The following is a 72,089-nucleotide window of genomic DNA, read 5'->3' as shown; positions in this document are numbered from 1 at the left end:
TCCCATACGGAACAGTAGAATTGATAAATTCAAATGGGATTGAATTTAAAGTTAATGGTCACAGAGTTAAACACTACATAGATAGTCCGATGGAAGTCGACAATGAAGTTAATCACAATTTCGACACCACAGCTAACTAAGTGTGGGGAGAATCAAGTCTTTAAAGGATAATATGTATTTCTGTTAGAGTTAGATTGTCTGTTTTCGTGTAGTTCTCGAAAATGGAACCCGAATGGTCTTTCCCTAGCAGACCCTAAAGAACTAGTCTTCTCCCCCCATTCTGAATTTTTATTTTTTTTAGGAAATGAAGACTGCCTGTGAACTAAACCATGGTCTAATGCTACACGCTTTAATCACTAAACGTAATAATGACACACTTCCGAGTGAAATAGTATCAGTAATCAGAGAAAGAATGGACGGAGTTAGAAAAGAATCCAGATGCGAAGATAATAAGTTACAATTTGGTAAAGGAAAATCAAAATCTGCAGCGAAAAGAAGAGCACGACACCTAGAAAGATGTCACAAATGCGGAAAATGGTCACATGGAGGTAAATGTTCAAATAATCAAACCTATTCAAATACCGAATTTGTTACTTGATGTTATGCGAGGTGTATATAAAATAGTTATTAATTTTAGCAGAAAACACTATTAAATACGATACAATTTTACACAAGATATTTATTTATTTATAGAATGGATATACTTAAACCTTGCTACAACACTTATAGGCAGTGTACCTAATCGTACAGTAGTGTAGTTTTTAGTAAGTCCGGTTCGTTCCACAGGGAAATCTTTAAACAAAGCTCAACGCTATATTAGTTTACTTTTATTAAAAATACAAATATATATATAAGTAATATTATTATTATAAAGGGGGGTTTTTACCGTTTAATGACCGGTTTGTCGATTTTAAAACTTTAGTCGCAGTTAAAACCTAATGTAAAATATAAAATAAATACAAGACTTAAATTAAAGCGTAAAGTAAATAACGATAATGAAATTGCGAATAATAAAAGTGCGATAAAATAAACTTACGATAATTAAAAAGTACGATAATTAAAAGTGCGATTAAATAACAATAAATAAAAGTGCGATAATTAGAAGTGCAATTAAATATAAAATAAAGGAAATTAAATATGAAATAAAAGAATTATGCTTATTTAAACTTCCGTAATCATGATGTTTGACGTGTTGATTTTAGTTTTATGCCCATGGGTTAATTGTCCTTTGTCCTGGATTATTTAATCTGTCCGTCTGGTTTTTGTCCATAACAGTCCATCAGTCATAAATATAAAGTGCGAGTGTCCTCGTCAAATTATTATTATACCCGAAGTTAAATATTCCAACTAATTGGGGATTCGAATTGTAACAAGGTTTTAATACTTTGTTTAATGAATACACCAGGTTATCGACTGCGTGTAAACCAAGGTTTTACTACTTTGTTAACAATTACACCAATTACCCTTGAATGTAATTTCACCCCTGTTTTAATTATTCTAGTGGCTATTAATCCATTCCCGTGTCCGGTTAAATGAACGATTATTCGTACATATAAATACCCCGCCCATCGTGTCCGATTGAGTGTATATGGTAATTTATAGGGACGCCCAATTGTAAATCTTTATATTAACATTAACAAACTTTCATTTAGTTAAACAAATATAAAGCCCATTAATAGCCCATAGTCTAATTTCCACAAGTGTCGTTCTTTTGTCCAAACCCCAATTATGGTATAAAGCCCAATTACCCAATTTTAGTAATTAGCCCAACATCATGATTACTTCGTTTTAAATAAGCATAATAATAACTTAGCTACTAGACATTAATATAAAAAGGTTGAACATAACTTACAATGATTAAAAATAGCGTAGCGTTACACGGACAGAATTTCGACTTATACCCTTACAACATTCGCTAACATACCCTTATTATTAGAATTATAATTAAAATTAAAATTAAAATATAAATTATATATATATATTTTACGTATATATGAGAGAATAGAGAAAATAGAATATGAAATTTTGATCAGAATTCGGTTTGCTTTATAGGGATTTTTGATTTTTGGGGCTCCGCGACTCGCGGTGAATTTTGCCTTCAAACTCCGCGAGTCGCGGAGTTTGAAATTCCAGCTCACATCTTGGAGTCTTTCTCTGCCGACGGTTTTTATTATATATATAATATATATATAATTAATATAATTAATTATATATTATATTATATTTATATACATAGTTAACTTGTAATTTTTAGTCCGTTGCGTCGAGCGTTAAGAGTTGACTCTGGTCCCGGTTCCGGATTTTCGAACGTCCTTGCGTACAATTTTATATTTTGTACTTTGCGTTTTGAATCTTGTACTCTTGTAATTTCGAGACGTTTCTTATCAATAATTGGAACCTTTTTGATTGTCTTTTGTACTTTTGAGCTTTTTGGTCGTTTGCGTCTTCAATTCGTCGAATCTGTCTTTTGTCTTCACTTTTTATTATTTAAACGAATATCACTTGTAAATAGAACAATTGCAACTAAAAGCTTGTCTTTCTTGAGGAATAATGCTATGAAATATATGTTCGTTTTTAGCATTATCAAATATTCCCACACTTGAGCGTTGCTTGTCCTCAAGCAATATTGTCTTGAAATACTAGAATCACTTCTTTATTCTTCACACTTTGTACATCAGTGATTTCTATACGGCGGTATAAACAATGGTAGTAACGATATGGTTTACAGTCCCACATGACTATAAAAATTTAGATCCATTAAGGAAATTGGATCTTTATGAAAACATTTGATCTTTTGAAAATTAAATCTAGTTTTTACCCTAGATAAGTTTTCCGGGATAACCCTTTTCCGGTGTTTGCAAAATATTTTTGTGGGTTTGGTGTGTTTCAGATTTGAAAATTTTAGCTCAAAACTTGCGGTTTTGTGTCACCCACTTGCTAACCTTGTATTAGGAAAGCAACACGTCCAGTTTACTTGTCCCGTATATTACCTTTCGGTAAACTACCGTCCGGTTGTAAAGGAAAGCGTTAAACAAGCAACTGTTAAGGCAATGTCCCCTGACATGCTTTTGATTATGGTCTATAACGTGTCGGACGCAATTACTATTCTTGGTAGGAGCAATAGTAAAGCTCACCCTTATAATTTTTCGGCCTGGCACAAAGTCCTGTCTTTGACCACTATGCAACCACCGTTCTTACGGTTGACACCCGATTTAGTTCAGGTGACCTAATGAATTCCAGGTGAATTCCTAGGATTTTACGTTCAATGGTAATGAACGCATTGAAAATAGGGTTTTCAGAAAACAAATCGGTTTGTAATTTTGATCAAAATATTTTCTCGTTTAAGCTCGAGTCTAGATATCATTGAATTCCATGAGTTTGTAATTCTCAATCTTTAAGGTCAATCTCTAGGATTGAGTAATATCAGTCTTAAAAGCTGATTTTTAATCTTTAAGGAGATTATCCTTTCTGGGGATCTGATTCATTAGTCTTATCCAGCTAATTTGCATGGTGCCCCCCCATTGTACGAGATAAATCCTTCTCATGGTTAGGATAAATCTGACCACTTGGCGACCCTGTTTAATGCTGAGGTCCGTGGATTTCCTGCTGATTTTAGTGATGACTTTTCTAGATTTTTCGTCAACCTACAGCTGGTCTGGACGACAACTTCATGACCTAAATCAAGAAGCGCGTTTCTTTTTCGGAAGACTTTACTTCCTTTTAATGATGGAATTGATTCATCGTGTAGATCCATCTCTTCTTTTCTTTCATTGGGTAAAACAGTTTAGTTTAGTTCAAAGCAAAAGTATTTTCAGTTATTTGTTACAGATATATGTGGCATATGTTTAAAATAACTTGGTAAATTTTCCCACACTTGGCTTTTATTTTCCTTTTTATCGTCCTCTATTCCATTTTAAATGAATTTTAACATTTTAGTTTGTTTCTCAATTTATGTCCTTTCCGAGGTAACAATAATTTCGGTGTTAAAACCTAGTTTTATCGTTCATAAATATGTATAAACATGATTTGAATTCATTTAATTGAAAATTTTGAAAAATTTTACTAGAATTGGGTAGTCAGTATATAAGACTAGGGCTGTTCTTTTTTATCAGAGAGCACTAGATTCTAATACAACTACTGCTTTACTAGTATTTTTAATGGTAACCAAGTGTATAAAGTAAAAATTTTAAAATCCGAAAGAATTTAATCCCTTCCCACACTTAAGATCTTGCAATGCCCTCATTTGCAAGAAATCAGTAACAATTTAAATTATTGAAGGTGATTAGTGTGAAAATGATTAAATTTTTACCAAAGTTTCCAAATATATTGGCGTTTGTTTGCTGAATGATAAATGGTGCACATCATTTGTTCATTCCGTCTTGTTGTTATTTCACATATATTTTGCATCTTGTCGTCAAAATTAGTTGCTTTTGCTGAACTTAATGCCAGTCTTTGAAAATGCGTTGTTTTACCCTGTTGTGTACATAAGATAAACTGCAAACATATATACATATTTTTGAAGTTTGGTTTATTACCCCACATTCAAAAATTATTAAAATGTAAGAATAAAAGTTAGATAATTATAAAAATGATTACAATATTAACAAAAGTATTAAACGTATCAATAATTACAAATTACAAAATAATAAAAAAATAATAAGTAAACTAAGGATGATATTGGTACCAATAGGGGTTCCAGGCATAACCATAAGTGCTATAGAATGCTTCGGCAGGGTCATACGTAGGATATGGTGGCTGCATCTCTATCGACCAAGGAGGGAAGATGGGTTTCGGTGTAGGAATATAGTTTCTACCTATATGTTGGCAATGAGCTATGATCTGGTTCTGATGAACTTGCCAATCTTCAAATGCTCTCTGTCTAGCATTTTCGTATTCCTGAGAAGCTATAAACCTATGCATTTCTTGCATCTCATTCCCCCCTCCTACATTACCTTGCTGCTGGTTTCTCTCCACCTGTGGATGTCTACCATGGTATCGTACTGCGGCGTTATTTCGCCTCTTCAAAACTTTCGCACCATGGTATACATTTAAACCTATAGTATCGCGGGGTTCCGGCTCTTCTAGTAATAATCCCCCCCGACTTATATCCACACCGAGATATTCACCAATCAAAGTAATAAAAATACCACCTCCTATTATGCTATGTGGTCGCATCCCCCGAACCATAGCTGATAAATAATAACCCACACAATATGGTATACTTACAGCGCTTTGTGGGTCTCGAATACACATATGGTAAAACAAATCCTGTTCATTTACTTTTTCTTTGTTCTTACCCCTTTGTGTAATCGAATTAGCTAAAAACCTATGTATCACTCTTAATTCGGCTCTATCTATATCCAAATAAGAGTAATTTCCCCCTTTGAAACGGTGATGGCTTGTCATTTGACTCCACACACCGTGTGTATCAAAATTTTCATCTATCTTTCTACCGTTTAGTATCAATCCTCTACAATCGGCAGACGCTAACTCCTCAGGCGTATATATACGTAAAGCCTGAGCCATGTCCAGTAAAGACATGTGGCGCATCGAACCGCCTAACAAAAATCTAATAAAAGAACGATCGGTTAAACTAGCTACCCGATCATTCAACTCTATACTACATAACAATTCTTCACACCATACTTTATATACAGGTCTACGTATGGTGAATAAACATACCCAGTCATTAAAAGAAGAATTACCATACCTCTGTACAAGTAATTCCCTAATTGGCCCGGCCAATTCTACAGCTTCTAAGGGTCCCCATTCTATGACCCTCGGTACCTCAACAACCTTGGAATGAAGAGTATGCAAACCCCGTTGATATTTTGGATAATCTATCCAAAGTCTGTCAAATCTCAGGTTCGGGTGCAACTCTTCCAAGTGCATATCGGAAAAAGTCATGACTGGATGAGGTACATCCTGCTTGTAGTAGTTATCCACCTCCTGTTGTTCCAAATTCTCAGCAGGAGCATTGCGGGCTTGGGATGAAGATTCACCCCTTTCATTCTGCAAAACACATCAAACACAAATTTTGTGCATCCAAATATGCATTAGTGTCAGCAAAATCATCAATCAAAATAATTACAATGACATTATCAATTTATATCAAACTTAAGCTCATTTTCACATTTTTATCAAATCTACACTTTTTCAAATAAGCATATACGAAAATTTTCGCCAAGTTCATAAGCATTCAACTCAAATAACATGTCAAAATAATCATTACTAGCAATTAAACAAGTCTCAAATGGCATTATCTTTCAAAAATCAAGTTCATGAATTTTAGACTTGAAAAAGTCCACTTTAATTCTCAAAATCATGTTTAGGCTCAAAGTTTGGATCATTTAACTACCTAGACATGTTACACTACTCAATTTAGCAACAATTCATAACAAAAATCGGCCATAACCTGTTTATATCAAAAAGCCCCAAATTTGCTCAAGAACACAAACCCTAGATTACTCAAAATTTGAAGTTTAAGGCTTCTAATCATGTTAAACAGCATCAATCTAGGTTATACAAGCATAATACATAAACAATTTAAGCTTAATTACACTAAAAAGCATCAAAATCAAATTGGGGAAAAAATAGCTCAAGAACACCAAATTTCGGATTAAATGGTGTTTGGGTGTAGAAATTTACCGTTTTTCTTGAGTAATTCTTAGATAGCATCCTTCTCAACATGATTTTAGCAAAAGATTTGGTGATTAACGGTTAAAAATTGGGATTTTTGGGGTGTTTTTGGGTGGTTTTTCGGAGTATTTTCGCTGTTATTTTTCGCAGTGTGTTTTTGTGGTTGTGGACTGATCAGTTCGGGTGTTTATTATTTATTTTTTTTTCTGGGTTTTGATCCCTCCGCGAGTCGCGGAGATTAACCCTCCAAACTCCGCGAGTCGCGGAGTTGTTTTTTTTTTTTTTTTTTTTTATAATCATTAACTTTTGAAACAATTAAGTACTTAATTTTAAAATTTTGTTTCCCTTGTTATTTAGGACGAGGTCGTTTCGGATCGATGTCCTAGTCCGTCCCTCGACAAAATTTTAAAATTTGTCTTTTTGTAGCGATTGTTTTAAAAGCTAAGATTTTTGGGTTTTTTCAATGTTTTTGGCATACTTTAATTCAATAAGATTAAAAATAATGATAATAAAAGTTCTCGTCCATACCTCGGGTAAAGCAATTTCGGTTCAAAGACCTAGTCTTCAACTTACGACGAATTTTAAAAATCATATTCTTAACTTAATGAGATAAAGTAAATTTTTGTTTTTAAATTCACACAACTTAAATATAAAATTCAAAATTAAAAATTAAAAATTAAAAATTCACACCAAACTTAATTTTTGAAGTGCATAAAATTAAAAATTCATATTTTAAAAATTAAAAATTCACACCAAACTTAATTTAAAAATTTATAAATTCATATCAAATTTATATTAATTTTTCAAATATTTACAATTTTAAATATATTGTTTTTACAAAGTTTACAATATTAATTTAAGATTTAAATATTAATTTTAAAAATATGGTAAAAATAAAATTAAAAATCTTTTTGTCTTTTTATCCCACTTTAATCAATCAAATATTATCAAAAATATGCGCCCCTCTTTCGGTAAAGTAATTTCGGTTCCAAGACCTAGTTTAACTCATGACGAATTTTTGAAATATTTTGGGTTGATTGATTAAAGATATTTATACCTTAAGAATAAACGTTAAATTTCGCAGTGATGTAATAAATTTTTGAATGATATCAATAATTTCGGTCGCCAAACCTAATTTTATTTAATACCAATTTAATACTTTTTAGCGAACAAATTAGCGTTTATTATCAAAAGGTTAAAAATAAAAAATAAAAATAAAAACTGTACAGACATACCTGTGGAATAGATTTCTTAGTTATATGATCTATCCCATTCATAAGATAGTCGGTTTAATTGATTTTCCATGGCTACATAGGCGTAACCTCGAGCATTTAGTATCTTTTCTTCTAAACATATGAACGGTCCGTCTCTGCATAAAGTAACAAATTCGGTATTTGAATAGGTTTGATTATTTGAACATTTACCTCCATGTGACCATTTTCCGCATTTGTGACATCTTTCTAGGTGTCGTGCTCTTCTTTTCGCTGCGGATTTTGATTTTCCTTTACCAAATTGTAACTTATTATCTTCGCATCTGGATTCTTTTCTAACTCCGTCCATTCTTTCTCTGATTACTGATACTATTTCACTCGGGAGTATATCATTATTTCTTTTAGTGATCAAAGCGTGTAGCATTAGACCATGGTTTAGTTCACAGGCAGTCTTCATTTTGTAAAAACCTAAAAAAAAATAAAAATTCAGAATGGGGGGAGAAGACTAGTTCTTTAGGGTCTGCTAGGGAAAGACCATTCGGGTTCCATTTTCGAGAACTACACGAAAACAGACAATCTAACTCTAACAGAAATACATATTATCCTTTAAAGACTTGATTCTCCCCACACTTAGTTAGCTGTGGTATCGAAATTGTGATTAACTTCGTTGTCGACTTCCATCGGACCATGTATGTAATGTTTAACTCTGTGACCATTAACTTTAAATTCAATCCCATTTGAATTTATCAATTCTATCGTTCCGTATGGGAAAACTCTTTTGACTATGAATGGTCCAGACCATCTTGATTTCAATTTTCCAGGAAATAGCTTGAATCGTGAATTGAAAAGAAGAACTCTGTCTCCTTCTTTAAATTCTTTTGAACTTCTGATTCTTTTATCATGCCATTTCTTCGTTCTTTCCTTATAGATTAACGAATTTTCGTATGCTTCATGTCTTAATTCTTCTAATTCATTTAGTTGACTTAATCGTAGACGTCCGGCTTCATGTAAATCAAGATTACATGTCTTCAAAGCCCAAAATGCTTTGTGTTCAATTTCTACTGGAAGATGACATGTTTTTCCATAAACAAGTCTAAAAGGTGTGGTTCCAATTGGAGTTTTGTAGGCTGTTCTAAAAGTCCAGAGTGCATCCTCCAATTTAATGGACCATTCCTTCGGATTTGATCCTACGGTTTTCTCTAGAATACGTTTTAAAGCTCGGTTGGTATTTTCAACTTGTCCACTTGTTTGTGGATGATATGCGGTGGAGATTTTATGAGTTACTCCATATCTTTTAAGAACTTTCTCAAGTTGATTATTACAGAAATGAGTACCCCGATCACTTATTAATGCTTTCGGTGTTCCAAACCTTGCAAAAAGACGTTTTAAAAAGTTGACTACAACTCGTGCATCGTTAGTTGGGAGAGCTTGTGCTTCCGCCCATTTAGATACATAATCAATGGCTACGAGTATATATAGATTATTATGAGATTTTGGAAATGGACCCATAAAGTCAATACCCCAAATGTCAAATATTTCACATACTTGGATGACATTTTGTGGCATTTCATCACGTTGACTTATTTTTCCGGCCCTTTGACATGCATCACAGGATTTGCAAAGAAGGTGTGCGTCTTTGTAAATTGTAGGCCAATAGAATCCAGCTTCATAAACTTTTCTTGCTGTTAGTTGAGGCCCATAATGCCCTCCTGTTGGTCCTGTGTGACAATGGTTTAAAATTTTACTAGCTTCATCTCCAAATACACATCGGCGTATTATTCCATCGGGACAACTTTTAAACAGATGTGGATCTTCCCATAAATAGTGTTTTATATCACTGAAGAATTTCTTTCGTCTTTGGTACGATAATCCTTTTTCAAGGAATCCACAAACTAAGTAGTTTGCATAGTCTGCAAACCATGGGATTTCTTTATAATCTATCTTCAATAGATATTCATCAGGAAAGTTGTCTTGTATGGCCGATTCATTCAGAACTTCTAATTCGGGATTTTCAAGACGAGAAAGATGATCAGCGGCGAGATTTTCTGCTCCCTTTTTGTCTCTAATTTCAATATCAAACTCTTGTAAAAGTAAGATCCAACGAATTAATCGTGGTTTGGCATCTTGTTTCGAAAATAAGTATCTAAGAGCAGAATGGTCGGTATAGACCACCGTTTTTGCTAAAACGAGATATGCTCGGAATTTGTCAAAAGCAAAGACAATAGCAAGGAGTTCTTTTTTAGTAGTTGTATAGTTTGTTTGTGCTCCTTGTAATGTCTTACTAGCATAATATATAGGTTGAAATCGTTTTTCAATCCTTTGTCCTAAAACGGCTCCCATTGCAAAATCACTTGCATCGCACATTAGTTCAAATGGTAGATTCCAATTTGGTGTTATCATGATCGGCGCATTAGTGAGTTTTTCTTTAAGAATATTAAAAGATTTGATACATTCATCTGAAAAGATGAATGGCGCATCCTTTTCTAGGAGTTTATTCATAGGAGTGGCAATTTTAGAAAAATCTTTTATGAAACGTCGGTAAAAACCGGCATGCCCTAGAAAACTCCTAACTCCTCTACCATTTGTGGGATGTGGAAGTTTAGCAATTACATCTACTTTAGCTCTATCCACTTCAATTCCTTCTTTTGAAATTTTATGTCCAAGAACGATGCCTTCTTTAACCATGAAATGGCATTTCTCCCAATTAAGTACTAGATTTGATTTTTCGCATCTAATTAGCATTCGTTCCAGATTAACTAGACATGATTTAAATGTATCACCGAAGACTGAAAAGTCATCCACGAATACTTTCATGCATTCTTCTATCATGTCATGAAAAATCGCCATCATACACCTTTGAAAGGTTGCAGGGGCGTTGCAAAGTCCAAATGGCATTCTTTTGTAAGCAAAAGTACCATAAGGGCACGTGAATGTGGTTTTCTCTTGATCTTCGGGTGCTATTGGAATTTGAAAATATCCGGAAAATCCATCTAGAAAACAATAGTAACTATTTCCGGCTAATCTTTCCAACATTTGATCTATGAAAGGTAAGGGAAAGTGATCTTTTCTGGTGGCGTCATTTAATTTTCTATAATCAATACATACACGCCATCCTGTTACAGTCCTAGTAGGAATAAGCTCATTTTTCTCATTTGTGATGACAGTCATGCCACCCTTCTTAGGTACGCATTGAACTGGGCTTACCCATGGACTATCAGAGATTGGATAAATTAAACCTGCATCTAGCAGTTTAATAATCTCTTTCTTAACTACATCTTGCATATTAGGATTTAGTCTTCGTTGGCGTTGCACATACGTTTTATGACCTTCTTCCATAAGGATTTTATGTGTGCAATACGAAGGACTTATTCCTTTAATATCATGAATCTTCCATGCAATGGCTGGTTTATGAGCTTTCAACACAGAAATGAGTTGTGATTTCTCATTTTCAGTAAGAGAAGACGATATTATTACAGGTAATTCAGATTCACCATGTAAATAAGCGTATTCCAAATGGTTTGGAAGTGGCTTTAACTCTAATTTCGGAGGTTCTTCTATCGATGATTTATATCGATATCTGTCTTCTTCTTTTAGCATTTGAATTTCTTCTGTTGTTGGTTCATATCCATTAGCTATAAGTGTAGCTAACATTTCAGCTTCATCAATTGGTTCATTACCTTCTCCTAAAGAACATTCTCCTGTTCCTTGTAATTATGGAAATTCTTCTAATAATTCTGCATATGCATCTATAGTTTGAATATAATAACATGTATCATCTGCAGATTGTGGTTGTTGCATTGCTCTATCAACTGAAAAGGTAACACTCTCATCCTCTATACTTAGGGTTAGTTTCTTACCGAACACGTCTATCATTGCTTTAGCCGTGTTTAAGAATGGTCTTCCTAATATGAGAGGAACTTGAGAATCTTCTTCCATGTCCAAAACAACAAAATCTACTGGAAATACTAAAGTACCAACTTTAACTAGCATGTTCTCCATTATCCCTCTAGGATATTTTATTGATCTATCGGCTAGTTATATGCTTATTCTGGTTGGTTTTAATTCTCCAAGGTCTAGTTTAGCGTATAGTGAATATGGCATTAGATTTATACTAGCACCTAAGTTTGCCAATGCTTCTATTGAACTAAGACTACCCAGAAAACATGGAATTGTGAAACTTCCTGGATCAGATAGTTTTTCTGGTATCTTATTCAACAGCACTGCTGAACAATTAGCATTCATAGTAACAGCCGAGAGTTCTTCCATTTTCTTTCTATTTGAGATTAGATCTTTCAAGAATTTAGCATATCTTGGCATTCCTGAAATCACATCAATGAAAGGAAGATTTACATTTATCTGTTTAAAAATATCCAAGAATTTGGATTGCTCGGCTTCAAGTTTTTCTTTCTTCATTTTACTCGGGTAAGGAAGTGGTGGTTGGTATGGTTTAACATAAGGTTTATCCTTAACTGTGTTATCTTCATTAACCTTTTCAACTACCAGTTCTTTTTCCTTATCTTGATCAGGTTGTGGTTCTTGTGGAGTAGGAATAGTTTCATCAGAAGTTACAGGTATTTCAGGTGGTTTAAGTGTTGTACCACTTCTTGTGGTAATGGCTTTAGCTGTTTCATTCCGGGGGTTAGCATTTGTATCACTAGGTAGACTTCCCGGTTTTCTTTCACCTATTAACCTTGCTAGGTTACTTACTTCTTGTTCCAGATTTTGAATAGAAGCTTGTTGATTTCTAAATGCTTGAGCATTTTGTTCATTTGTTTGTTTTTGAGATGTGAAAAACTGCGTTTGAGTTTCAACTAGCTTCGTCATCATATCTTCTAAATTTGGTTTTTTATCATCGGTTTGTTGTGGTGGTTTGTTTTGAAAATTAGGTCTTTGCTGATTGTAAGTATTATTGGATACTTGTTGATTGCTAGGACCTTGTTGGTTGTTGTATGGAATATTTCGGTTATAATTCTGGTTTTGATTGTAAATCGGTCTTGGCGGTTGATAATTATTCTGATAATTATTTCCAGGCCTTTGGTTTATGTATGAAATATTCTCTCTTTGTTCCATTGTTAATTCAATACTGAGACAATCTTTTGTCAAATGTGGTCCTCCACACTGCTCACAACTAATTCGTATTGAGTGAATATCTTTAGTCATCTTTTCCATTCGTCTCTCCACAGCATCTATCTTTGCGGAAATGGAATCTAAGTCATGGCTAGAATCGGCTCTAGCTGCTTTAGATGATCTAATGATATCTTTTTCATGGTGCCACTCATGTGAGTGGGAAGCAGTGTTATCAATAATTTTGTAAGCATCAGTTTCGGTTTTCTTCATAATAGAACCACCAGCTGCTATATCTATGTCTTTTCTTGTAGTGATGTCGCATCCTTGGTAGAATATTTGTACTATTTGACAGGTGTCTAAACCATGTTGCGGACATCCTCTTAACAACTTTCCATATCTTGTCCACGCCTCATATAGAGTTTCATTTGGTTTCTGTGTAAACGTAACAATTTCTGCTTGAAGTCTTACGGCTTTAGATGCAGGAAAGAATTGTTTAAGAAATTTGTCAACTAAAACATCCCATGTATCAATCGCCCCTTCAGGTAACGATTCCAACCAATCTTTGGCTTCTCCCTTTAAAGTCCAGGGAAATAACATGAGATATATCTGTTCATCCTCCACTTCTCGGATTTTAAATAGTGTGCAGATCCTATTAAAGGTACGTAGATGTTCATTTGGATCTTCCTTCGGCGCACCACTAAATTGGCATTGATTAGTCACCATGTGTAGAATTTGTCCTTTGATTTCATAATCTGGCGCATTAATGTCTGGATGAGTAATTGCGTGACCTTGGCCAGTGCGTTTAGCTCTCATTCGGTCTTCCATACTTAAAGGTTCCAGATTCTCCATAATTGAATTTGTTGAATCGGTATCACTAGATGATTCTGATTTAATGGTTCGTTCCTCAACAATCTCTGTTTGAATGATTGGTGGTTCCGGAGGAAAGTTTAATGGTTCAGGATCTATGAACCGTTCCTGAATATTCTCTGGATTCTCAATTGTGAGGTTGGGTTCAAAAAATGGATTATCGGAAATTTGAACTGAAGTACTTGGTTGACTGGATGACGATTCTAAAGAAAAATCAACGGCGGTTATATTTGCTAAATGTCTTGATCTAGTTACAGGTGGTGAACGTACAAAAGGTGATGAACGTCTTGCTCGGTGCATTCACTGAATATCCTATTAGTTTTTAAAAGGAAAGAAAAATTATAATAAGTTATCCAATCAATAGACTTTTCTGATTTTGCCCACGTTTCGAATAGCCAAAAGATGCAGCAGAGGGGCAGGATTCGTTTGGTCTCAATATAATTGAGGACTGTTTGGCTCCAATAACCCGGTCCACGTACAAATCCAACTATTACTACGAACCAGAAAATTTTGATGTCTATCAATTTAACCACTTAAAATAAATTTTCGTAATTTTAAGAAATTTAGATAAGAAGTAGAATAAAAATCTATGTCCTAAAACTAGAATAGCGAGAAATAAGAAAGAAAAAGAGTTCGTCGAAAAAGGTCGAAAAAGAAAAATGGTTGAAAAATAAAAGGTGACGAAAAAAAATAAAAGAAACTTATAAAACTTAAAAATACTAACCTAACCTTATTACTACAACTAACTTAAAATTATAATCGCAAATTGAGATTACTAATTGGAATGATAATTGATACATAGTAAAAGGTCTAAAAATATTAAAGCTTACAGGAAAAACTAAATCCCAAATAGAAATAACTTAAAAAGAAACTAAAACTTAAAAAGGCGTCGCAAAATTCTAAAGCACCTAAATCTTAGTCTAAAGAAAAAGCACTTAAGGAATTCTACGGCAAAGCCTAAAAATCTAGGAGTAAAAAATAACTATAGCAAAAACTAAGTTTAAAATTAAATATGAGCTAAAAAATACAAATATTACGCTACAACGATTAAAAAGGTACAAAATATAAAAATATACAAAAAGTTGTAAAAATTACAATTTTTATAAAAATATTATTTTTATATTATTTATTTAATAAAACTACTAATTTTACAATTTAAATAAATTAATTAAACTAAAAATACAAATTAATTAAAAAGTAAAAGTTAAAATAAAACTAATAATAATAATAATAATAATTATTAGGGTTAAATAATAATAATAATTAATAAATACCCGTAATTAATGCTGAATTAGGGCTTCTGTTCGTGTGTCAGATGGTCTTCGCGAGTCGCGGCAATTAAAGCATCAAACCCCGCGAGTCGCGGGGTTCCAGAATTCAGCTGACAGGTTTGAATATTCGACGCGTTTTTTCTTTATTTTTTTATTTTTTTCTGTTTTCTGTTTTTTTTTTTCTATATATAAAAGATATTTAATAAAAGTTATATTTTTATAAATTAAAATAAAGATAAAGAAACTTATAAAACTTAAATATTTAACAAAATCTTAAAAATACTTATATTTTTGTTTTTCTTTTTATATTTTTGAATAATTAAAACGTATTTTTACAAAAACGAATTTTTAATAGAAGTAAGCTAAAAATCTTTTTTTTTTTTTTTTTTATATTAGCGTTGCGCTTCCGACTTTTAAGATAATTCCCCGGCAGCGACGCCAAAAATACTTGATGTTATGCGAGGTGTATATAAAATAGTTATTAATTTTAGCAGAAAACACTATTAAATACGATACAATTTTACACAAGATATTTATTTATTTATAGAATGGATATACTTAAACCTTGCTACAACACTTATAGGCAGTGTACCTAATCGTACAGTAGTGTAGTTTTTAGTAAGTCCGGTTCGTTCCACAGGGAAATCTTTAAACAAAGCTCAACGCTATATTAGTTTACTTTTATTAAAAATACAAATATATATATAAGTAATATTATTATTATAAAGGGGGGTTTTTACCGTTTAATGACCGGTTTGTCGATTTTAAAACTTTAGTCGCAGTTAAAACCTAATGTAAAATATAAAATAAATACAAGACTTAAATTAAAGCGTAAAGTAAATAACGATAATGAAATTGCGAATAATAAAAGTGCGATAAAATAAACTTACGATAATTAAAAAGTACGATAATTAAAAGTGCGATTAAATAACAATAAATAAAAGTGCGATAATTAGAAGTGCAATTAAATATAAAATAAAGGAAATTAAATATGAAATAAAAGAATTATGCTTATTTAAACTTCCGTAATCATGATGTTTGACGTGTTGATTTTAGTTTTATGCCCATGGGTTAATTGTCCTTTGTCCTGGATTATTTAATCTGTCCGTCTGGTTTTTGTCCATAACAGTCCATCAGTCATAAATATAAAGTGCGAGTGTCCTCGTCAAATTATTATTATACCCGAAGTTAAATATTCCAACTAATTGGGGATTCGAATTGTAACAAGGTTTTAATACTTTGTTTAATGAATACACCAGGTTATCGACTGCGTGTAAACCAAGGTTTTACTACTTTGTTAACAATTACACCAATTACCCTTGAATGTAATTTCACCCCTGTTTTAATTATTCTAGTGGCTATTAATCCATTCCCGTGTCCGGTTAAATGAACGATTATTCGTACATATAAATACCCCGCCCATCGTGTCCGATTGAGTGTATATGGTAATTTATAGGGACGCCCAATTGTAAATCTTTATATTAACATTAACAAACTTTCATTTAGTTAAACAAATATAAAGCCCATTAATAGCCCATAGTCTAATTTCCACAAGTGTCGTTCTTTTGTTCAAACCCCAATTATGGTACAAAGCCCAATTACCCAATTTTAGTAATTAGCCCAACATCATGATTACTTCGTTTTAAATAAGCATAATAATAACTTAGCTACTAGACATTAATATAAAAAGGTTGAACATAACTTACAATGATTAAAAATAGCGTAGCGTTACACGGACAGAATTTCGACTTATACCCTTACAACATTCGCTAACATACCCTTATTATTAGAATTATAATTAAAATTAAAATTAAAATATAAATTATATATATATATTTTACGTATATATGAGAGAAGAGAGAAAATAGAATATGAAATTTTGATCAGAATTCGGTTTGCTTTATAGGGATTTTTGATTTTTGGGGCTCCGCGACTCGCGGTGAATTTTGCCTTCAAACTCCGCGAGTCGCGGAGTTTGAAATTCCAGCTCACATCTTGGAGTCTTTCTCTGCCGACGGTTTTTATTATATATATAATATATATATAATTAATATAATTAATTATATATTATATTATATTTATATACATAGTTAACTTGTAATTTTTAGTCCGTTGCGTCGAGCGTTAAGAGTTGACTCTGGTCCCGGTTCCGGATTTTCGAACGTCCTTGCGTACAATTTTATATTTTGTACTTTGCGTTTTGAATCTTGTACTCTTGTAATTTCGAGACGTTTCTTATCAATAATTGGAACCTTTTTTATTGTCTTTTGTACTTTTGAGCTTTTTGGTCGTTTGCGTCTTCAATTCGTCGAATCTGTCTTTTGTCTTCACTTTTTATTATTTAAACGAATATCACTTGTAAATAGAACAATTGCAACTAAAAGCTTGTCTTTCTTGAGGAATAATGCTATGAAATATATGTTCGTTTTTAGCATTATCATTACTTTATGCAGAAACGGACCGTTCGTATGTTTAGAAGAAAAGACACTGAATGCTCGAGGTTACGCCTATGTAGCTATGGAAAACCAATTAAACCGACTATCTTATGAATGGGATAGATCATATAACTAAGAAATCTATTTCACAGGTAAGTTTGTACAGGTTTTATTTTATTTTTATTTTTTATTTTTAACCTTTTGATAATAAACGCTAATTTGTTCGCTATAAAGTATTAAATTGGTATTGAATAAAATTAGGTTTGGCGACCGAAATTATTGATATCATTCAAAAATTTATTAGATCACTGCGAAATTTAACGTTTATTCTTAAGGTATAAATATCTTTAATCAATCAACCCAAAATATTTCAAAAATTCGTCATGAGTTGAATTAGGTCTTGGAACCGAAATTACTTTACCGAAAATAGGGGCGCATATTTTTGATAATATTTGATTGATTAAAGTGGGATAAAAAGAAAAAAAAATTTTTAATTTTATTTTTACCATGTTTTTAAAATTAATATATAAATCTTAAATTAATATTGTAAACTTTGTAAAATCAATATATTTAAAATTGTAAATATTTGAAAAATTAATATAAGTTTGTTGTGAATTTATAATATGAATTTTTAAATTAAGTTTGGTGTGAATTTTTAATTTTTTTTTAAAATATGAATTTTATTTTTATGCATTTTAAATTTTAAGTTTGGTGTGAATTTTTAATATTAATTTTGAATTTTATATTTAAATTGTGTGAATTTAAAAACAAAAATTTACTTTATCTCATTAAGTTAAAAATATGATTTTTTTTTTAAATTCGTCGTAAGTTGAAGACTAGGTCTTTGAACCGAAATTGCTTTACCCAAGGGAGGGACGAGAACTTTTATTATCATTACTTTTAATCTTATTGAATTAAAGTATGCCAAAAAAACATTAAAAAACCCAAAAATCTTAGCTTTTAAAACAATCGCTACAAAAAGACAAATTTTAAAATTTTGTCGAGGGACGGACTAGGACATCGATCCGAAACGACCTCGTCCTAATTAACAAGGGAAACAAAATTTTAAATTAATTAATTAATTGTTTTAATTAATATAAGATGTTATAAAAAAAACTCCGCGACTCGCGGAGTTTGAAGCTTTAAACACCGCGAGTCGCGGGAGAAAAAAAATCAGAAAAAAATAAAACGCATAACTGATCAGTTGCACACCACAAAACTCACAAAAACTGCGAAAATAACTGCCGAAAAAACACGAAAATACACCCCCAAAATCACAATTTTTAACCGTTAATCATCAAATCTTTTACTAAAATCATGTTGAGAAGGATGCTATCAAGGAATTACTCAAGAAAAACGGTAAATTTCTACACCTAAACACCATTTAATCCGAAAATTAGTGTTCTTGAGCAATTTTTTCCCCAATTTGATTTTGATGCTTTTTAGTGTAATTAGGCTTAAATTGTTTATGTATTATGCTTGTATAACCTAGATTGATGCTGTTTAACATGATTAGAAGCCTTAAACTTCAAATTTTGAGTAATCTAGGGTTTATGTTCTTGAGCAAATTTGGGGCTTTTTGATATAAACAGGTTATGGCTGATTTTTGTCATGAATTGTTGCTAAATTAAGTAGTGTAACATATTTAGGTAGTTAAATGATCCAAACTTTGAACCTAAACATGATTTTGAGAATTAAAGTGGACTTTTTCAAGTCTAAAAATTCATGAACTTGATTTTTGAGAGATAATGCCATTTGAAACTTGTTTAATTGCTAGTAATGATTATTTTGACATGTTATTTGAGTTGAATGCTTATGAACTTGGCGAACATTTTCGTATATGCTTATTTGAAAAAGTGTAGATTTGATAAAAATGTGAAAATGAGCTTAAGTTTGATATAAATTGATCATGTCATTGTAATTATTTTGATTGATGATTTTGCTGACACTAATGCATATTTGGATGCACAAAAATTGTGTTTGATGTGTTTTGCAGACTGAAAGGGGTGAATCTTCATCCCAAGCTCGCAATGCTCCTGCTGAGAATGCAGAACAACAGGAGGTAGATAACTACTACAAGCAAGATATACCTCATCCAGTCATGACATTTTCTGATATGCACTTGGAAGATTTGCATCCGAACCTGAGATTTGACAGACTTTGGATAGATTATCCAAAGTATCAAAGGGGGTTGCATACTCTTCATTCTAAAGTTGTTGAGGTACCTAGGGTCATAGAATGGGGACCATTAGAAGCTGTAGAATTGGCCGGGCCAATTAGGAAATTACTTGCACAGAGGTATGGTAATTCTACTTTTAATGACTGGGTACGTTTATTCACCATGCGTAGACCTGTATATAAAGTATGGTGTAAAGAATTGTTGTGTAGTATAGAATTAAATGATCGGGTAGCTAGTTTAACCGATCGATCTTTTATTAGATTTTTGTTAGGAGGTTCGATGCGCCACATGTCTTTACTAGACATGGCTCAGGCTTTACGTATATATACGCCTGAGGAGTTAGCATCTGCCGATTGTAGAGGGTTGATACTAAATGGTAGAAAGATAGATGAAAATTTTGATACACATGGTGTATGGAGTCAAATGACAAGCCATCACCGATTCAAAGGGGGGAATTACTCTTATTTGGATATAGATAGAGTTGAATTAAGAGTGATTCATAGGTTTTTAGCTAATTCGATTACACAAAGAGGTAAGAACAAGGAAAAGGTAAATGAACAGGATTTGTTTTACCATATGTGTATTCGAGACCCACAAAGCGCTGTAAGTATACCTTATTGTGTGGGTTATTATTTATCAGCTATGGTTAGGGGGATGAGACCGCATAGCATAATAGGAGGTGGTATTTTTATTACTTTGATTGCTGAATATCTCGGTGTGGATATAAGTCGGGGGGGATTATTAGTCGAAGAACCAGAACCCCGAGATACAATAGGTTTAAATGTATACCATGGTGCGAAAGTTTTGAAGAGGCGAAATAACGCCGCAGTACAATACCATGGTAGACATCCACAGGTTGAGAGAAACCAACAGCAAGGTAATGTAGGAGGGGGGAAATGAAATGCAAGAAATGCAAAGGTTTATAGCTTTACAGGAGTACGAAAATGCTAGACAGAGAGCATTTGAAGATTGGCAAGTTCATCAAAACCAAATCATAGCTCATTGCCAACATATAGGTAGAAACTATATTCCTACACCAAAACCCATCTTTCCTCCCTGGTCTATAGAGATGCAACCACCGTATCCTACGTATAACCCTGCCTTAGCATTCTATAGCACCTATGGTTATGCTTGGAACCCCTATTGGTACCAGTATCATCCCTAGTCTACTTAGTTTTATTTATTTTGTAATTTGTAATATTGATACGTTTAATACTTATGTTAATATTGTAATAGTTTTTATAATTTTCTAACTTTTATTCTTAGATTTTAATAATTTTTGAATGTGGGGTAATATACCAAACTTCAAAAATATGTATATATGTTTGCAGTTTATCTTATGTACACAACAGGGTAAAACAACGCATTTTCAAAGACTGGCATTAAGTTCAGCAAAAGCAACTAATTTTGACGACAAGATGCAAAATATATGTGAAATAACAACAAGACGGAATGAACAAATGATGTGCACCATTTATCATTCAGCAAACAAACGACAATATATTTGGAAACTTTGGTAAAATTTAATCATTTTCACACAAATCACCCTCAATAATTTAAATTGTTACTGATTTCTTGCAAATGAGGGCATTGCAAGATCTTAAGTGTGGGAAGGGGTTAAATTCTTTCAAATTTTATAATTTTTATCTTAAACACTTGGTTACCATTAGAAATACTAGTAAAGTAGTAGTTGTATTAGAATCTAGTGCTCTCTGATAATAAAGAACAACCCTAGTCTTATATACTGACTACCCAATTCTAGTAAAATTTTTCAAAATTTTCAATTAAATGAACTCAAAATCATGTTTATACATATTTATGAACGATAAAACTAGGTTTTAACACCGAAATTATTGTTACCTCAGAAAGGACATAAATTGAGAAACAAACCAAAATGTTAAAATTCATTTAAAATGGAATAGAGGACGATAAAAAGGAAAATAAAAGCCAAGTGTGGGAAAATTTACCAAGTTATCTTAAACATATGTCACATATATCTGTAACAAATAACTGAAAATACTTTTGCTTTGGACTAAACTAAACTGTTTTACCTGATTTACTGTAAGAAAGATGGATCTACACGATGAATCAATTCCATCATTAAAAGGAAGTAAAGTCTTCCGAAAAAAAACACGCGCTTCTTGATTTAGGTCAAGAAGTTGTCGTCCAGACCAGCTGTAGGTTGACGAAAAATCTAGAAAAGTCATCACTAAAATCAGCAGGAAATCCACGGACCTCAGCATTAAACAGGGTCGCCAAGTGGTCAGATTTATCCTAACCATGAGAAGGATTTATCTCGTACAATGGGGGGCACCATGCAAATTAGCTGGATAAGACTAATGAATCAGATCCCCAGAAAGGATAATCTCCTTAAAGATTAAAAATCAGCTTTTAAGACTGATATTACTCAATCCTAGAGATTGACCTTAAAGATTGAGAATTCAAACTCATGGAATTCAATGATATCTAAACTCGAGCTTGAATGAGAAAATATTTTGATCAAAAATAAAACCGATTTGTTTTCTGAAAACCCTATTTTCAATGCGTTCATTACCATTGAACGTAAAATCCTAGGAATTCACCTGGAATTCATTAGGTCACCTGAACCAAATCGGGTGTCAACCGTAAGAACGGTGGTTGCATAGCATGGTCGAAGACAGGACCTTGTGCCAGACCGAAAAATCATAGGATGATCTTTACTATTGCTCCTACAAAGGATAGTAATAGCATCCGACACGTTTATAGACCATAATCAAAAGCAAGTCACGGGACATTGCCTTAACAGTTGCTTGTTCATCGCTTTCCTTTACAACCGGACGGTAGTTTGCCGAAAGGTAATATACGGGACAAGTAAACTGGACGTGTTGCTTTCCTAATACAAGGTTAGCAAGTGGGTGACACAAAACCATAAGTTTTGAGCTAAAATTTTCAAATCTGAAACCCACAAAATCCACAAAAATATTTTGCAACACCGGTGAAGGGTTATTCCAGAAAACTTGTCTAGGGTAAAAGCTAGATTGAATTTTCAAAAGATCAAATGTTTTCATAAAGATCCAATTTCCTTAATGGATCTAAATTTTTATAGTCATGTGGGACTGTAAACCATATCGTTACTACCATTGTTTATACCGCCGTATAGAAATCACTGATGTACAAAGTGTGAAGAATAAAGAAGTGATTCTAGTATTTCAAGACGATATTGCTTGAGGACAAGCAACGTTTAAGTGTGGGAATATTTGATAATGCTAAAAACGAACATATATTTCATAGCATTATTCCTCAAGAAAGACAAGCTTTTAGTTGCAATTGTTCTATTTACAAGTGATATTCGTTTAAATAAAAAAAGGTGAAGACAAAAGACAGATTCGACGAATTGAAGATGCAAACGACCAAAAAGCTCAAAAGTACAAAAGACAATCAAAGAGGTTCCAATTATTGATAAGAAACGTCTCGAAATTACAAGAGTACAAGATTCAAAATGCAAAGTACAAGATATTAAATTGTACGCAAGGACGTTCGAAAATCCGGAACCGGGACATGAGTCAACTCTCAACGCTCGACGCAACGGACTAAAAATTACAAGTTAATTATATATATAAATATAATATAATATATAATTAATTATATTAATTATATATATATTATATTTATAAAATAAATCGTCGGCAAACAAAGAGCCAAAAGCTGGTGAGCTGTATTTACAAACTCCGCGACTCGCGGAGTTTGAAGGCAAAATGGGCCGCGAGTCGCGGAGGCCCAAAGTTTGAAACTCCCTATAAAGCCAACCGAATTCTGATCATTTTTCATCATCAATATATCCATCTCTCTATCTATATCGTATATATTTATATTTATATTTTAATTTTAATTTTAATTTTAATTTCAATCCTAATAATAAGGGTATGTTAGCAAATGTTGTAAGGGTGTAAGTCGAAATTCTGTCCGTGTAACGCTACGCTATTTTTAATCATTGTAAGTTATGTTCAACCTTTTTATATTAATGTCTCGTAGCTAAGTTATTATTATGCTTATTTAATCCGAAGTAATCATGATGTTGGACTAATTACTAAAATTTGGGTAATTGGGCTTTGTACCATAATTGGGGTTTGGACAAAAGAACGACACTTGTGAAAATTAGACTATGGTCTATTAATGGGCTTTATATTTGTTTAATTAAATGATAGTTTATTAATGTTAATATAAAGATTTACAATTGGGCGTCCCTATAAATTACCATATACACTCGATCGGACACGATGGGCGGGGTATTTATATGTACGAATAATCGTTCATTTAACCGGACACGGGAATGGATTAATAGCCACTAGAATAATTAAAACAGGGGTAAAATTATGTACAAGGACACTTGGTATAATTGATAACAAAATATTAAAACCTTGGGTTACACTCAGTCGACATCCTGGTGTAATTATTAAACAAAGTATTAAAATCTTGTTACAGTTTAAGTCCCCAATTAGTTGGAATATTTAACTTCGGGTATAAGGATAATTTGACGAGGACACTCGCACTTTATATTTATGACTGATGGACTGTTATGGACAAAAACCAGACGGACATATTAAATAATCCAGGACAAGGGACAATTAACCCATGGGCATAAAACTAAAATCAACACGTCAAACATCGTGATTACGGAAGTTTAAATAAGCATAATTCTTTTATTTCATATTTAATTTCCTTTATTTTATATTTAATTGCACTTCTAATTATCGCATTTTTATTGTTATTGTATTTAACTGCACTTTTAATTATCGTACTTTATAATTATCGCAAGTTTATTTTATCGCACTTTTATTATTCGCAATTTCATTATCGTTATTTACTTTACGCTTTAAATTAAGTCTTTTATTTATTATTTTACATTTGGTTTTAACTGCGACTGAAGTTTTAAAATCGACAAACCGGTCATTAAACGGTAAAAAAAACCCCCTTTATAATAATAATATTACTTGTATATATATTTGTATTTTTATAAAAGTAAACTAATATAGCGTTAAGCTTTGTTTAAAAAGATTCCCTGTGGAACGAATCGGACTTACTAAAAACTACACTACTGTACGATTAGATATACTGCCTATAAGTGTTGTAGCAAGGTTTAAGTATATCCATTCTCTAAATAAATAAATATCTTGTGTAAAATTGTATCGTATTTAATAGTATTTTCTGTAAAAATATAAGCTATTTTATATACTACTCTGCTAAAACATCAATCATTTTCATGTCGTCTCGATTTTATTACTTTTTATCATGTATGTATCTATTTTATTCTTTTTATTTATTTATTTATTTATTTATTTATTTATTTAAGTTATTTACTTTATTTTTTTTAGTTTATTTTATTTTATCCTACTTTTTGGGCCAGAGGGCCTCTTGGAAGCAATCTCTTTATCCGTCAAACAGAGAGAATGAGGACTTTCTCTACTCTTGTGAGTGTTTCACTCGGAGTGGAGAAATGATTTTTCTTTATTTTAGGATAGGGAAGGATTGTCTACGTCTCACATCCCCCGTACCTCACGCATGTGGGATTGGGCATGTTGTTGTTGTTGTTTTATATTTCCCGAGCTTATGGGGTTTGTTACTCCATTCGGCATTAAATCCGTTATCAGCCACCACCGTATAAACTGGCCCAAAGGGAATATATTTGGAATGTTTTCTCGATTTTTAAGGCTACCATCTTCACTATATAGAGATCGAATTACCTTGCACCATAATGAATTTTTATCCACATGAAACCTCCACCACCACTTAGTCATGAGACTAACATTTTATGCCTTTAGACTACCTATTATCAATCCTCCCGAAGCTTTCTTCAGGAGGCATTTCTTCAAACATACTCATGTAATCGATCTTTTATACATATTAATCAAAAGAAATCTTCGATGCATTGCTTCTAGCTCCTTCATTACCCGACTGGAATTTTAAACGTCATATAATACAAAGGTAGACTTCCAAGAACTGATTCGTAAAAGTAAATCTACCTCTCATATATAAAGAATTTGATATCCAAGAACTAAGTCTAGATGAAAACCGATTTATAACTTCAGTCCATGAGGAGATGGAACTCATATTTTTGCCAACCGGTAACTTGAGATAATTAAAGAAGAGAGACTCGACTGAACAACAAGAATATGTGCCAATGCAGCCGATTCATTTAAAGAAACGTTAAGCCTGAAAATCTTACTTTTTTGCCATATTTCGAAGCCCCAAAGCATCCCCAAAACACTTCAAAATTCTGATAAGTGTGGAGGCATTATTAATTAACCAATTTCCAAACAAAAGAGCGTCATCCGCACGTTGAAGATGTGTACATTGAATATCATTATTTTCAACCGACACACCTTTGAAAATTTCACCCCTTTGAACATCCAATATTGCAACACTTAAAATTTCCGTGGCGATTATAAACAAGAATAGTGATAAAGGATCATGCTTGTGTAATCCTTTTTCTAAGGAGAATTCGTTTGTCAGAATCCCGTTTATAACAACCGATGCTCTTCCCGAACTTAGACAACCCCTCATCCATTTTCTTCATGTTTGGCAAAAGTTCATTTGTCTAAGAATATCATCAAGAAAATTTCAATTTACACTATCGAAGGTTTTTTCGAAGTCTATCTAAAAACAAATTTTTTTTTTTTCCTTTTTACAATGATGAATAATCTCATTTGCCACAAGAATTTCGTCTAACATTGGCCTCCCTTTAACGAATGCCGATTGATGAGGTCCAATAACTTTATGAATCACGTTCTTTAAGCGATTTGCTAAAAGTTTAGTAACAATTTTGTATAAGCACGCAATAAGATTGCCTAAAGTAAGTGATTGGATCTAATAGGTTTTTGAAGTCTTGTATTAACTATGACATTATGATTAAAAAATTCCATTGTCTGCTTGTAATTATTCAAGGCTTTGCTAGCTTTTTAAATAAATATTTTCGATAAAAAAAATTAAATACACGCTATATACATTAAATTTGTTAATTATACTTATATCATTACAACCTAACCTTTTATTCACGCCATTTATTTATTGCTCAAAGGGTATTTTCGTCTTTTACCACCCTTGTACATGGTAAGTGTGCGTATATTATACATATATTCAATTAGAAAACACAAAAAGATAAAAAAAAATGGCACTATTCATTTCGAACTTTTTTTGCAATTTTGTCACCTCCCCCCCCCCCCCCCCCCCGATTTTTACATTATGTTAAATTTCACCCCCTTTTGACTAATTTTTTAACTTTGACAAACCCTCTAATTTATAAGATGTATATTAAACAAAGTATACATTTATCAAAGTGAATACGTAGATCAGTTGGTAAGGAGGTTGGTTCAAATCTAAAGGGGCGCAGGTTCGAACCTTGAAGTTGCATTTTTTTTTTCTTTTTTTGGCTACCGATTTTGGGCCCAGCGAAGCGGGCCGACCCGAATACTTGTTTATATCATTACAACCCAATCTTTTACTGTTCACGCCATTTTTTTGTTGCTCAAAGTGTATTTTCGTCTTTTAGCGACCTTATACATTGTAAGTGTGAGTATAATTATTCTCGCTAGCAAAAAATATATCCTACGATTATACATTTCATAGAAAATATTAGCAAAAATAATAAAAACTTTTACAAAAATATATATTTATAACATATAATAAAAAATCATTAGGTGGTAGCAGAGTGACGATCATGAATTTTCCACCAAGTTGAAAGGGATGTCAGATGTTCGAAACAATGGAGTATCAAAAAATCTCTTAGACCACTCCCAACCATGACGTACTTCCTCCCCAGGACACACCGCCACATCAGCGCCACATCAGCTTTCTCTCTCCATTTATTTTTCACTTCCTCTCCATCACACACCACTACCAACCATGATATCCTCCCTCCCCATCACATGACCCCACATATTTTATTAATATTTATTACTACTACTACTACTACTACTATTATTATTATTATTATTATTATTATTAATACAAATTTTTTAAACAACACTTTTATTGATAAACAAAGATACGATTACATTTTTTTTTTTAAAAATTACACAGTTAAGCATATAAATACGAATACATAATATTAAGACTATCAATATTTTTTGTTAATCGTATCATCGCTAAGCCATCCTTCCTCATCGCTACTCTCTCTTGGTGGACGATAATCGTAATCAATGAAAAGAAGATGCACTTTTATGGGTTTATTTGCCGTAATTGCTTTATTTTTAACGGCACCCCAATCTTCGTCCGTATTAAGAAACTTGTATATTTTCTCATCGTCATTGTAATACACGAAGTCCGAGTGTTTGAAGTCCACTTTTTCTTTGACAAACTTCAACAACTTCGAAAAATCCATTTCACTAACGTCAACGTTTTCGAACGTTCTTCTTTCGCCAATTTGAGTACACGATTTCCAATCATCCGAAAACTCACCGTTGAGGTAAACGTAAATTGGGACGAGAGTGGGTGCCATTTTGAGTGATTGTTTGAAGATTGTTTGATTTGGGAGTAATTTGATAGATGTAAGAATGGTGTTGAGATATGGAAGATTGGAGTGTATTTATATAGGAGGAGAAGGAAAAAAAAAAAGAAGCCGTTGAAGTGCAACGGATAAAAAATACTAGGCAACGGCTACATTCATTAACTTTTTCGTCCTCAAAATATTATAGCGATGACCGAAAACAGCACGGAAGGAAGAAAGAGAATCGAGGGCGGCCGAGAGCGGGTAGAATGCCAACGGCGCCCTCGAGGTCGGCCGAGGAAGGGTGTGAGGGCGAAGCCCGTTGGGAACGGTCTTATAACCACAAAGGTTCACCATGTATGACTCCGGTCAGTTTGTAAGGTAGGTTGTCACATCGAAATTAGTCGCGTCGCAAAACGAGTCGAAAACTCGACCCCAAAAAAAACTCAAAATAAAACATATAATTGTTATAATATCTTTACAGCCACATAAGTCAAGATATGGCTGCACAATTTTATTGGATTCATATCTCTTTAACTGTTTAACTTTTGACGCATTATTAGGTTGAATAAAAGTTGTACAGTAACTTATGTACTATAAATATGCAATCAAGTGTGGTGTAACAGATGCACAATTCTGAATATATTTTTCATACACTACTCATATATATACTCTCCTTTTCGTTATGTTATTTATTAGTAGTTTATAGTCAAGAACCAGACTACAAAAGGTAGTTATAAACCTACTAAATTATAACACGTTATCAGCACGATTATCTCAACATTTATACTAAATATGGTTGGCTCTGCCACCTAACTAATATATGGTCGGTTATACCACTTAAATGATATATGGTCGACATTGTCGCCTAATTTACATTTATGTTATCTAACATTTATTTATGTATACTAACATTTACATTTATGTTATCTAACATTTATTTATGTATACTAACATTTACAGTTATGTTCACTAACATTTATATTTATGTTATTTAAGTTATATATGGTCGGTTATACCACCTGAATTATATTTTTTTGTAATCTAACTCTTATTAACTTCACTAACATTTATATTTATGTTAATAAGACCTCATGATTGTACGCAACACGTCATTTGACAACACGGTACTTTATGTACGCAACACGTCATTTGACAACACGGTACCGTGGGTCGAGATTAATTCCGATCAATACGAATACGATGGGGTCTTTATATGTTATCTAACATTTATGATTACTTATGCAATTTATCATTATTTATTTCATGCATACTAATATTTATTCTTAAAATTTATTATTTATGTATAATTTCTTTTTTTTTTGGTTGATCGTTTATGGTGCCTGCTCCAGAAAGTAAGCTTCAAAGATAAATGGTAGGTAAGGGTTTGTTTGTTTTATGGATCCTGATTATTTTTACTCCATATAATTTGTTTACCAGTTAAAAAAATATGGGGAAAGCAACACGTGTGCCACTAACCCAACTACCCATTTTCAGTGAAGGAACATGTGGTCTAGTAACTTTAAATATCCACTTTCAAAACAACTAAAACATGATGAACCATAAAATATATTTTAGAACATAATAGATCAAATGATTATGGCGTTAAATAAGATTAGTCATGTGTTACAAAACTTAAAGGTGAAAGTAAATGTGGCAAATGGGTGAGTTGAATAAAAAGTCTAAATTACTATTGTTTTGATATGTGAAAGTAAAATGTGGCAAATGGGTGACTTGGAACGTTTTTTTGTCAAAAACTTTAATTTTTTTTTTCTATTGATATCTTATACGCTAATTGTTCATATTAAAAAAACTGATAGGGTTGATAATGTAACTTTTTCATAAAAAAAAGGCAAATTTATGTTTACCGGCAGGGGCGAAAATACTAGGGGGCATGGAAAACACCTGCCCCAGTTTACTTGAAATTTTCAGGCTTAAAGAATTTGGATTTTTTTTTTTTTATTTTGCCCTTAGTATATTTTATTTTTATTATCTTATCTTATATACAATCAAGTAAAAAAATAAAAATAAAAACCTTGAAATTTTAGAAACAACATGGTAATTGATTTGTAGAGGGTTTACGTTTAAAGCAATTTTGAGAAATTAAAACAATGTACCTCGAAGTTTATACGGAGTAATTGTTTTGTGTGAAAAAAGGTAGCCTTGAAATTTTAGATGAAACACTCATAAAGGAGGAAGAAATAGTGAACTTTGGGAATGAGAATGGAAAAGGACTTGGATTAGGAATTGGAATTCTGGAAGAAAAAAAAAATTAAAACAATATGGTATTATGGTATAAGGGTAGTTTCATTTCCACTAATAATTGGGGTAAAATGTGAGGTGTCGGTGAATGGCAAGCAACGCGGGACTCGATCCATGAAGTGGGGGCATTGCATGTGATTATGGACAAGAAAGTGTTTAAATGAGTTTTACAGAAAGGGGGAAAGTAAAGTAATTTTTTTTTCTCAAAACGTGTCAAATGTTTTGTTAAAAACGTGACCGTTTGAAAAAGGAGGTTGAATAATAAAACTTAAAAAATAAATTATTTTTTAAGAGTGTGCATCAAAATGGTCCGTTTAATAATGGGAAGTTAAAAAGACAGTCAAATTGTTTCAACGAACAAGAGTTCAATTGGATGTTTGTTAAAAAAAAAAAAAATCCAAATTTTCAGTTATTTGATTTTTTTTTTTTTTTTTTAAAAATTCGCGGGTACGGGTAATGGATCCAATGAATCCACATCCACGACTCGCGGGTGCCATCCCTAATTGTGACGAGTACAAATCAACTAAAAGTCTAAAAGATAAATGCTCCTATAGGGACCAAATGTTCACAATAATTGCTAAGCTAGATATGAAACAAATAGTTCATCAAGAAAAAAAAATATGCATCTAAAGCTTCTACTAAAAATTAATGTGCAATGTACAACATATAACTATATGGTCAAATTCATTTGAGCCTTCAGAGTCACACACACATATATATATATATATATATGTGTGACTCTGAAGGCTCAAATGAATTTGACCATATAGTTATATGTTGTACATTACAAATGAATTTTTATCCGAAAAGAAATGTGCAAATGAAGTTACAAGGCAAAACTAGACTTGTAACTCAAGATTTCCCACTAAGACCAGAAATGAATTATGAGAAAAACTTATCTTTATGTAATGGATACAATTACTTATTAGATACTTAATCAACCTGGTAGTTACTTAAATGCATCTCATGGATGTTGTTACTACTTATCTATATGGATCACTTGATAGTGATATATATGAATATACCTGAAGAGTTTAAGGTATCAGAAACATCTAATACAAAACCTAAAGAAATGTGTTCCATTGAATCACAAAGATTTTTATATGGTTTGATACAATAGTATAATGGATTAAGTGATTACTTGATAAGAAAAGTGTATACATATAAACTTATTTGCATATATGTTTTAATTATGAAAACAATGACCAGATATATATATCGTAGTTATTTATGTTAATGGTCTTAACATCATATGAACAAATAAAGAGATCTATGAAATCATTCAACTTCTATAGAATTAATTTGAAATGAAAGATCTTGAAAAAACCAAGTATTACCTTGGATTGCAAATTGAAAATATGCCTAATTGTTTACTTGTACATCAAACAACTTATATCGAAAAGATTTTAAAACATCTTCATATGTACAATACAAAACCATTAAGTACTCCTATGGTTATTAAATCACTCAATATTGACACTGATCTATTTCATCTCTGTAAAATCATGAAGATCTTCTTGGATCGGAAGTTCCATATCTTAGTGCAATTGGAGTTCTTATGTATCTTACAAATTGTACAAAAACTTGACATTTTTTTTGCAGTTAATTTGTTGGCAAAGGTTTAGCTCAACTACTACTAAAAGACACTGGAATGGGATCAAACACATATTTTGATACCTTTGAGGAACTACTGATTTATAATTATTTTATTCTAACGATTCAAAACAAGATTTGTTTGGTTATACAGATGCAGGTTATTTATCTGATCCACATAAAGCCAAATCTTAAACTGGATATGTATTCCTAAATGGGGGTATTACAGTTTCATGGCGTTCTCAAAACAAACACTTGTTGCAACATCATCAAATCATGCCGAAGTAATTGCATTACATGAAGCTACTCGAGAATGTGTTTGGTTGAGAACAATGATACAACTCATTATTGATTCTTGTGGACTATAATGTTATAAAAGTCCAACAACTATCTATGAAGATAATGCAGCCTGCATAACACAGATGAAGAAAGGGTATATCAAAAGTGATCGAACAAAACATATACCTCCTAGACTCTTCTCATATACTCAAGGTCTCATTAAAGACAACCAAGTCAAGTTGAGATATGTTCAATCCAGCAACAACTCTGCTGATCTTTTTACCCAAGCACTCCCGACTGCAATTTTCAGAACACATGTTCGTAATATTGGCATGAGGCATGTTCAAAAGATGTAAAAGCTCAACGATGTCTACTTGAGGGGGAGTAAACTCTATGCTGCACTCTTTTTCTCTTAGCTAAAGTTTTTTTTTTCCCACTGGGTTTTCTTTAGCAAGGTTTTTAACGAGGCAGTACTAAATGCTCTCAAATAAAATTGTCATCCAAGGGGGAGTGTTATAATATCTTTACAGCCACATAAGTCAAGATATGGCTGCACAATTTTATTGGATTCATATCTCTTTAACTGTTTAACTTTTGACGCATTATTAGGTTGAATAAAAGTTGTACAGTAACTTATGTACTATAAATATGCAATCAAGTGTGGTGTAACAGATGCACAATTCTGAATATATTTTTCATACACTACTCATACATATACTCTCCTTTTCGTTATGTTATTTATTAGTAGTTTATAGTCAAGAACCAGACTACAAAAGGTAGTTATAAACCTACTAAATTATAACAATAATGAATATAAAAAACAACAAATAAATTAATCATCGCCGCACAAGTTGGTGAAGAGTACGATTCATCCCACAATATTCAAAGCTCTGTAAATTATAACCGAATTTTCCAACTACCCCCAACATATTTATTAACCTCCATCCTTTCACCTCTCCCTAATAATTCATAAAGTAAGAGCACATGGAGTCGTTCGGTGTTAAATCTCAGTGTTAAATTTAACACTGGATTTAACACTGAAGCCAAAACATGAGAAATGGTTCAGTGTTAAATCTCAGTGTTAAATTTATTATTTAAATATGTTTAATATTTAAAAAACAGAAAAACAAGGAAAGAAAAGAAACAAAAAAAGAAAAGAAAAAAAAAAGAAATCACACCGTTGCGGGGGTAACGGTGAAACATAACGGCGACATTTAACATCGAATTAACGCCGGGACGGAGTGAGAAAATGTCACCGTCGCCGGCGTTAAATGATTTAACGGTGGGAATAAGTGTCGACTCCTACAGCTCTAATAATTTATAAAACAAATAGTTACGCATCGAATTTATTCATTGATCTTTTTAAACATAGTTCTTTAGAGCTATACTTAAAATTTTAGGACAAACAACTTTTACTTTTACATTATTTAAAATCACCTCAAATAACCATCTTACTAACTTATAAGTACCACCCATAATGCTTGAATTACTTTATCGAGTACAGCTTTAAGAGTTACGTTTATGAGATAATTGGGATTCGGCTAATGACATACCATTCTTAAAAAAATATCTCAATCTCAAATTTCATTAACACATTTTGAGATAATATATTGAAAAGTCGAAATTGATTATGAGATCATTTGATTAAAACACATAAATCTGAATAAAAATACTCGCCGTTCTGGAAAATAATCTATTAACAAAAAATATCTCTATATGGTACCCATACTCTATTATCTTTAAGAACTTTTAACCATTTCAATTATTTCAAACTATAAATAGCCACAAACATCACCAACAAATAATACCATCAACCCATCATCCCCTGATCAACCATGTCACCATTCACTACCCCTATTTTCATATTCCTTCTATTCTTCACCAGTTTTGTCACATCAGCTCCACGCCCGTTTAAAAAAATCTACGCATTTGGTGACTCATACACCGACACCGGAAACACTGCTTCCGGCAACGGCCCAAATGCATTCACATACGTTTCCAACTTACCGTACGGTAGTACATTTTTCCATCACCCCACTAACCGTTACTCTGACGGCCGTTTAGTCATCGACTTTGTAACCGAATCACTTTCATTACCTTACTTACCACCTTATCATAACACAAAAGCCGACACCTCGTACGGTGTTAACTACGCTGTTGCGGGGTCCACTGCAATACCTTATTCGTTCTTTGTTAAGAATAATCTTACTCTTGATTTACAAAGTCAATCTTTAGAAACTCAACTTGCATGGTTTAATAAAAACTTGGAGGGGCAAAAGTGTAAAAGTATGAAAGTGACTCCAAATGAATGTAAGAAGATTTTTGATGATACGTTGATTTGGGTGGGTGAAATTGGAGCTAATGATTACGCTTATTCAACTGGGTCGAATGTTGAACCCGAAACAATTCAGCAGCTTTCTATTCGCAATGTTAATGGATTTCTCGAGGTAATTTTGATTTAATAATAATAATTTTAATTATTATATGCAAAATATACAATTCTGATTATGATGTGGTATAAATGATTGATATCATCGATATTCCTCATAAGTAATTAATTACAGTTTTGTTAATCATTTATAGGTAATGGTCGATATCGGATTAACTTTATGTAAAATAACCGGATCACGTGAATACCTCTACAATTAACTAAACTGTAAATGGGTTATAAATTAATTAAATATTTTATTCATATTTGGAAACCTTCAAAATATCATATTATTGTTATTACTGAGTATTAACTTTAAGATTTATTTATTACTTGAGTTCTTAGAACTCTTGATAACACGTAATTATCAAAATAAATAGTGTAAGTAGAATTAAATAATTGTAACTAGTTGTTTAACTATTGTGTTTAACTAGTTGTTGAACCCTCGCTTCGCGCCGGGGATTCGGTTTTCAATGTATTTTATTGCGTCTAGTTTGTAAAATTATTTCGTGGTTAAAGAATGATGTCGTTGAAGCGCAACTCGAGTCGAACTAAAAGGTATAACCCGTGAAAGATTTAATTGTTATTTTAAATTAACAATATATGTTCATCTTCGCGTTTAGCTATGTAATTATCGACTTTTAAAAATTTAACGAAAAATCAACGTGTATGAAAAGTACCCCAAATATTTAGCGTTTTTAAAAAGCGTCCGTTTTGCGTATAGTTAGTGACATTGTGTTCCTAAAATTATTTCGAGTTTAACGATGGTGTCGGAAAAATTTAACTCGTTGCGAGCGAGAAGATATGACACGTTGAATATTTGGGTAGAGTTTATTTAAGATTTTTTTATGAAAATACTGATTTGACACTTTACCCCATCCTGGTTGGGGGGTCGATTTGAATATTTGAAAAGAGTGTGAGGGTCTTTGTTGGTGTAGTGAAATTTAATTAGAATTAAAAAGGAAAAAAATGAAATAACGAAAATGCCCCTAGTTACTATTCACCATTTTTGTGTATTAGATAATATAGTAAAATTAACTATTGTGTTTAACTAGTTGTTGAACCCTCGCTTCGCGCCGGGGATTCGGTTTTCAATATATTTTATTGCGTTTAGTTTGTAAAATTATTTCGTAGTTAAAGAATGATATCGTTGAAGCGCAACTCGAGTCGAACTAAAAGGTATAACCCGTGAAAGATTTAAATGTTATTTTAAATTAATAATATATATGTCCATTTCCGTGTTTCGCTATGTAATTATCGACTTTTAAAATTTTTTAACTTAGAACTAAAAAGTGACACGTAACGGATTTCTTGAACATTTCGTCACATAAAAATACTTTATTATTATTCTTGGAACAGACTCTTAGAAATACATTTTGAGATATTATGTACTACGTTTAATCCTAGCTACGGAATACATTTAAAATGTTATATTATACATAACATTGTCTAAAAAAAAATGTTATATTGTACTTATACATCATACATGATATAATGCACTTACCAAGTTGTCTAAAAAGTAACCATCCAGGCCTAGCCTGGGTGGCCACCAGCACTTTCAGTGAAGGGGAGGTCTCGGGTTCAATCCTAAGGGGTGCCCGCATTTAATGACTAAACTGGAGAATGCCTTACCTGGTAGCGGTGGAGGGCTGGCTTGCCGTTTACCCGGGGTTTACCTGCGGTGGGGGGCCAATGTGCTCTGGCCCATAGTGGGGTTCCTCGTAAAAAAAAAAAAAAAAAAAAAGTTGTCTAAAAAGTGACTAAATAATCAGATGTGTGAAAAATGTGTAGTCAACCTTTTATGTTAAGTTGTATATTATGCATCAAAATTTGTACAATATCCTAAACAACATGTTTTGCTAGGCATTGCTCAACAAAGGTGCAACGTACATAGTAGTTGAAGGTCTTCCAACAACAGGGTGCCTAACCCTCTCAATGGCACTCGCACCCGGGTCCGATCGTGATGACATGGGCTGCGTAGGTAGTCTCAACAAACAAAGCTCCAATCACAACACCATTCTCCAAACCAAGATCCGAGACCTTCGACAAAAGTACCCGAAAAGCATCATTATCTACGCTGACTATTATAACGCGTATCGTTCTGTCATTAAAAATGCAAACCGGTTAGGATTCAAAGAGCTTTACAAAGTATGTTGTGGATCGAATGGTGCACCATATAATTTTGACGTACTTGCTACTTGTGGGTCCCAATCTTCGAGCTCTTGTAAAGATCCTTCGAAGTATATTAACTGGGACGGGGTTCACTTAACGGAAGCTATGAATAAGGCGTTGTTTGAATCGTTTATTAAGGACGGGTTTACTCATCCTCCATTTGGGTCATTATTGAGCAGTAAACAAAATTTGGGCTAGATTACTTTGAACTTGTTTGTTAGTTCTATCATGGCACATGTAGTAATCCTGTAGTTATTATCTAAGTTTGGGTGCTCTATTAAGAACTTATTTGTAGCTTGATTTAATGATTTATTGAGCATTAATATATATGAGATTAAAATACTATTATGATGTTGATGATGCGCATAGTTTATCGAGCTTGCACTTGAGCTCGGTCCATAAGTAGCCCATAATCCTTCTCCAAAATCGCGATCTCATCTCTATAGATATAGAGGGAAAACCTTACACAAAGACCCTACGGCACACGGCCTATATCTAGACCGCCTCACACACACATCACATGTCAAAAACCTTGGTCGTCAAACTAATCCATTCAAACTGACGGTGCCACAGCATTTAACGACCCTCTCGAGATCTTCATCTCGTCTAGGATTAGACTTAGTAACGGTACCAAAGTGCTAAATTATGTTATCCTAATATCACTCTATTACACTCAAGTGGAATTTTGACTTCTTTGACCTTTTCTTAACGGAAATAAGAGGTGGTTGTCTTTAGGGGTGTTCAATATTTAGGTTCAAACGGTTTACCTAAAAACTGAACCGAATGGAAACCAAGAAAACACCAAACTGATTATAAAATCAAAAGGCGAACTTTAAAATTGATATTTATTTTGGTTAAATTACGAATTTTTTTTATTTTCTTTTATTTTAACCGAAATAGAACCTAATTCGAATTAGTATTCAGTTCGGTTTCGGATTTGAAATAGGAAGTTGGTTTCAGTATGACTTTCGGTTTACCTTTAAAATTTTCAAAAATAGGAAACCAAACCGATGAACAGGCCTATTTATGCATTATCAAATTTATAAAACTATACAGAAAAATTTTGTTTGAAGGATTTTACAAAATGTTACTAACAACAACAAAACCCAATACCACATGCGTGGTGTATGGAAGAGGTGTGATGTAGACAATCATTCACCTATTTGTTGGATAAAGAGAAGTCATTTCTCTACACAGATTGATACACACCAAGAAATAGAGAAAGTCCTCCCTCCCTCTCTTCGACAAATAAAGAGATTGATTCCGATGGACCTCCGGTCAATAAGTAGGAAATTTTTTAAAAAATAATAAAATAATATACAAAAAATAAAACATGAGACGCCATGAAAATGGTAGGATCAAATTTTCATGAGTTTTAAATCTTGCACATTCAATTTAAGCTCTAAGTGACAGTCAAGTCGTCAATAAATCGACGCTTGCTATTGACTCGATCAATAATAGCCATATAAAATGTTACTAAGTTAATTGATTATATAATAAGAACAACATTCTTATACATTATTCAAGAAACCTAAATCCAAAATTGACTGATTCATGACTTTTAAGTTCAAAGTTCAAGCAAAGTTGAAATGAGAATTAGTTTACTAAGATTATATTAGATGCCTTCATAATGAAATTTGACTGTTTCAAAAAACTAAACAACTAGACGAAAATCTTAGTTTTCAAAGCTATATTGAACTTAGAAAGCTTCAGGCTCTGACTTTAAAAAAGTCAAAAGAAGATAGTTTAGTGTAACAGAAGGCTAATACAGTACATTACATGATCAAAATCATCGAATGACCCATAAGCTTCAGAAAACATGACCTCTATGGTAAATGATAATGAAGTTCTACACTAGGAATGTACATAATTTTGCAGAAATAAACTGCAAAACTAATCGCGCTAAACTTAATATACGAGAAAAAGTAAACATTTTTGTACCAACTCAGATTAGATTAAGTAGTCATTGTATACCAAGAAAACAGCATCTGGAACATCTTTAGGAAGCTTGTTAATGTAATTATAGAAGCGTTTTCTGTCCTCTTTCGACACAGTTTTTTGGTCAACCACGTCTTCTGTACACGGTAGGACCCATAAATCAGCTGAATTCACTCTCTTCAAGCTGCCCCGACAAAATGGGCACGATACGGACCTCATGTTCCTGTACAAATCTTGAAGATTTAGCATAAACAGCATAAAATACTAATTACATATACCGCTCGATCGATAAAACTTACCAGTCATGGTAGCAATTGATACACATTGCATGACAACAATTGGGCAAAACCATCTTGGTGCAGGGCTCTAAACAGATACCACATTCATCTTCTCGTTCCATATCACGATCTGAACGTTTATTCTTTTTTTCTGTTCTATTTATATTGTCTTCGTTGATGTCTAGCTCTTTTGGATTTGTGTGCAGACGCTTAAGGGAAGGTAGAATCACGTCTGCAATTTAATAATATGAGATAAAAACAGCAATCACATTTCAGTTCTAGAATCGCAAAAAATATTGAAAATTGTTTTTGCTAAAATATTTAATAAAACAAATAATATAATGTTAGAATACCGTAAAACTCCCTAATTGATGCCTTTCTCCCAAGTGAAGTAGGCTTCGGCTTTTCATCTGGCATTACCTGAAAAGAAACCAAAACTATGATCACTTACTGACACAAATTCAAGAAGAACGTTGTTCACCCTTTGCTTCTTTTATCGGCCGCTTTAGTCGACGTGTCGGTTTAGAGACTAGCCCGTCTTGACTCGCCCAAAAGCGCCTTAAAAGTCGGTCAACGCTAAAAAGTTGGGCTGAGGCAGCCGAGTCGGTCAAAGTCAAAGTTAGGTCAAAATTTTATATTTCTTAAAATTAGATTATGTGACATATATCTATGTTCGAAATATTAATGTTTTATGTTTGATATATCTATGTGTAATATATATGTGTTTAATTTATTTATTACTAAAAGTCAACATTGGTCAACGCCGACTCGGCCGACTTGTCCCTCCAAGGTCCCAACTTACTCGGCCCCGACTCGCGACTTTTACAACCTCGCTTGTTTTATGTTTGGGCAATGCAAGAGTTCGACCTATTACTTATCGGAGGGGTCGATAAATATTTTGTTTATCTCTAAAGGGTCCAATAGAAAAGTGAGAAAAAAGCCTATAAAGAGGTCAAAAGAGGCAGGAGCTGCCCAAAAGTGTAATGTACTAATGTTCATGCGTAACTACCCCTAATTTCAAATATCATTATATTAGGCTATTAGCTTTAACTGAAATAACATAGTAACGTGATCATATTCAATGTAGTAAGTATATATGAACTTTCAAGAAAATGTGTTTCAAGCCAAATCGATCCACCCGATTAACCAACCCGCCTGAATTGCCACATCTAGTTAAGTTAGACACCATTCTAACCTTGTGTACCACCACATGGCAGAAATTTAGACAAGTTTGAAGCAAGCATGAACACGGAGAATCGATCCACTGGAGCAAAAATGATAAAATGTAAGCTATGTCACTGTAACCAAGCTCCATTCGAAGACAAGCACCATTTTTATCCCTAGAAATAGAAGCTGCCCTGCAAATAATGGATTAAAACTCGAAAATCAACATTACGTAACTTCCAATTCCAAATTAAGAAAGGATTGTCCCATTTAACCAATTTTGAACTTCATCACAATATGATTGATAATATGAGCATGTTTAGTAAACAACAAAAGAACTTACCACTAGTAAAAATATACACTTAATAGTAGTTGATTTTTACTCTTCTTCCATGACATAGAAAGGAGTCAAAAAATGTAGATATATTGACTTTTGGTCAAACAACCAAATCAACATCGATGGCGTACACGAACAGTGGCAGAACATGAAGATTTTATAAAGAATGTGAAATTCTTTGTAATTCATTGCATAAGTTAAAAACTGTTACATAGCATCATTCTATAACATTTAGCATAACAAGTCAAAGTCTAGAGGGGGCGACCGCCTCTCCATGCCTCTATAATCCACCTCCATTGTACACAAAGAAACCTCGAATATGAAAGAATGAAGAGATCTATGCTAAATGATCTTAAAACATTAACCAAATAATTAACCCTCAATTAAAATCAAGCAGAAATGCAGGGCTCATGTCAAGTTTCTAATTCAATCTCCTAGGTTTGACCACCAAAGTCAAACTAAGAAACCAATGTATCATTTTTCTTAGCCTAGTAGGCATAAGTTTCTCTGATTATCACAAATTTTGAAAATCTTCTTGCAATACTGCCAATTTTATGAAAAAGACACTTAATGCATGTAACTGCATTACAGATTATAGTCTCAATTGCAATTTGACATAACTTCATACATATATAATAAATAATTCACAACAAAATCTCAACAATTAGTGTAAAAATTCCTTGAAACTCATAAAATGGCTATAAAGTTCAAAACTTTAACCTCAGAAGCCAAAATTTTTTTTATTTTAATCTTACACAATTAAATTAATTAAAAACACAAAAACCCAAAATCAAGAAAATTAATAAATTTCACCTCAAAAGCAGCACATAAAAAGCAATACCCATGTTCACATTTCTATACAAAAATTTATTAAACAACCCTAATACTTTTTTTTTTCCTTCTAAATAAACTGTAATCAAAACACAAAATAGATGATCATAGTGATAATAGAGAGTGCGAAGAAGACTTACAACATATTAGCAAACTGTATATCAACTTCAAGAACCTGTAGTGTATCCTTATAAGAAGGAGATGATGCAAGCTGATGATAATAATAATTATCCATCATTATTTTTGTAAAAAAAAATTGTATAATTAAACTTAACTCTCAAAGTAACCAACTTTCTTCACTCAAACACAAAATGATCGCACTTCATAGATACCCTTTTCCTCAAATAACAAAAATGAAGAATAATCGGAGAATTTGAAATTTAAAAATGGGCGAATAATTTAATTTAATTTAATTTGATGAAAAAAAAAAAAGGAAACTGAAGCAAAAGTTATGGGAAAATGAGGGTGAGAGTTGTTGAAAATAATAATAGGACACTTTGACTGCGTTCTTGTTCAGCGACTACATTAGAAAGGTGAAGATGGGGGTTGTTTTAAGGTAAATGACATATTTGCCCTTTTAATGTTGACATATTGGACGGAATGATTCAAGATTGTAGGTGGAGTTTAAGGGGTAAAAATGACTATTCGTAGTTTAGTTTTGGATTTACTTTAAAACAGGAGGTAAAAAATGGGGCAAGTGGAAAGTGGAAACCAGGTGGCCTCTGGCCATATTGGGTTATTTAAATTTATTGAAAAAGTAAATAAATGATAAATGAGTATTATAAAAGTGGGAAATGCCTAGATATGTCAAATGAAATTATTTTAACATATTAACACTTTACTAAATAATTTTAATACTCAAATGCGGTTTCCAAACCCAAAACGATTAAGGGTTGTAAGGTTTACGATGCCGAGTTGAGAAATTTTTTCCCGAGGGCATCTGACCATTGGTCGTAATTTGTTTTTTCGGTCTCTATTGCGGGTGTGATTTGATGAGCTAAATGGTATTAATCGAGCCTTGAGGTTTTTGATTATATTCCAACTTTTGTGCTCATTTGATTCGGTTTTTTTGTTTTAGTTTAGTGTGTTTCGTTGCGTTCTTGTGTTGTGCATTGGTCTATTTTTAGATTTGTTTTCGTGTTGTTCGGCTTGTTTAAATCTTGTTGCGGGCTTTGACTCACTTAGTGTTTGTATCGTGGTTTGGCCTTCATCTTTTTAATGAAGTGTCTTGGTTTAATATAAAGTTCTCGTTTTTTCCCAAAAAAAATAAAATAATAATTTTAATACAATATTTTTTTCCGAACGGCGATTATTTTTCAGTAGATCATTTATTTAATCGACCCTCATCATTTGCACGTAACACACACGTTCGGGCGAAAATCCGAACCCGATCGACGGTACCCGGGGGCACATCCATTCGGGCAGTGTTCCGGGTAGAGGTCCGTGAACGAATCCGGTAAAACCTCCCTATAGGGTCAATATATACCACAATTACTGGTGTTCAATTTGTGATGCCCTGTACAAAACCATCGTGTACGAATCATCAACAACAGGATCATTACAAGGTCAAATACTATATGCGGTTTCAAAAGAAGTTTGCATTCATGAATAAAGGTGATGTCTTAACCAACATCAAATATCTTACAACAAAAGTATGCTCCAATGAACATAAGCAATTAGTAATAGTACGTGACCCAATGGTCGTTACAAATCATTGTTTCAAAAGGTAACATAGTTTGAATGCAAATAAAACATTTCATGCGGTGACAACTCTAACAAGCGCAGCGGGTGTCTACAAGGCATGACTAGTACAACAGCGGAAGCAAGCAAACCTTAAACACCTGAGAAAAACATGCTTAAAAACGTCAACACAAAGGTTGGTGAGCTATAGTTAAAGTATAACAGTAATGTAAGATAGGCCACGAGATTTCAGTGCTTCAACAGCGTTTCAAAACAGTATGAAAAGTATATGTATAACCGTGTGTAACAACCCAAACCAACCCTCGACCAAACCCCGTGAAAATACAAACAAAAAAAAATTTGCTGTACAGTGACCCCGCGCGCCGCGCCCCCTATCTGGCGCGCCGCGCCAAAACGGCCTGTCCCCGGGCTTTTTAAATGCAAAAAAGATAGACTCGTTCCCGACACTTTCAGACGAAATGCTTTTTACAACACATTAATATAAGTAAAACTAACATGATTAATTAATTAAAACGAGTTTTACATCGCGGGGCCCACATATGCCCAAAATACCCCTTTTAATACAAAATACAACTTCGACCCAATGAGTTTAAGTTCCAACAAACTACGAGCATGATGTTGGGAATGAACTACCCAATCCTAGGTCGAATCCAAGCAAGCGTCAAAATGGGAAAATCATCTAATCCCGAGCATACCCTTGCCACGTCCGCCTTCGAACCTAAAAATGTAAACAACGAGAGGGTAAGCTAATGCTTAGTGAATGCAATACTTATACGCATACATACATAATCCAATTACTTGCATACACCTACACAACAACACAATAACATTAGCAAACCGCAATAACAAATAAACGATTAATCGTACGTACAACAAGTCAACATCATTAGCATAGAGATCTCAACAATAATACATGCCAAAAACGAATACGTACAATGCTAATAAAATTACACATCCCAATATACCCAATGTCGACATTCGACTCGATGGTGGCCGACGAAGAGTAGTAGGTCAAAATCGTTAACTACTCACCACCCATCGCACGCGTAAGTGGCCGACGAAGAGTAGTAGGTCAAAATCGTTAACTACTCACCACTATGCACCATGAGGCCGACGAAAAGTGCAACCGAAACGTTAACACTTACCTCAATCACAAGGATGGCCGACGAAAAGCGGAACCGCTTACCATCCCACGATAAGTGGCCAACGAAGAGCGGATCCCCAAACGGATAACACTCACCACTTACCCCAACACACATATGTGGCCGACGAAGAGCGATAGGTCAAACATTAATCACTCACCACATATCTAAACATACACATGTAGCCGACGAAGAGTGATAGGTCAAACGTTAATCACTCGCTACATGCCCAAACACACACATGTGACCGACGAAGAGCGATAGGTCAAACATTAATCACTCGTCACATAACCAAACACACACATACACACGTGGCCGACAAAGAGCGATAGGTCAAACGTTTATCACTCGCCACATACGCAAAACAAATATAGTCAACGAAGAGCTATCCACGCGGATATCACTCACTATATTTTCCAACCCGATTGTGGTCCCCGAAAAGTGAGTCCTAACGGATGTCACTTACCACACCGCACGCAAGCAACCAAATTATATACATAAGCGTATAAATATTCCACTCACCTCGATTACTTGAAAAGCAATCCCGCTTGAGCTCCTAATTGTCCAAATGCAATTACCTAAGTAATTCACAAATAAATAAGCTAAACACTCTAGCTTATGCCCAAAACACCAATAAGTGCAATTTCGACCCATTAGCACTTACTTCCACTTTGACTAAGTCAAATCTCGCCCAAAACACCCATAATCACCATTAACTAGTGATTATGTTCCAACAACCTATTTTACTCAAAGTTTCATCATCAAAACATCCTACTTGCATCAATTTATACAAAAACCCATTTTGACCAAATTTCAAGTCAAACACCCATTTGCAAGTTTTCACTAATAATCACTTTTCATTAAGTTAACTAGTGATATTAACACCCGAAAATGATTATTAACTAACCAATTTCATCATCCACCCAAAACCCACCAACAATGGTCTTCAACACCATTTGCTAGCTTAAACATCCATTCACCAACTAGTGGGTCTTATTCAAGAACACATAATCAAAACCCTAACTTTGAATATCAAATCCAATCAATGAAAATCGGAGTTAGAGCTTACCACAACAACCACGACGTAGCCGTGAACGAGAGGAACAACTTTAACACTCGGGCCTTTGATCAATTCAAGCTCCTTCTTCCCTTTCCCAAGCTTTCTCACTCTTCTCTCTCTCTAGAACTTGAGGTTGAAGATGAGAGTGTTTGTGGACTTGAAAATGATCCAAAAGTGGATCTAAAACTGATCTAAAAGCCACAAATCCGTCCACAAGTGAATGGACCATAATACCCTTCATTTAGACACTTAAAATGCTGAAAAAAACGCATCAGACCCATTCAGCGCGCCGCGCCAAAAGGTCGCGCGCCGCTCCACACTGCAGGTCAGATTTCAGAAACTTGTTTTGGCCATAACTTTTTGACCGTAGCTCCGTTTTCGATGAACCAAGTATCGTTGGAAACGTAATAAGATTTCCTTTCCAATGGTAAGGCTTTGAAACATCAACTCAAACTTTATTTGGGGTTGAAAAGATTCGTACACACCTTGTACCTCAAACAACGTCCAGTTTTCTTCGACATTCGAGCAAGCAACACGTACTTGCTTCGTACACTTCATATACGCATCGTACACCATAAATACATTATGTACAATAAATATTTGGGTCTTACAACTCTCCCCCACTTAGAATCGATCACGTCCTCGTGATCCTCGTCACTTAATTTAGCAAGTACCAAAATCCATGGTCCTTCGACATACGTCCAAACTCGATGTCCACAACATTTCCCCCAAATTCGAAGATTTCATACAAATCCTTTAGGCGACCTTACACAAGGTTACCTTTCCGTTTAGAATCATCATCCGTGATTCACCAATTCTACCAAACCGAGCACTAAGTCTCGCTTCGTCCCCGAACCGGGACAAACTCATGCCTCGACCGCATGACATAAACAAGCTAACATTCCGTATCCTCGTACCAAGTTAGCAATCCCTTTAGCGTACCCTTATCACGTACATCGCTAAAGTAACAACACACCAATAACATGGCCAATAAACAACACAATGGAGCCGACGAAAAGTGAATCCTCACGATTGGATACCACTTGCCCCACATCCTTACGCGTACGTGGCCGACGAAAAGCGGTAGATCAAACGTTAACCACTTACCACTACGCAACAAGAGGCCGACAAAAAGCGCATCCTTACGGATCACACTTACCTCTACCCACACATGGCCAAACAAAAGCGATCCCTAACGGAAAACGCATTCCACACACCAATAAGTAGCCGACGAAAAGTGAATCTTAACGGATAACACTTACTACTTATCACACTTCAACCGTGGCCAACGAAAAGTGAACCCTCACAATTGGATGACACTTGCCACAATACATATAAACAAATTAAGTATATGTGCATACTTGGAATCATTCCACACATCTAGGAATTTTCGCACACGAAATATCCGCACGCGCGAATATCGCCATCATAACCGAGCAAGAACCACCTATATCGCACATAGGCACAAAGCAATAATTCTCTAGAAGAGAATCCGACACACACATCCCTTAACCGGGGGATTTCACCTTGCTCGTTAAACATGTCCATTACCTCTCAACGAGATTTACCACATTACCACCTCGGTGATAATGTAAGTCCAAAATCATAAGTACAATTTAACCGAAATTGTACTCTACCACAAATCGACCAAAAATCAAGGTCCCGACACAAATTTATGATCTACCAAAAACACCATCCGAAATCTCATACTAATACCTCCTTGTGCGGGAGTGTAACTCCCCCATTTGGAACTACGTTCCATAACCACGTTTTGTACAACCGTACAATGCTACCCAAGGTAGACTTTACAAACAATTGGGTTCACACGACCCATTACCATATCTCGCTCCAACCTTGACATACTAAGGTCCTCAACCTAATCTCAAGCACTTCGAACAAAAAGTGCACCACAATTTACACAAACTTTATCCTTGCAATTTTCTGATTGCCATAACTTACCAAAGTTTCACCTAGTCACTCATGCACCTAAGGTTTTATCCCCGGTACCCTAAGTACAACGTAACCGCATCACCATCAGAGTCGAACACTATGCTTGTAGGTATGGAAGAAGGCACCTAACGTCGCATCATGTAGAGTCCTTCACCAATACACATCGAGATCAACACTAGACCTCTCGGGTTTTATCCACCCGACGAACCTCACGGTTTAACGACCTCAACACGAGAGCGTACACGCTCTAACATCCAAACACCCAAACCCACACATGTGGCTTGGTATAAACTTTTTCCAATATCAAGGAATGCTTGGTTACACCAAGTCTTATGCCCTTCGCCCGACAACCGGACCAACAACATAGGGTGATTCCATAAGGAACACTACCCCTCATTACACTACGCACTAACACGAAATGCATTAAACACAATCATAAGTACGATTCAATAAGATAGTCGAATAGTACCTGAACACCATCGTCAGGTTCTCATGCTTTACCAACTAAATCCGGACACGCCGACTTTCGGTGTCCCTCCTTTCGACAATTAAAACACACAACCTTGTTAGACTTCGCATTCATACACTCGCGTGACATATGACCGCGTTCTCCGCAATTATAACACGTGGGTACAAAACCGCCGGTACCACTCTTCTTCACGCTTCCGCCGCCCTCGGAAGTACTCTTACTTTTCTTGTTCGAATGCATCGTAGTCTCGGACTTCCGCTTACTAACATCGGAACCACTCTTCCTTAGGACAAGCGTCTCAAAACCTTTCGCCATGTCAAACAATTCGTCAAAAGTTTTCACCACGTTTACGCTTATCTTCTCTTGATAACCATCGTTCAAGATTCGATAAAAGTCTTCCTTCAACATTTTGTCATTACCGACATACTCCGGGCAAAATTGGGTCTTTGATAAGAAAACGGATTTGAGAGTGTTTAAATCCATTGACCCTTGCCTCAAAGCACGCAACTCGTCCTTAAGCCTAGAAAGATCGGCCGAAGTTCGATACTCATTGAAAAATTCCGCCTTAAACTCGTCCCATGTGAAGTCCATACATTGTTCCTCACCATAAAGTTGGATTTTCGCGTCCCACCACAACTTGGCGTCACCCCTTAACATACTACTACCATACCTCGTCTTCTTTTCGAGAGGGCACTCACTAGTACGAAAAGCCCCCTCCATATCGGAGATCCAACGAGCACTCTTAAGCGGATCCCGCTCTCCCTCGAAAGTGGGAGGTTGAGCATCCTTGAAGTTCTTGTATTAGAAGTCCCGCCTTTTAACATTATCTTCTTGAAGAACAATCTTAACTTGTTCCTTGACTAGATCGACTACTTTCTCGTCAATCGTGTCTAAGAACATCTTTTTGACGTCCTCTAGAAATCCCGCCCTTTGACGTTCGAAGATGGCCTCAACCTTAGCCGTGAACTCAGAGTCGTCGCTTTGCTCACCAATATCATGTCCGTTCCTCGTCTTCATTCTAAGAAATGAACTTGGTTAGGAACGCAACACAAGGAAAGTACACACACCGCCACGAACAATAATCACATTCATATAAGTATGACAACGTTCGCGCATCCCATCTAGTTCAATACTTGTTGTACATCACTTGCATGACTTGGCTTGCAACCGTAATAATGTTCGCGACGCATTATTACGCTCACACGCCATGCCGAGCTCATGAATACAACAACCATCTTGCTAGATATTCAACACAAAACCACACGGTTAGTAACAACATAAACCGTACATAGCTAGTTCACCTACAATCTAAGGCACTAGCTAAAACCCGAACCGACCCGTAATCCTACAAGTCCCGCATAATAGCACACACAAAAAGTCTAAGTCTAGGCGCCTATCTCAAGTCACCTAAATCCCTTAGACCATGCTCTGATACCACTTGTAACAACCCAAACCAACCCTCGACCAAACCCCGTGAAAATACAAACAAAAAAAAATTTGCTGTACAGTGACCCCGCGCGCCGCGCCCCCTATCTGGCGCGCCGCGCCAAAACGGCCTGTCCCCGGGCTTTTTAAATGCGAAAAAGATAGACTCGTTCCCGACACTTTCAGACGAAATGCTTTTTACAACACATTAATATAAGTAAAACTAACATGATTAATTAATTAAAACGAGTTTTACATCGCGGGGCCCACATATGCCCAAAATACCCCTTTTAATACAAAATACAACTTCGACCCAATGAGTTTAAGTTCCAACAAACTACGAGCATGATGTTGGGAATGAACTACCCAATCCTAGGTCGAATCCAAGCAAGCGTCAAAATGGGAAAATCATCTAATCCCGAGCATACCCTTGCCACGTCCGCCTTCGAACCTAAAAATGTAAACAACGAAAGGGTAAGCTAATGCTTAGTGAATGCAATACTTATACGCATACATACATAATCCAATTACTTGCATACACCTACACAACAACACAATAACATTAGCAAACCGCAATAAAAAATAAACGATTAATCGTACGTACAACAAGTCAACATCATTAGCATAGAGATCTCAACAATAATACATTCCAAAAACGAATACGTACAATGCTAATAAAATTACACATCCCAATATACCCAATGTCGACATTCGACTCGATGGTGGCCGACGAAGAGTAGTAGGTCAAAATCGTTAACTACTCACCACCCATCACACGCGTAAGTGGCCGACGAAGAGTAGTAGGTCAAAATCGTTAACTACTCACCACTACGCACCATGAGGCCGACGAAAAGTGCAACCGAAACGTTAACACTTACCTCAATCACAAGGATGGCCGACGAAAAGCGGAACCGCTTACCATCCCACGATAAGTGGCCAACGAAGAGCGGATCCCCAAACGGATAACACTCACCACTTACCCCAACACACATATGTGGCCGACGAAGAGCGATAGGTCAAACATTAATCACTCACCACATATCTAAACATACACATGTAGCCGACGAAGAGTGATAGGTCAAACGTTAATCACTCGCTACATGCCCAAACACACACATGTGACCGACGAAGAGCGATAGGTCAAACATTAATCACTCGTCACATAACCAAACACACACATACACACGTGGCCGACAAAGAGCGATAGGTCAAAAGTTTATCACTCGCCACATACGCAAAACAAATATAGTCAACGAAGAGCTATCCACGCGGATATCACTCACTATATTTTCCAACCCGATTGTGGTCCCCGAAAAGTGAGTCCTAACGGATGTCACTTACCACACCGCACGCAAGCAACCAAATTATATACATAAGCGTATAAATATTCCACTCACCTCGATTACTTGAAAAGCAATCCCGCTTGAGCTCCTAATTGTCCAAATGCAATTACCTAAGTAATTCACAAATAAATAAGCTAAACACTCTAGCTTATGCCCAAAACAGCAATAAGTGCAATTTCGACCCATTAGCACTTACTTCCACTTTGACTAAGTCAAATCTCGCCCAAAACACCCATAATCACCATTAACTAGTGATTATGTTCCAACAACCTATTTTACTCAAAGTTTCATCATCAAAACATCCTACTTGCATCAATTTATACAAAAACCCATTTTGACCAAATTTCAAGTCAAACACCCATTTGCAAGTTTTCACTAATAATCACTTTTCATTAAGTTAACTAGTGATATTAACACCCGAAAATGATTATTAACTAACCAATTTCATCATCCACCCAAAACCCACCAACAATGGTCTTCAACACCATTTGCTAGCTTAAACATCCATTCACCAACTAGTGGGTCTTATTCAAGAACACATAATCAAAACCCTAACTTTGAATATCAAATCCAATCAATGAAAATCGGAGTTAGAGCTTACCACAACAACCACGACGTAGCCGTGAACGAGAGGAACAACTTTAACACTCGGGCCTTTGATCGATTCAAGCTCCTTCTTCCCTTTCCCAAGCTTTCTCACTCTTCTCTATCTCTAGAACTTGAGGTTGAAGATGAGAGTGTTTGTGGACTTGAAAATGATCCAAAAGTGGATCTAAAACTGATCTAAAAGCCACAAATCCGTCCACAAGTGAATGGACCATAATACCCTTCATTTAGACACTTAAAATGCTGAAAAAAACGCATCAGACCCATTCGGCGCGCCGTGCTAAAAGGTCGCGCGCCGCTCCACACTGCAGGTCAGATTTCAGAAACTTGTTTTGGCCATAACTTTTTGACCGTAGCTCCGTTTTCGATGAACCAAATATCGTTGGAAACGTAATAAGATTTCCTTTCCAATGGTAAGGCTTTGAAACATCAACTCAAACTTTATTTGGGGTTGAAAAGATTCGTACACACCTTGTACCTCAAACAACGTCCAGTTTTCTTCGACATTCGAGCAAGCAACACGTACTTGCTTCGTACACTTCATATACGCATCGTACACCATAAATACATTATGTACAATAAATATTTGGGTCTTACACCGTGGGCACTTGGTAACTAACTTAACGTTAATCACCCCCTGAAAGTACACTTGGCGAGTGCGTATGTTTACGAAGTATTAAACACCCGTTAAATGCTAGCGCTACTAGCCCGAGTGGGGGTGTCAAACCCTATGGATCCATATCTAAGATTCGCGTTCACTGGTTCAAAAACCAATGACTAAATGTTACCGAGCTAAGGGAAAAGTTTATGCCGTTGTATAACCCACACATATATAAAGTTTAAGTACTCGTGCCTAGTATGTAAAATGTAAAATGCGCATGTATTCTCAGTTCTCAAAATAGTTAAAGTAAAAAGGGATGCTATAACTCACAGTGAAAAAGTAGTAGTAAAGTTGACTCGGGAAAAGTAAGCAAGTACGTTTGTCCAAAAGGTCCTCAACCTAAGTCAAAAGTTACTAAGTCAGTAAATCGTCCCAATAGGTTTAAATGTATGTAAATTAGGTCTTAAGTATCATCATCATTCATCATCAAACAAAAAGTATAAAGTAAGCTTCATTCTAGAAAAGAGTTTAAAACAAAGGCTGACTTCGATCAGTCGCCACGGCCTCTATACAAACTGAATTGAGGTGGGACCAGTGGCCATGGCTCCGTATATGAGTCCTTTAGTTGCTGTAAAAATTCCAGAACCAAACTCATCTTTTTTTGACCGTGGCGACGGTTTAAGTGCGAGTAGGTCAGAATTTTCAGCACAACGTTAAAATGACAGTGACGTTCGGAGGGCCATAGATCCTAAACCCTAACTCGGATTAAGACGAGTCTTAAACAAAAAATTATCTACTCGAACAGAGATAACTGAAAATCAACTTTACAGTAACCCAGGTATTCTGATCAGAGCCTAAAAACAGTAGGTTTAGTGTTCCGGTGGGTTCTTGGTGCTCGATGCTCATCACGGTTCTCATCCTTGATGCATATAGCTTCAAGTGTACAACTCGTTGATGTGTTTGCATCATCTTTACCAAGTTTTGACCATAATAACACAAGTGTAAGTCTAAGATAAGTAGCACAACTCAATTAAGTATTGCAAGTAGTTTGATGAACCAAAGTTACATCAAGATCTTAGATCCGACACATACATGAACTCTAAAAGTAATATTAAGCTACAAACTTGAAAGTAACTAAATAATCAAGATCTTAAGTTGTAGAACATAGTTCTTAGTTAGATCTTGAAGATCCAAGACCCAAAATTCTAGATCTGAAGTTATTAAGTTAAATCCTAAGTCATAACACTTGAATCTTTACTTTAATGAAACCATAAGTTATGAACCTTAGATTCTCATCTTGTAAAGTGTATGTAAGCTCATAAGCCCTTGTTCGCAACAAAATTAGAAGACCATAAGCTATAGAAACTTAGATCTTTCATAAGTATATAAAGTTATAACTAGAAAGTTATACTTCCATGTTCTTGAACTTATAAAGTTAACTTTAGTTTCAAGAAGTATGAGATCAAGATTAACTTGTAATACTTGACCATTAAACCATAATAATGAATTCAAAAGTACAAGAAATGAAGAAATAAACTAATCTACAAGTTATTAAGTTCATGGTTGTTCATACTTTTAAAGGTTCAAGCCAAGGCTTTGATCTTTAAGAAAGTAAACCTTAAGTTTACAAACATGGACACAAGTAATGATTTTACAACTCATGAACTTTCTTTCTTTTAAACATTAAGTATAGAACCATAACTAGAAAGTTTAGGTTCTTGTATGTTCTTGTATGAACAAGATGATATGAAGAACAAACTAGAAAGTTTGATTCTTACAATTAGTAAGTAAACAACAACAAACAACTACAAGTAACAAAGCAAGTAAATGATGATGATATGGATGCTTATATTTCAGTTTTGAAGAGAAAAAAGAAAGGAGAAATAAAGCTTGTAACTTACAAGAAAAGAGAGAAAAGATGAGAGAAAGTTGCAAGTATTTTTGTGTGTGTGTGAAATGAGGTGAACTAGCAAATAAGTAATCAAAAAAATTTGAAAATGAACTCCCCCACCACCCTACTTGGCCGACGGTCAAGGCTCCCAACAAGGCAAGGTTCAAATCTACTTTCTACATGGGAGAGTGGTGTGAACTTGAAGTAGTATTAAAGCTAAATGGTTATGGGAACAAGGTGTAAAGATACAAGTAACTAGATTCCTTTACTTATGTTAATTAATCCATGCTTCCATTAGTAAATCACTAGCTTAAATGATGGGCTTACAAGTCCATTAAGTGTGTAGGGTGGGCTTCCAAGTCCATATCAAATAATAAAAGCCCAAGTTCAAGTAAGTATGCAATTAATCAAATAAAGCTCAAGTAATTAACTAGTAACCTTAGTTAATTAAAATGACTAATAATAATTAATCATGAATGTAAATAATATTCGAAAATATTATTCGTGAAAAGTACGTGTGTCACAAAGACGAGTCGGGCATGTAAAGTCAAGTACGGTAGCAAGTAAATGTATAAAAATACGTTCATTAAACACAAGCATTAATAATAAATATTATTAATTAAACGTTGGAAAATCCAGGGTCGTTACATTACCCACCTGTTAAAGAAAATTTCGTCCCGAAATTTTAAGCTGAGGTAGATGGAGGAGTCGGGAAAAGGTGAGGATACTTCTGCATCATTTGATCCTCTCGTTCTCAGGTAAACTCAGGTCCTCGTTTGGCATTCCATCGAACTCGGACGATCGGAATCTTGTTGTGTTTCAAAGTTTTGACCTCACGGTCCATAATCTCGACAGGCTCTTCCACAAAGTGGAGTTTGTCGTCAATTGTAAGTTCCTCCAAAGGTATGACATGTTCCGGTTCAGCAAGACACTTCTTCAAATTCGATACATGTAAGGTAGGATGAACTGAGCTCAATTGTGTTGGAAGATCCAAACGGTAAGCAACGGGTCCAACACGCTCCAAAATTTCAAAAGGACCAATGTATCGCGGGTTTAACTTCCCACGTTTTCCAAAATAGATCACACCTTTCCAAGGTGCGACCTTCAACATTACACGGTCACCCACGTTGAATTCAAAGTCTTTACGTTTTAGGTCGACATAACTCTTTTGATGATCACGGGCCGTCTTGAGTCTCGCTTGAATCTGGACAACCTTCTCAGTGGTTTCATGGACTATCTCAGGTCCGGTGATTTGTGTTTTGCCTACTTCGGCCCAACAAATAGGAGATCGGTACTTGTGGCCATACAACGCTTCAAAAGGTGAGGCATTAATACTCGAATGATAACTGTTGTTGTAAGAGAATTCGGCTAGCGGCAAATGCCTTTCCCAGGCCTTTCCAAAATCAATGACACATGCACGCAACATGTCCTCCAAAGTATGAATCGTGCGTTCGCTTTGTCCGTCAGTCTGTGGGTGATATGCAGTGCTCATGTCCAGACGTGTTCCCAAGGCTTCTTGCAAAGAACGCCAAAATCTGGAATCAAAACGGGGATCGCGATCTGAGATGATCGATAAAGGTACACCATGATGAGATACAACCTCTTTGATGTATAGTTGAGCGAGTCTCTCCATTGTATCCATTTCCTTCATGGCTAAGAAGTGTGCTAATTTAGTAAGACAGTCAACAATAACTCAGATGGTATCATATCCGCCCACCGTCTTTGGTCGCTTGGTAATGAAATCCATCGTTATCCTTTCCCACTTCCATTGTGGGATTTCTGGTTGTTGAAGTAACCGAGAAGGCTTCTGATGTTCGGCCTTAACTTTCGACCAAGTCAAACACTTACCAACGTAAGTTGCAACGTCCTTCTTAAGATTAGGCCACCAATACTGTTCCTTAAGATCGTGGTACATTTTTCCAGCTCCTGGATGAATCGAATATCTCGACTTGTGGGCTTCATCTAATACAAGGTTCCGTAGATCTCCATAACGAGGTACCCAAATTCTTCCGGCATAGCATCGGAGTCCAGTCTCCTTAACTTCAAATCGAGAAACGAGAATGTTCAAGTGTTCATGAGATATATTCTCCTCCTTGAGAGCCTCATCTTGGGCTACTCGGATCTGGCTATTGAGGTTTGAATGAATGGTGATGTTCAGTGCCCGAACACGAAGAGGTGCCGTCCTCTCCTTTCGGCTTAAAGCGTCAGCCACAACATTGGCCTTGCTAGGGTGATAACGAAGTTCACAATCATAGTCGTTTAGCATCTTGATCCAGCGACACTGTCTCATATTCAGTTGCTTCTGATCAAAGATGTGTTGGAGGCTTTTATGATCGGTGAAAATAGTGCTCTTAGTTCCATAAAGATAGTGTCTCCACAGTTTTAATGCAAAGACAACGGCTCCAAGCTCGAGATCGTGCGTAGTGTAATTTCGCTCGTGAATCTTCAGTTGACGAGAGGCGTAAGCGATAACCTTTGTGCGTTGCATCAGTACACAACCAAAACCACTTTTTGAAGCATCACAATAAACGACGAAATCGTCACTGCCTTCAGGAAGTGATAAGATAGGTGCGGTGGTTAACTTCTTTTTCAAGGTTTGAAATGCTGATTCCTGTTCGGGTTCCCAAATGAACTTCTTACTTTTGTGAGTCAGCGCGATCAAAGGACACGCAATCAGAGAAAAACCTTCAATAAATCTTCGGTAGTGACCGGCGAGACCTAAAAATTGGCGAATATGCGTCGGAGTAGTGGGGGTTTCCCACTTGCTGATAGCTTCAATCTTTGCGGGATCAACTTTGATACCTTGATCACTCACAACGTGACCCAGAAATTGGACTTCCTTTAACTAAAACTCACACTTGGAGAATTTTGCATAAAGTTGCTCTTGTCTCAGGAGTTCCAACACTAGACGAAGATGTTGCTCATGTTCTTCTTCGCTTTTAGAGTAGATGAGGATATCATCTATGAAGACGATAACAAACTTATCCAGGTATGGCTTACAGACACGATTCATGAGATCCATGAATACGGCAGGTGTGTTGGTTAATCCGAATGGCATCACGAGAAACTCGTAATGACTATAACGAGTTTTGAATGCAGTCTTCATCACATCGCTCTCTTTCACCCTCAACTGGTGATAACCGGATCGCAAATCGATCTTAGAGTAAACGCTCGATCCTTGTAGTTGATCAAAAAGATCTTCAATGCGGGGAAGAGGATACCGATTCTTGATCGTCAATTTGTTGAGTTCACGGTAGTCGATACACATGCAGAATGATCCGTCCTTCTTCTTCACAAATAAAACAGGTGCACCCCAAGGCGAGAAACTTGGTTGGATGAATCCACGGTCTAGCAGTTCTTGTAATTGGCTCTGAAACTCTTGTATTTCGGAAGGTACGAGTCGATAAGGTGAGCGAGCTACAGGTGCAGCTCCTGGCACTAAGTCGGTCTGAAACTCTACTGCTCTTGGTGGCGGTAATTCAGGCAATTCCTCTGGAAAGACATCGGAAAATTCGTTCACAATTCGTACGTCATCCACGCTCTTCACTTCGGTTTCTAATGTTTTCACATGTGTCAAAACAGCAAGACGTCCTTTCTTCATGATCTTTTGCGCTTTCATGCAACTAATGAGATTCAATTTCGAGCTACATCTCTCTTCGTAAATAATCAATGGCTCACCGTCTCCGTGTGGAATACGAAGAGCTTTATCTCCACAGATAATGTCGGCCCTTATCTTGGTCAACCAGTCCATACCGACAATAACATCAAAGCTTCCCAACTTGATGGGTATCAAGTCAATTTCGAAATCTACACCAGCTATGTTGATTATAGCTCCTCGGCTAATTTGGTCAACTTTCTCAAGTTTTCCATTGGCTACCTCTACGAGCATACTCTCCTTTAAAGGAACTAACGACCAATTTATCTTATCGCAAAAGTGTCTACATACATAACTTCTATCGGCACCAGTATCAAATAAGACAGAAGCTAATAGATTGTTGATAGTGAATATACATGTGACCAAGTCGGGGCTTTTGAAATATCCCGTTCTTATTGATTAAAAACGTTCCATATTAATTGATTTCGTTGCGAGGTTTTGACCTCTATATGAGACGTTTTTCAAAGACTGCATTCATTTTAAAACAAACCATAACCTTTATTTCATCAATAAAGGTTTAAAAAGCTTTACGTAGATTATCAAATAATGATAATCTAAAATATCCTGTTTACACACGACCATTACATAATGGTTTACAATACAAATATGTTACAACAAAATAAGTTTCTTGAATGCAGTTTTTACACAATATCATACAAGCATGGACTCCAAATCTCGTCCTTATTTAAGTATGTGACAGCGGAAGCTCTTAATAATCACCTGAGAATAAACATGCTTAAAACGTCAACAAAAATGTTGGTGAGTTATAGGTTTAACCTATATATATCAATAGACCACAAGATTTCATATTTCAATACACATCCCATACATAGAGATAAAAATCATTCATATGGTAAACACCTGGTAACCGACATTAACAAGATGCATATATAAGAATATCCCCATCATTCCGGGATACCCTTCGGATATGATATAAATTTCGAAGTACTAAAGCATCCGGTACTTTGGATGGGGTTTGTTAGGCCCAATAGATCTATCTTTAGGATTCGCGTCAATTAGGGTGTCTGTTCCCTAATTCTTAGATTACCAGACTTTATAAAAGGGGCATATTCGATTTCGATAATTCAACCATAGAATGTAGTTCACGTACTTGTGTCTATTTTGTAAATCATTTATAAAACCTGCATGTATTCTCATCCCAAAAATATTAGATTTTAAAAGTGGGACTATAACTCACTTTCACAGATTTTTACTTTGTCGGGAAGTAAGACTTGGCCACTGGTTGATTCACGAACCTATAACAATATATACATATATATCAAAGTATGTTCAAAATATATTTACAACACTTTTAATATATTTTGATGTTTTAAGTTTATTAAGTCAGCTGTCCTCGTTAGTAACCTACAACTAGTTGTCCATAGTTAGATGTACAGAAATAAATCGATAAATATTATCTTGAATCAATCCACGATCCAGTGTATACGTATCTCAGTATTGATCACAACTCAAACTATATATATTTTGGAATCAACCTCAACCCTGTATAGCTAACTCCAACATTCACATATAGAGTGTCTATGGTTGTTCCGAAATATATATAGATGTGTCGACATGATAGGTCGAAACATTGTATACGTGTCTATGGTATCTCAAGATTACATAATATACAATACAAGTTGATTAAGTTATGGTTAGAATAGATTTGTTACCAATTTTCACGTAGCTAAAATGAGAAAAATTATCCAATCTTGTTTTACCCATAACTTCTTCATTTTAAATCCGTTTTGAGTGAATCAAATTGCTATGGTTTCATATTAAACTCTATTTTATGAATCTAAACAGAAAAAGTATAGGTTTATAGTCGGAAAAATAAGTTACAAGTCGTTTTTGTAAAGGTAGTCATTTCAGTCGAAAGAACGACGTCTAGATGACCATTTAGAAAACATACTTCCACTTTGAGTTTAACCATAATTTTTGGATATAGTTTCATGTTCATAATAAAAATCATTTTCTCAGAATAAAAACTTTTAAATCAAAGTTTATCATAGTTTTTAATTAACTAACCCAAAACAGTCCGCGGTGTTACTACGACGGCGTAAATCCGGTTTTACGGTGTTTTTCGTGTCTCCAGGTTTTAAATCATTAAGTTAGCATATCATATAGATATAGAACATGTGTTTAGTTGATTTTAAAAGTCAAGTTAGAAGGATTAACGTTTGTTTGCGAACAAGTTTAGAATTAACTAAACTATGTTCTAGTGATTACAAGTTTAAACCTTCGAATAAGATAGCTTTATATGTATGAATCGAATGATGTTATGAACATCATTACTATCTTAAGTTCCTTGGATAAACCTACTGGAAAAGAGAAAAATGGATCTAGCTTCAACGGATCCTTGGATGGCTCGAAGTTCTTGAAGCAGAATCATGACACGAAAACAAGTTCAAGTAAGATCATCACTTGAAATAAGATTGTTATAGTTATAGAAATTGAACCAAAGTTTGAATATGATTATTACCTTGTATTAGAATGATAACCTACTATAAGAAACAAAGATTTCTTGAGGTTGGATGATCACCTTACAAGATTGGAAGTGAGCTAGCAAACTTGAAAGTATTCTTGATTTTATGTAACTAGAACTTGTAGAATATATGAAGAACACTTAGAACTTGAAGATAGAACTTGAGAGAGATCAATTAGATGAAGAAAATTGAAGAATGAAAGGTGTTTTTGGTCGTTGGTGTATGGATTAGATATAAAGGATATGTAATTTTGTTTTCATGTAAATAAGTCATGAATGATTACTCATATTTTTGTAATTTTATGAGATATTTCATGCTAGTTGCCAAATGATGGTTCCCACATGTGTTAGGTGACTCACATGGGCTGCTAAGAGATGATCGTTGGAGTGTATATACCAATAGTACATACATCAAAAAGTTGTGTATTGTACGAGTACGAATACGGGTGCATACGAGTAGAATTGTTGATGAAACTGAACGAGGATGTAATTGTAAGCATTTTTGTTAAGTAGAAGTATTTTGATAAGTGTCTTGAAGTCTTTCAAAAGTGTATGAATACATATTAAAACACTACATGTATATACATTTTAACTGAGTCGTTAAGTCATTGTTAGTCGTTACATGTAAATGTTGTTTTGAAACCTTTAGGTTAACGATCTTGTTGAATGTTGTTAACCCATTATTTATTATAACAAATGAGATGTTAAATTGTTATATTATCATGATATTATGATATATAATATATCTTAGTATGATATATATACAGTTAAATGTCGTTACAACGATAATCGTTACATATATGTCTCGTTTAGAAATCATTAAGTTAGTAGTCTTATTTTTACATATGTATTTCATTGTTAATACACTTAATAATATATTTACTTATCATTTAAAATAATTAACCAAGTGTATCAACATCTTAATATGATTCATATGTACCTAGTAAGACGTTGTTATAACGATAATCGTTATATATATCGTTTTCGAGTTTCTTAAATTAATAGTCTCATTTTTATGTATATAACTCATTGTTAAAATACCTAATGAGATACATACTTATAATAAAATCATGTTAACTATATATATAACCATATATATGTCATCGTATAGTTTTTACAAGTTTTAACGTTCGTGAATCCCCGGTCAACTTGGGTGGTCAATTGTCTATATGAAACATATTTCAATTAATCAAGTCTTAACAAGTTTGATTGCTTAACATGTTGGAAACATTTAATCATGTAAATATCAATCTCAATTAATATATATAAACGTGGAAAAGTTCGGGTCACTACAGTACCTACCCGTTAAATAAATTTCGTCCCGAAATTTTAATCTGTTGAAGGTGTTGACGAATCTTCTGGAAATAGATGCGGGTATTTCTTCTTCATCTGATCTTCACGCTCCCAGGTGAACTCGGGTCCTCTACGAGCATTCCATCGAACCTTAACAATTGGTATCTTGTTTTGCTTAAGTCTTTTAACCTCACGATCCATTATTTCGACGGGTTCTTCGATGAATTGAAGTTTTTCGTTGATTTGGATTTCATCTAAAGGAATAGTGAGATCTTCTTTAGCAAAACATTTCTTCAAATTCGAGACGTGGAAAGTGTTATGTACAGCCGCGAGTTGTTGAGGTAACTCAAGTCGGTAAGCTACTGGTCCGACATGATCAATAATCTTGAATGGTCCAATATACCTTGGATTTAATTTACCTCATTTACCAAATCGAACAACGCCTTTCCAAGGTGCGACTTTAAGCATGACCATCTCTCCAATTTCAAATTTTATATCTTTTCTTTTAATGTCAGCGTAGCTCTTTTGTCGACTTTGGGCGGTTTTCAACCGTTGTTGAATTTGGATGATCTTCTCGGTAGTTTCTTGTATAATCTCCGGACCCGTAATCTGTCTATCCCCCACTTCACTCCAACAAATCAGAGACCTGCACTTTCTACCATAAAGTGCTTCAAACGGTGCCATCTCAATGCTTGAATGGTAGCTGTTGTTGTATGAAAATTCTGCTAACGGTAGATGTCGATCCCAACTGTTTCCGAAATCAGTAACACATGCTCGTAGCATGTCTTCAAGTGTTTGTATCGTCTTTTCGCTCTGCCCATCAGTTTGTGGATGATAGGCAGTACTCATGTCTAGACGAGTTCCTAATGCTTGCTGTAATGTCTGCCAGAATCTTGAAATAAATCTACCATCCCTATCAGAGATAATAGAGATTGGTATTCCATGTCTGGAGACGACTTCCTTCAAATACAGTCGTGCTAACTTCTCCATCTTGTCATCTTCTCTTATTGGCAGGAAGTGTGCTGATTTGGTGAGACGATCAACTATTACCCAAACAGTATCAAAACCACTTGCAGTCCTTGGCAATTTAGTGATGAAATCCATGGTAATGTTTTCCCATTTCCATTCCGGGATTTCGGGTTGTTGAAGTAGACCTGATGGTTTCTGATGCTCAGCTTTGACCTTAGAACACGTCAAACATTCTCCTACGTATTTAGCAACATCGGCTTTCATACCCGGCCACCAAAAATGTTTCTTGAGATCCTTGTACATCTTCCCCGTTCCAGGATGTATTGAGTATCTGGTTTTATGAGCTTCTCTAAGTACCATTTCTCTCATATCTCCAAATTTTGGTACCCAAATCCTTTCAGCCCTATACCGGGTTCCGTCTTCCCGAATATTAAGATGCTTCTCCGATCCTTTGGGTATTTCATCCTTTAAATTTCCCTCTTTTAAAACTCCTTGTTGCGCCTCCTTTATTTGAGTAGTAAGGTTATTATGAATCATTATATTCATAGATTTTACTGGAAAGGGTTCTCTGTCCTTCCTGCTCAAGGCATCGGCTACCACATTTGCCTTCCCCGGGTGGTAACAAATCTCAAAGTCGTAATCATTCAATAATTCAATCCACCTACGCTGCCTCATATTCAGTTGTTTCTGATTAAATATGTGTTGAAGACTTTTGTGGTCGGTATATATAATACTTTTGACCCCATATAAGTAGTGCCTCTAAGTCTTTAATGCAAAAACAACCGCGCCTAATTCCAAATCATGCATCGTATAATTTTGTTCGTGAATCTTCAATTGTCTAGACGCATAAGCAATCACCTTCGTTCGTTGCATTAATACACAACCGAGACCTTGCTTTGATGCGTCACAATAAATCACAAAATCATCATTCCCTTCAGGCAATGACAATATAGGTGCCGTAGTTAGCTTTTTCTTCAATAACTGAAACGCTTTCTCTTGTTCATCATTCCATTCAAATTTCTTCCCTTTATGCGTTAATGCAGTCAAGGGTTTTGCTATTCTGGAAAAGTCTTGGATGAACCTTCTGTAGTAACCAGCTAGTCCTAAAAACTGGCGTATGTGTTTCGGAGTTTTCGGGGTTTCCCATTTTTCAACAGTTTCTATCTTTGCCGGATCCACCTTAATACCTTCTTTGTTCACTATGTGACCGAGGAATTGAACTTCTTCCAACCAAAATGCACACTTTGAAAACTTAGCGTACAATTCTTCCTTCCTCAATACTTCTAACACCTTTCTCAAATGTTCACCGTGTTCTTGGTCATTCTTTGAGTAAATAAGTATGTCATCAATGAAAACAATGACAAACTTGTCAAGGTATGGTCCACACACTCGGTTCATAAGGTCCATGAACATAGCTGGTGCATTAGTTAAACCAAACGGCATGACCATAAACTCGTAATGACCGTAACATGTTCTGAAAGCAGTCTTTGGAATATCATCTTCTTTCACCCGCATTTGATGATACCCGGAACGTAAGGCAATCTTTGAATAAACAGACGAGCCTTGTAGTTGATCAAATAAGTCGTCGATTCTTGGTAGTGGGTAGCGGTTCTTGATGGTAAGTTTGTTCAACTCTCGGTAGTCGATACACAACCTGAATGTACCATCTTTCTTCTTGACAAACAAAACAGGAGCTCCCCAAGGTGATGTGCTTGGTCGAATGAAACCACGTTCTAAAAGTTCTTGTAATTGGCTTTGCAGTTCTTTCATCTCGCTGGGTGCGAGTCTGTAAGGAGCACGAGCTATTGGTGCAGCTCCTGGTACAAGATCTATTTGAAATTCAACGGATCGATGTGGGGGTAATCCCGGTAATTCTTTCGGAAATACATCGGGAAATTCTTTTGCAATGGGAACATCATTGATGCTCTTTTCTTCAGTTTGTACTTTCTCGACGTGTGCTAGAACAGCATAGCAACCTTTTCTTATTAGTTTTTGTGCCTTCAAATTACTAATAAGATGTAGCTTCGTGTTGCCCTTTTCTCCGTACACCATTAAGGGTTTTCCTTTTTCTCGTATAATGCGAATTGCATTTTTGTAACAAACGATCTCTGCTTTCACTTCTTTCAACCAGTCCATACCGATTATCACATCAAAACTCCCTAACTCTACTGGTATCAAATCAATCTTAAATGTTTCGCTAACCAGTTTAATTTCTCGATTCCGACATATATTATCTGCTGAAATTAATTTACCATTTGCTAATTCGAGTAAAAATTTACTATCCAAAGGCATCAATGGACAACTTAATTTAGCACAAAAATCTCTACTCATATAGCTTCTATCCGCACCCGAATCAAATAAAACGTAAGCAGATTTATTGTCAATAAGAAACGTACCCGTAACAAGCTCCGGGTCTTCCTGTGCCTCTGCCGCATTAATATTGAAAACTCTTCCGCGGCCTTGTCCATTCGTGTTCTCCTAGTTCGGGCAAATTCTAATAATGTGGCCCGGTTTTCCACATTTATAACAAACTACATTGGCATAACTTGCTCCAACTCTACTTGCTCCGCCATTACTCGTTCCGACACTATTTGTTCCTTTCGTTCTATTAACCCCTGGTCCGTAGACCTCACACTTCACCGCGCTATGACCATTTCTTTTACACTTGTTGCAAAATTTGGTGCAGAACCCCGAGTGATACTTTTCACACCTTTGGCATAGCTGCTTCTGATTGTTGTTGTTGTTGTTGCGGTTATTATTGTTGTTGGGATGATTGTTGTAGTTGTTGTTGTTGTTGTTGTTGTTGGGCCGTTTGTTGTAGTTGCGATTGATGTTGCGATTGTTGGGATAATTGTTGCGATTATTGTTGTAATTGCTGTTGTTGTTGTATTGGTGATTCTTATCACCGTTTTCCTCCCACTTTCTTTTGACTTGCTTCACATTGGCCTCTTCAGCAGTCTGTTCTTTAATTCTTTCTTCAATCTGGTTCACTAGTTTGTGAGCCATTCTACATGCCTGTTGTATGGAGGCGGGCTCGTGTGAACTTATATCTTCTTAGATTCTTTCCGGTAATCCTTTCACAAATGCGTCGATCTTCTCTTCCTCATCTTCGAATGCTCCCGGACACAATAGGCACAATTCTGTGAATCGTCTTTCGTACGTGGTAATATCAAATCCTTGGGTTCGTAACCCTCTAAGTTCTGTCTTGAGCTTATTGACCTCGGTTCTGGGACTGTATTTCTCGTTCATCAAGTGCTTGAATGCCGACCACGGTAGTGCGTACGCATCATCTTGTCCCACTTGCTCTAGATAGGTATTCCACCATGTTAACGCAGAACCTGTGAAGGTATGCGTAGCGTACTTCACTTTGTCCTCTTCAGTACACTTACTTATGGCAAACACCGATTCGACCTTCTCGGTCCACCGTTTCAATCCGATCGGTCCTTCGGTTCCATCAAATTCCAAAGGTTTGCAGGCAGTGAATTCTTTGTAGGTGCATCCTACACGATTTCCTGTACTGCTAGATCCAAGGTTATTGTTGGTATGTAGCGCAGCCTGTACTGCGGCTATGTTTGAAGCTAGAAAAGTACGGAATTCCTCTTCATTCATATTCACGGTGTGTCGAGTAGTCGGTGCCATTTCCTTCAAAATAGTCAAATGGAACAAGTTAATCATACAGAATATTAAGAGTAGTTAATAGTATTTCGTAGCATAATATGAACTCATTTATAAAAGCTTTTTCTTCATATTAGCGTTTTATAAGTTTAAATTCGGGTAGTACCTACCCGTTAAGTTCATACTTAGTAGCTAATATACAATTCAACTACTACAATTCTATATGAAAAACTGATTATAATAATATTTCGCGTTCAAACTTTTACACAATATTTTACAAACTTACAATACCGCTTATTTTACATATAGCATGAAATATAGCACACAATAAATTTGATACAAGATAGTTGTGAAGATAATTCTAGCTAGTACACAAGTCGTTCAGCAAAGGCAATAAAGACACATAATTCATACGTCTAGAAACAAGTCATGCATTCTGGTTTTACTAGGACTACTTCCCATCCTTGGTCTTGTGGAACATAACCGTTATGGCCGTTGATAAGACATCGTGTTGTAACGTCGTCAAAGGGACGAGGGTTACGTAATGTCCAACAGTCCCGTAACAATCTAAAAACCTCATTTCTTACCCCAATTACCGACTCCGTCACTTGTGGGAACGTTTTGTTTAATAGTTGTAGCCCGATGTTCTTGTTCTCACTTTGGTGAGAAGCGAACATTACTAATCCGTAAGCATAACATGCTTCTTTATGTTGCATGTTAGCCGCTTTTTCTAAATCACGAAGTCCAATATTCGGATATATTGAGTCAAAATAATTTCTTAACCTATTGCGTAAAATAGCATTTGGGTTCCCCGCAATATATGCGTCAAAGTAAACACATCGTAACTTATGGATTTCCCAATGTGATATCCCCCATCTTTCGAACGAAAGCCTTTTATAAACCAAGGCATTCTTGGAACGTTCTTCGAATGTCTTACAAACTGATCTCGCCTTAAATAGTTGTGCTGAAGAATTCTGACCGACTCTAGACAAGATTTTATCAATCATGTCTCCGGGTAGGTCTCTTAAAATATTGGGTTGTCTATCCATTTTATGTTTTTATACTGTAAAATAGACAAGAGTTAGATTCATAAAAAAATACTTATTAATACAAGCAATTTTTACATATATCATAAAGCATAAGCACACTTTATTACATATATTACACCACACAAATACAACTATCTTATTCCGACTCGCTTGTTTCTTCTTCTTCGGTTTTGGTTCGTTTTTCCAAGTTTCTAGGGATATATGATGTTCCCCTAATACGAGCCGTCGTTTTCCACATTGGTTTAGAAAAACCTGGTGGTTTAGAGGTTCCCGGGTCATTGTTACAACTTAAGGACTTCGGGGGTTGACGATACATATAAAGTTCATCGGGGTTGGAATTAGATTTCTCTATTTTTATGCCCTTTCCCTTATTATTTTCTTTTGCCTTTTTAAATTCAGTTGGGGTAATTTCTATAACATCATCGAAATTCTCGTCGGAATCCGATTCATCGGAGAATTGGAAATCCACCCAATATTTTGCTTCATTGGCGGAAACACCATTGACCATAATTAACCTTGGTCGGTTGGTTGAGGATTTTCTTTTACTTAACCGTTTTATTATTTCCCCCACCGGTTCTATTTCTTCATCCGGTTCCGATTCTTCTTCCGGTTCCGATTCTTCTTCCGGTTCCGACTCTTCTTCCGGTTCCTCTTCGGGAACTTGTGAATCAGTCCACGAATCATTCCAATTTACATTTGACTCTTCATTATTATTAGGTGAGTCAATGGGATTTGTTCTAGAGGTAGACATCTATCACATAATATCAAACGCGTTAAGAGATTAATATATCACATAATATTCACATGTTAAAAATATATAGTTTCCAACAAAATTTGTTAAGCAATCATTTTTCAAGTAAACACGGTCGAAGTCCAGACTCACTAATGCATCCTAACAAACTCGATAAGACACACTAATGCAAAATTCTGGTTCTCTAAGACCAACGCTCGGATACCAACTGAAATGTCCCGTTCTTATTGATTAAAAACGTTCCATATTAATTGATTTCGTTGCGAGGTTTTGACCTCTATATGAGACGTTTTTCAAAGACTGCATTCATTTTAAAACAAACCATAACCTTTATTTCATCAATAAAGGTTTAAAAAGCTTTACGTAGATTATCAAATAATGATAATCTAAAATATCCTGTTTACACACGACCATTACATAATGGTTTACAATACAAATATGTTACAACAAAATAAGTTTCTTGAATGCAGTTTTTACACAATATCATACAAGCATGGACTCCAAATCTCGTCCTTATTTAAGTATGTGACAGCGGAAGCTCTTAATAATCACCTGAGAATAAACATGCTTAAAACGTCAACAAAAATGTTGGTGAGTTATAGGTTTAACCTATATATCAATAGACCACAAGATTTCATATTTCAATACACATCCCATACATAGAGATAAAAATCATTCATATGGTAAACACCTGGTAACCGACATTAACAAGATGCATATATAAGAATATCCCCATCATTCCGGGACACCCTTCGAATATGATATAAATTTCGAAGTACTAAAGCATCCGGTACTTTGGATGGGGTTTGTTAGGCCCAATAGATCTATCTTTAGGATTCGCGTCAATTAGGGTGTCTGTTCCTTAATTCTTAGATTACCAGACTTTATAAAAGGGGCATATTCGATTTCGATAATTCAACCATAGAATGTAGTTTCACGTACTTGTGTCTATTTTGTAAATCATTTATAAAACCTGCATGTATTCTCATCCCAAAAATATTAGATTTTAAAAGTGGGACTATAACTCACTTTCACAGATTTTTACTTTGTCGGGAAGTAAGACTTGGCCACTGGTTGATTCACGAACCTATAACAATATATACATATATATCAAAGTATGTTCAAAATATATTTACAACACTTTTAATATATTTTTATGTTTTAAGTTTATTAAGTCAGCTGTCCTAGTTAGTAACCTACAACTAGTTGTCCACAGTTAGATGTACAGAAATAAATTGATAAATATTATCTTGAATCAATCCACGACCCAGTGTATACGTATCTCAGTATTGATCACAACTCAAACTATATATATTTTGAAATCAACCTCAACCCTGTATAGCTAACTCCAACATTCACATATAGAGTGTCTATGGTTGTTCCGAAATATATATAGATGTGTCGACATGATAGGTCGAAACATTGTATACGTGTCTATGGTATCTCAAGATTACATAATATATAATACAAGTTGATTAAGTTATGGTTAGAATAGATTTGTTACCAATTTTCACGTAGCTAAAATAAGAAAAATTATCCAATCTTGTTTTACCCATAACTTCTTCATTTTAAATCCGTTTTGAGTGAATCAAATTGCTATGGTTTCATATTAAACTCTATTTTATGAATCTAAACAGAAAAAGTATAGGTTTATTGTCAGAAAAATAAGTTACAAGTCGTTTTTGTAAAGGTAGTCATTTCAGTCGAAAGAACGACGTCTAGATGACCATTTAGAAAACATACTTCCACTTTGAGTTTAACCATAATTTTTGGATATAGTTTCATGTTCATAATAAAAATCATTTTCTCAGAATAACAACTTTTAAATCAAAGTTTATCATAGTTTTTAATTAACTAACCCAAAACAGTCCGCGGTGTTACTACGACGGCGTAAATCCGGTTTTACGGTGTTTTTCGTGTCTCCAGGTTTTAAATCATTAAGTTAGCATATCATATAGATATAGAACATGTGTTTAGTTGATTTTAAAAGTCAAGTTAGAAGGATTAACGTTTGTTTGCGAACAAGTTTAGAATTAACTAAACTATGTTCTAGTGATTACAAGTTTAAACCTTCGAATAAGATAGCTTTATATGTATGAATCGAATGATGTTATGAACATCATTACTACCTTAAGTTCCTTGGATAAACCTACTGGAAAAGAAAAAAATGGATCTAGCTTCAACGGATCCTTGGATGGCTCGAAGTTCTTGAAGCAGAATCATGACACGAAAACAAGTTCAAGTAAGATCATCACTTGAAATAAGATTGTTATAGTTATAGAAATTGAACCAAAGTTTGAATATGATTATTACCTTGTATTAGAATGATAACCTACTGTAAGAAACAAAGATTTCTTGAGGTTGGATGATCACCTTACAAGATTGGAAGTGAGCTAGCAAACTTGAAAATATTCTTGATTTTATGTAACTAGAACTTGTAGAATATATGAAGAACACTTAGAACTTGAAGATAGAACTTGAGAGAAATCAATTAGATGAAGAAAATTGAAGAATGAAAGGTGTTTTTGGTCGTTGGTGTATGGATTAGATATAAAGGATATGTAATTTTGTTTTCATGTAAATAAGTCATGAATGATTACTCATATTTTTGTAATTTTATGAGATATTTCATGCTAGTTGCCAAATGAGGGTTCCCACATGTGTTAGGTGACTCACATGGGCTGCTAAGAGCTGATCATTGGAGTGTATATACTAATAGTACATACATCTAAAAGCTGTGTATTGTACGAGTACGAATACGGGTGCATACGAGTAGAATTGTTGATGAAACTGAACGAGGATGTAATTGTAAGCATTTTTGTTAAGTAGAAGTATTTTGATAAGTGTCTTGAAGTCTTTCAAAAGTGTATGAATACATATTAAAACACTACATGTATATACATTTTAACTGAGTCGTTAAGTCATTGTTAGTCGTTACATGTAAATGTTGTTTTGAAACCTTTAGGTTAACGATCTTGTTGAATGTTGTTAACCCATTATTTATTATAACAAATGAGATGTTAAATTGTTATATTATCATGATATTATGATATATAATATATCTTAGTATGATATATATACAGTTAAATGTCGTTACAACGATAATCGTTACATATATGTCTCGTTTAGAAATCATTAAGTTAGTAGTCTTATTTTTACATATGTATTTCATTGTTAATACACTTAATAATATATTTAATTATCATTTATAATAATTAACCAAGTGTATCAACATCTTAATATGATTCATATGTACCTAGTAAGATGTTGTTATAACGATAATTGTTATATATATCATTTTCGAGTTTCTTAAATAATAGTCTCATTTTTATGTATATAACTCATTGTTAAAATACCTAATGAGATACATACTTATAATAAAATCATGTTAACTATATATATAACCATATATATGTCATCGTATAGTTTTTACAAGTTTTAACGTTCGTGAATCACCGGTCAACTTGGGTGGTCAATTGTCTATATGAAACATATTTCAATTAATCAAGTCTTAACAAGTTTGATTGCTTAACATGTTGGAAACATTTAATCATGTAAATATCAATCTCAATTAATATATATAAACGTGGAAAAGTTCGGGTCACTACAGCTTTCACAAGCATCCCTTGCATTTACATTGAAAGCTCGTCCACGCAGTGGTCCGCTGTCCTTTCGCTTGTTGGGACACTCATTTCTGAAGTGGCCCTTCTGTCCGCATTCATAATGTTAGGACCCCAAAGTTGTATAGTGTTAATGTGAATTAAGCTTTAAATGAAGGTTCCTTAGAAGAGGGCTATATAAGGAACCTAAGTAGTCCTAATTAGATAGCCATTGCATTGTAACCGAGTTCTAGAAGCTGTGGAATGTAATTTTACCGATTCTCTCTCATATCGAGTCTTCTTCCTATATACTGAATCTCACTCTATCTTATCTTTTCTCTCAATCTCAACATGATCTGACCTATCATTTGGTATCTGAGCTTCCAGGAAGTGATTCTGCATCACTATATCGATCCAGAGATTGTAGATTACAGAATCTGAATACTCTCGGTAAAATGAATCAGATTCGGTATTATCGAATTTGATAATCTGACGTTCAGATTCTTGTGATAAGTTCAGCGAAGGTGTATTAGGTCTATTAGAAAGAGTTTCGATCATCATTACAGCTTTTTAACTTCAATTATGGAGAATCAAGTTGATTTTTAGAGTTTGTGGCTAAAACTCTCGGTATTGCTTAATTCAAGCTTGATTCTGGTGTTTTGTGAAGATTTAAAGAATCAGTTGTGTTCGTGAGGTGTTAAATCACATTTCTGTCGGTTCAATTTCTTCAATTCTTCAAGTTTTAAAGATTTGATCAACACTCGGTATCGTAACTGTCATACCGAATCTGCTTCATTACTGGAAATTCATCTTAAGTGTTGCAGATTGTGGTGTGTTTATGATTCTATCACATTCGGTTTGTTCATACGCAGCTAATTGGTGTGGTTTGAGAAAGGATTCTGTTATATTTCTAAGTTTTAGACTTAGACTCGGTATTGTCAACTGCTACAGTTGACATTCGGTATCCTGAATCTTCGGTATCATTGATATTCTGTTTGTTACTAACTTGTTTTCTTGTGCAGCAAGGTTACCGAATCTAATTCAAGGGAATTGGATTGAGTTTACACATATTA

The 72,089-nt window shown here is 34.8% G+C and overlaps 2 protein-coding genes across 3 annotated transcripts; one reads left to right on the top strand and one right to left on the bottom strand.

Annotated features, from left to right (window-relative positions):
- Positions 1–34,092: 34,092 nt before the first annotated feature.
- LOC139867321 (GDSL esterase/lipase At3g48460-like) lies at positions 34,093–37,176 on the top strand. The gene is made up of 2 exons (XM_071855682.1): positions 34,093–34,711; positions 36,556–37,176. Exons 1-2 carry the CDS (start codon positions 34,100–34,102, stop codon positions 37,060–37,062), a joined length of 1,119 nt encoding a protein of 372 aa, XP_071711783.1. The 5' UTR covers positions 34,093–34,099; the 3' UTR covers positions 37,063–37,176.
- A 1,442-nt stretch (positions 37,177–38,618) lies between these two features.
- On the bottom strand, positions 38,619–41,764 carry LOC139867225 (E3 ubiquitin-protein ligase AIRP2-like). 2 transcript variants are annotated; one of them, XM_071855558.1, is made up of 5 exons: positions 41,553–41,764; positions 40,276–40,438; positions 39,434–39,500; positions 39,102–39,312; positions 38,619–39,025 (listed from the first exon to the last, which is right to left on the bottom strand). In XM_071855558.1, exons 1-5 carry the CDS (start codon positions 41,648–41,650, stop codon positions 38,815–38,817), a joined length of 750 nt encoding a protein of 249 aa, XP_071711659.1. In that variant the 5' UTR covers positions 41,651–41,764; the 3' UTR covers positions 38,619–38,814. The 2 variants fall into 2 exon arrangements, with proteins under 2 accessions (XP_071711659.1, XP_071711660.1); XM_071855559.1 differs by having other exon boundaries at positions 40,276–40,420; positions 41,688–41,745.
- Between the last annotated feature and the right edge of the window lie 30,325 nt (positions 41,765–72,089).

This window comes from Rutidosis leptorrhynchoides, chromosome 9, assembly GCF_046630445.1.
Source record: "Rutidosis leptorrhynchoides isolate AG116_Rl617_1_P2 chromosome 9, CSIRO_AGI_Rlap_v1, whole genome shotgun sequence".
Taxonomy (NCBI): Eukaryota; Viridiplantae; Streptophyta; class Magnoliopsida; order Asterales; family Asteraceae; genus Rutidosis; species Rutidosis leptorrhynchoides.
Note: the sequence above shows the minus strand (reverse complement) of the source record. Positions and strands in the feature narration are given on the sequence as shown.

Coding starts and splice junctions, on each gene's coding strand:
- LOC139867225 (XM_071855558.1), bottom strand. CDS start 41,650: ATGATGGATAATTATTATTATCATCAGCTTGCATCATCTCCTTCTTAT. Junction 39,501..40,275: donor GCCATGTGGTGGTACACAAG/GTTAGAATGGTG, acceptor GTTTCTTTTCAG/GTAATGCCAGATGAAAAGCC. Junction 39,313..39,433: donor ATCAATTAGGGAGTTTTACG/GTATTCTAACAT, acceptor ATTAAATTGCAG/ACGTGATTCTACCTTCCCTT.
- LOC139867321 (XM_071855682.1), top strand. CDS start 34,100: ATGTCACCATTCACTACCCCTATTTTCATATTCCTTCTATTCTTCACC. Junction 34,712..36,555: donor ATGTTAATGGATTTCTCGAG/GTAATTTTGATT, acceptor ATGTTTTGCTAG/GCATTGCTCAACAAAGGTGC.